This window comes from Equus asinus, chromosome 24, assembly GCF_041296235.1.
Source record: "Equus asinus isolate D_3611 breed Donkey chromosome 24, EquAss-T2T_v2, whole genome shotgun sequence".
Classification (NCBI taxonomy): domain Eukaryota; kingdom Metazoa; phylum Chordata; class Mammalia; order Perissodactyla; family Equidae; genus Equus; species Equus asinus.
In genome coordinates this window covers 53413263-53485351 of record NC_091813.1, presented here as the reverse complement: position 1 = coordinate 53485351, position 72089 = coordinate 53413263, and the positions used below count along the sequence as shown (strand labels likewise).

The 72089-nt window shown below is 38.6% G+C and overlaps 1 long non-coding RNA gene across 3 annotated transcripts; it reads right to left on the bottom strand.

Moving 5' to 3' along the window:
• Positions 1 to 36206: 36206 nt before the first annotated feature.
• Positions 36207 to 66707, bottom strand: LOC123280415 (uncharacterized). Of its 3 annotated transcripts, XR_011497773.1 has the most exons (4): positions 66654 to 66707; positions 64517 to 64685; positions 39159 to 39279; positions 36207 to 38607 (listed from the first exon to the last, which is right to left on the bottom strand). It is a non-coding gene; the product is annotated as an uncharacterized lncRNA (long non-coding RNA). The 3 variants fall into 3 exon arrangements; XR_011497774.1 differs by lacking the exons at positions 36207 to 38607; positions 39159 to 39279 and adding an exon at positions 48728 to 49372; XR_011497775.1 differs by lacking the exons at positions 36207 to 38607; positions 39159 to 39279 and adding an exon at positions 63993 to 64091.
• Between the last annotated feature and the right edge of the window lie 5382 nt (positions 66708 to 72089).

Genomic DNA, 72089 nt, shown 5'->3' with positions numbered 1-72089 from the left:
TAAGAAGTTTTCATTTGGAAGCCTAAGTCTGTATCTCTTGAGTACAATTTAAACATTGTTTGTGAGCATCCACTGAGGACCAGCCACTTACGTGTGAGGCACGTAAGAGAATACAAGATCAGACATGGTCCCTGCCTACAAGGGCCCCCCAGCTTTCCGAAGGAGAGAGACACATAAATTTAAGCAGTTCTAAGGCCGGGCAAACTGTGACAAATGCATCAGGAGAAGTACAAACAAAATATCAGTAGAGAAGGCTAGCGACACAGATTGCCTTAATATTGGACCAGTGGAAAGACCTTGTAGAGAAGGTGAAATCTGCTGAAAACTCTGCTCTGTGCCAAAGCAAGACAGGAATGAATAAGGCAATCCTTGCATTTCGGAAAGATCTCAGGCTGTCAGGGGAGCAAGACTTGAAAGTCTGTGGCAGGCCAATGTGGCTGCGATGGCGTGAACAAATTACGATACCACAGAAGAAAAGAACGCGGAGGCTTGTCTTCCAGAAGGGTTGGGGAGGTACCTGCCTTGAAATAGAAATAAGCTTCACCAGATAATGAAGGGAGATGAAGGACATTCCAGGCAACAGAGTATCATATAATATAAGAAACGCCCTAAAAGAAGGGTCTGAGTTTCACTGGGGTAGACAGCGATGGGGATTTCCAAGAGAAGGGGATATAATAAAGTGAATCATTATTGACCATAAAAGAATATTCTATAAATTGGGAGACAGCTATTGACTCCACTTTGAATTTTGTTCTTCTCAGATTTTATTTTCTAATTCTTTCACCTCTGCTGTGTCTAAGCCCTCCCGTGTCCACTGAATTCATTTCGAGTTTGAAATTCACACTTTCCATGTCTCTGTACTGAGTCTGACCGGCCATGGCCTCCCAAACTCTATAAACTATACATTTATTGCTACATTTCAAGTCTGCTCTCCCCTTGACAAAGGCAGAGGAATTTCTTTGTTGAGAAAGGTCACATGGCTTTACCTTGCACAGTTAGGGAATTAGTCTATCTTTTCTATTATTAACACATTCGTACCATTGTTCTAAATAGCCCAGACTGGAGCATGTCCCCATAGGCCACCACCACGGTTTGTGTTAGCCGGCCAAGTTATAGGATACCTAGTTACCATGAAACTCTGGCTTGACACTTGTCTCCTTCTTCCCCACGGTTCCTCAAGAGTGGGTACTCATCATTTCTGCCAGGGTTTTCTTCTGTTATTTTAAGTGTTTGCGATTTGACTTTGCTCAGGAGAACATCTGCCTGGTAAACTACTGATCAGAAATCTGTGCTTCAAGAAGTTGCAAAGACCTTCCCTGGAATTGCTATCATCTCCTTCTACGTGGGGGTAGGTTTCCCCCAGGGGGCACCAGGTTAGAGTTTCTGGCCTCTGTCCCACCAGATATAACGCCCCTCCTTAGAGGCCAGGAAGAGCAGGCAGCACCTAGGGTTAGGCGGTAAGTGGTTCCCACACTCGGCACCCTGAAAATAATGCAATTACTCACTCTTTATACTTGCCTTTATCATAAAGTTGTTTCAGTGTACTCAGTTCTGGGCTATGAGTACTTTCCAAGAAGGTCACTCTCTTGATTGCCAATTTCTTTATTCACTTAATAAATCTTGAGATCACAAAAGAGAAACAAATAACAGATACAGAGAAAATAGATGTAGCGACTTTTAGTGGGGAAAACATGCAATAAATCAATACATATATAAATATATAATGTAATAGTATGTAACATTATATCATGTGAAGTAGTAGCAAGTGCTAAAATAAAAATTAAGCAGGATAAACAGACAAAGTAATGGGAAGTGCTATTTTAGATAGACTGGCCAGGGAAGGCCTCTCTAATGTGGTGATAGGTGGAAAGAAAACCACCTGAGGTGAACCAGATGGATATCCAGGGAAAGAACACTACATGCAGAGAGAACTGCAAGTGCAAAGGCCCTGAGGTAGAGCATGTGTATGTGTATTACAAGAACAGCAGAGAGTCAATGGAATTGGAATGTGGTGAACAAGGGGAGAAATGGAAGGAGGCAAGTCAGAAATTAGCCAGGAGCCCGATCCTGAAGACTGTGGGACGGAATTTGCATTTTATGCTAAGTGTCATGAGAAGGTAATGCCCTCCTCCAACCCCCACAGTCTGAGGGAAATATAGGAATCAAGATGACTAGAAAGTTTTTGGCTTGAGTACTGAAATAAATAGAGATGCCAGTTACCATTATGAGGAAATACAGGGGAAAAGCAGGTGGGGGCTGAGATGGGGAAGAGAATCAAGAATCAGTGAGTGCTTATACCACATTATGGGTGATTATTGGCTTTTTGTGCAGTTGAGTCTTTAGAGTTTTCCTCCCAAATTTGCATGTACAATCAACTTCCAATTATTTTCATCAAGGGAGGCAAGTAAGGGGAAGGGCAACTCAAAACCTGTTGACACTTTATGCAGAGCTGATTTCAGACACCATTTTAAAATGGGCAAAATTTCTGAAGTTTCCCAGCCTCTGAGTTTACCTGTTCCCTACCCCATCTCAGATTTCTTCTCCTTATTGCCCCAGATTTCCTCTAAAGACATGCAGTATCCTTGTTCTCTCTCTCTCTCTCTCCTTCCCTGCCCCACTCATCACCACCCACGTGACTAGAGAAAAGATTAGGTATCAGTCATTCACACCTTAGGATGAATTGAACCTCACATATATTATCTCCCTGCAATACTTGCCCTTTATAGCTTATCACTAATTACGTGATGAATATTCCTGTTCTCTGCTTAATTCTCCTCTTAAGGGAATGTCAAGCATCAAAAGAAGCAGTGATATGTTTAGACACCTCCAGATTTCATCTACATGTGAGCCATCATATAAAGATAAGTATGACCCAACATAATGCATACTAGAGATGCTTCTTAAATGTCCTCTACTTGCCCAAGAAAGAAAGCAGGTAGGACAGCCCCATCTGAAAAATGGTTTTAAAATAAAGCAGTCTACTGAGGAAGGAATAGTTACCTCTTAGCTACCGCTGGGATGAATGTAACGTATTAACAGCAAAACATCATCTGAGGTGGTGAGATGAAGGTCCTTTGCTCAAACTGCCCATCAGAACAAGTGCCCCTCAGGCGAGTACCTGGAGCAGACCAGTAAAGCCAGGGGCTCCCAGGGAGTCAGGCACATGACTCCAGAGAGCATCAGATCTGGGAAGAGTGCAGAAATAGCAGAAAGAATTTCTAAGAGGAGCAGCCATCCACACCACAGCTGTGAGTAGTTTCCAGAGCTGTGTGTTCATGTGTGGGCACAGTGGCTTAAATGCTCCAGGGCTGAGGGAAGATCAATACGCATTGCTAAATCATCTTTACCTCAGGCTAAATAGTTTTCAAAGTGCCAGTTCTTTGAGTCCTTACTTCACAGCTGATTACCTTTATCAACTTCTTCATAAATATAATGCAAGACGCAAGCCGAAAGAACTATAGGTAGGATACTACTGATTTTGATCTATTCATATGAGTTAATACTCCTTTCACTATTAATATCCTATTTTGGAAGAAAGTGAATGAGCCTTTTCCCCATTTTCTTCATTTTTATGTACCCCTGGACTCTAGTGAACGGATATTTTTTCTCTTTTTCTAAGAAGAATATATGCGTGCACAGATTAAAATGTGTTCTAACAGAAAATCAATCCCAGTAATGGCATCTCAGCATTGGAAGAATGAAAGAACTATAAACAAAGAAATCCCCAAACAACGTGGTGTTTACATCTTCTAAGAAAGCAAGCAGAAAATAATTTTAAGGTTGCTGAGATCATCTTGTCACTCTTAACCCAAAGAAAGCCTATTTGGTTAGGTCACAAAACCTGAGTAGAAAATATATCCACACAACTTGATTATAGCAGCCAATATGGCTGCCAGGGCCAGGCAGAAGTACAAAGTCAACACTGAATAAATAATATCAAGACCATGCCAAACGACTAATGACAATGAACTGTTCCTACCTAACCCTCAGAGCCAACGAGACTTCACCAGACGATACTCTCATAACCTGAGGGGTCACTGCATTTTTTGTATAGTTTTGGGACTTAGGCATGTCCTAAAACCCCTAGAAACTCTGCATAGAGAATGGCATCATGGGAATGTGCTTCATATATGTGTATATATAATATATATACAGATACACTAAATATATATATTCTATGAATATATTCCATAAACTGTAGAAATATTTACATATATACATACACACATTAACCCTTACATAAGAGGATTCATGAGATAAATCCTTCTCAGAGTATAGATAGAGATTATATTTTTCTATCATTTATCTCTCCTTCTAAAAGTGTATGTTTCTTTTGATCTAGGACGAAATAAGTTCTATAAACCTGATCGTGTTGTCATTTTGGCCTTACATATCAGAAAACTTAGAAAATTAATTTTCAATTATATCTAATGTTCTTAACCCAAGTTTTTAGTCAAATTTTCTCCCCTGTCTCAAATTTCCTCATCTTCATTATTTAGGTATTATTTAAGCAGCCTATTTCTAATGGTTGTTTGGTTATGTACCTACTATTTCTAAAAACTTCGTATCTTTTTTGATGGTAAGGGTGAGTCATATAGATAGTATGAGATAATATAGATATACATATGTGTATATATAATAAAAACAGACTAAAAGCTAGCCATTATTTACTTACACTTTATACTGAAACTACGCTGCTCTTTCTCAAATGGAATCTGAGAGCGGATCTTTATGTGGAAAAGGGGACCTGGGGTACAGAAAACAGCCAGCACCCAGATGGAGGTGGCAGGACAGCACTCTTCTTTGTCACATTAATCACCAGGCAGCTTTGTCCATGGAAGAACTCTGGTTCTGAGCAGACTTTGGCGGGGCGGGGGACGGAGCTCAGGGAGGGAGGGTAGATCCTTAGCAGTTGAGTAATTGCCAAACAGGAGCTGAAAGTTCATCTGCCCCCAATTGTTTTGGAGCAAGCTCTAGGGTCAATTCCAAATCAGAAAGCCAGCCAAGAAAGAACAGAAGCCCTATGTCAGCTCTAGAACTTCTTAGTTACTTGGAGCCACTAGACTGGAAAAGACCATGGCTAAAAGAAAACCAGCCACACTTTGAATTCTACTCCATGGGAGGGTAGAAGGAGATCAACAAGTGCTCATATAGTGGTACTTTCCATTCTTTATTAGCTCAAAAGAATTTTCCTGCCAGTAGAGAGTATATTTCACATTTGTTTAACAGGGGCCATCGAGTCAGTTATAACCACTCAGATCACGTCCAGATCACACTTTGATAAACCACTGCAACTCATAATTGATCTCAATCAATTTCCTTGTTTCAGTTATACTTGGCCAAGCCCTGGTGCCACTCTGGGATCTTTTAGACCAGGAGCTGAGGGGAATCTAAGAGTCAGGTGAGGCACTGTGGGGAGAGATCAGCAGTCCTGCTGGAGCAGAGCAACTTAGATGCAGCCTAGGCATGTTGCAACATTTCCAAAATCTCATTCAAAGGGCCTGGGGAAGGCGCACAGAACAACACGCAGCCAATGAAACAGTTGTCCAGCCAAGTGGAAGGCAGAGGAAGATTAGGAATGTCTATTTAAGTCTCTTTAAAGGATGCTAGAAACAGGATCCAGGCCCAGAGACAAAAGCCTGGCAGGGGCTTAGAAACAAGATTCACTCCCAGCCAACTCTATGATCCAGAACTTAGTCCAGAAGAAAAGGAGAGTGGGAACCAGAAGCCGAGAGCCCATCAGATAGAAGGTCCATACAGCAGACTGGCCACACTTACAGCTGGATGGCGAGGAAAACAGAGGCAAAGATGCAGATCGCTGCTTAGCCAGACACTGACTCATTGTCACATACCAGATAACAAGTGCAAGATGACAGACTATTTACAGATGATTCCCTCTGATGGGAAAGAAACCCTCAGTATATTGCCAGTCAGGCTTCCACTGGTTCAGGAACCAACCAGGGCTGCACGAGCCTGTGGCCGGTAGGGCTGAATACCCAAAGTCACAGTTCCTGCCAGCATCTGACATGGTACCTTCCTGTCCCTGACACAGAGGCAATCCTCCTAGGGAGAGTGTGATACAGCCCCGCAGAGAGCCCAGCCAGAGCCTCAGGGAGCACCACAGTGGGAAGAACACACAAAGAAAGATTGATCAGTTCGGGAGAACTTAAAAGAGGGAATAACCTTGCCAGCATAATCATATATTGAATTTCAGGCTATATTGATACTACAAAGGATAATTTTATCACAATTTTTTTTAATCTCTTAGGAATCTTTATTCTCTTTTTAGGAACTTTTTCATCTAAATATTTTATATAAGCCCCTTTTTCTTAAAAAATCCAGCATTTTTATAATACATCAGCCTGATGTATTTTATAGTACATGCTGTTTGAGTTAATGAAAATCCTGAGATGAAACTTATTACTTAAATTATTTTAAGGTACATTATACTGCATGTAGAAAACTGCCATTTTCCCCTCAGGATAAACCACTTCCCTTTGGTTTTGCATAATAAATACTTGCAACTGGTAAATTCTGGCATTATAAATCACTGTATCCCCTTGAAACACAACCAGTCAATTGTCTTCCTCAACTAAAATGTACTTAGTTGCTATTTTGTAGGCTATTATAATCCAGGATGCAAATTAAACCAAAATTAACTGAATGCAAAATCTATTACAAAGGAGTTCAGAAACTTATCACCTGAAAGTTTTACACAATAACAAGAAAACACAAGAAAGGGGGTTTAACATGAAAATCATTATATGGAATATCTTTTTAGTCAAATTAACTAAACACTACAGATCATCCCAATATTGTAACTAAATTATTACCTATCATAATTAGAAATGATGAGTTTTATTCTCAAGAAAAAAAATCGCACACTGTGAGGTTTCTCTTGAGGCAAAATAAGTCTGAAGAAGGACCAGAATCATCTGGTCTGCCTCATATATCTTCTCTCTGGGAAGAAACCATAGTTCTTTCTATTTCCCTCATGAAATTATGAGGAAGAAAGTTAAAAGTGAACTGCCCATGCTCATACAGCCAGAGCCAACTTCATGGATATGCAAGCTATGCAGTGACACAGGGTACATCACTTAGAGGGTCACTGCACTTGGTTTAATGCTCTGCTGTCACTCTTTAAAATTCTTAATAATGTTTGGACAAGGGGTCCTGCAGTTCCAGTTTGCACTGAGCCCCACAAGTTACACAGCCAATTCTGCATTCAGAGAGGCCAGTCAGAAATCAAGGAACGTTATCTCAATTGCCACAGGATTGAACATGTATTTAGTACATAGTATACAAACAGGAAATATTCACTGAATGAATTAAATCAAATGTATTCCCTAATTTCCAAGATGGATTTCAATGCAAAAAGTTGACTTTATCTAAATCAATTCATAAGGAAAAAAAATCAGAGAAATGAATCTTCCCCACTGATAATCCTTTCCCATATCAACTTGGCCATATTATTATTCTCTTCTCTTTTTTAACCATCTTGAAAACTTATTCATCCATCCTGTGTGTGATCAGGGTCACACTGGTGTCCAAATTGACAAAGATTCTTGGAGAACCCTGAGATAGGCAGGCCACCAGGATTCCTTTTACATGAGGGTCCATTTCTAGAAAGACTTCTTTAAGGAAACACAAAAGGTAACTTTGCAATTTGGTCATTAGTTCTCTGAGGGCCTTGAGCTCTCATTCTTGACTCCAGGAAAGCAGTGAGTCATGTTTTTTCAGAAAAAACTAGGAAAGTGATTTGATTTTGGCAAAGAGGGACACTGCATGGGTAAAGGCCATTCATATGCACTTCTGTAGGCAGGATTGGGGATTCCTGCCCATTCCATGGCATCTTGTCTGTTACAGCACAGCATCGACTTAAGGGGTGGGCCTAGGTGGCCACGTTTTTACCATATGACTCTGCTCCTATGACCACAGGTGATCGGGCAACACATGAGCACTAGTCTCAAGGGCAGCTCCTTCCCTGAGACTTTGAACTAAGACCTATAGAGCTAAAGTCAGATAGTGGGAGCTTCCACTGAAAGGTCATGCAGAGGTGGGGCTGGAGCGACAATTTCTAACTGCGTGTGCACTGATGTTTAAGTCGTAGAAAACTAAATTGCACAGATAAATAAGAGAATAGAACAAACATGCCAAGAAAGCAAAAGCCAGAAATCCATAGAGAGTAGCTGTCTCTATCCTAACAGCTTTCCAGTTTCCAGCTTCATTCTCACAAGGCCCAGCTTATTTCCATGTTTCTCATATTAAATAAAAACCTTTCCCTAAGCTAGCTCGAGTGGGTTTTGTTCCTTGCAATCAAACGTCTGGTACAGCATCCCTATAGAACGTATTCTAAGTTATTTGATAACACTGACTGTGAAATTGAAACACTAAATAGTTGGAGTCACAAAAAAAAACAAGGCCATATAAGGTTGGCCATAAGAGGTCTCATTAGATTGGAAAAAATTTCGTCTCTCAACCTCAAGAGAAACAGAGTCAAATATAACAGGACTGTATAAGCTGAAAACTTTTGCTTCTTTCCTGTGCCCATTCAAGCTCTTCCAGATGCACCCACCCACTGCTTACAGACTTCTCTGTGCCTCTCCTGTCACCCACGAGAGGGTGGAAGGCCCGGCCCTCCCCAGGACTTTCCAGAGTCCCAGTGCTTGGGTACCTGCAGCCAGAGCACCAGCATAAAAGCCGTGACAGTGATATCAATTACCCAGAAGCACCCTGGAACCAGGAGAAAGAAGAGAATATCAAGAACAGGAACAAAACCAAGCAGAGGCCTGTGTTCAAAAGCCATTCCAGGGGCCAGCTCCGTGGCTGAATGGTTAAGTTCACACACTCGACTTCAGCGGCCCATGGTTTCACTGACTGGGATCCTGGACACAGACATGGCACTGCTCATCAGGCCATGCTGAGGCAGCATCCCATATAGCACAACCAGAAGGACTTACGACTAGAATATACAACTATGTACTGGGGGGCTTTGGGGAGAAGGAAAAAAAAAAGATTGGCAACAGATTTTAGCTCAGGTGCCAATCTTTAAGGAAAAAAAAAAAGCCATTCTAATGGTCATCTAAGTCCTTGTTTATCCTCATGACTGGTATAATCTGAGAAAGCAAGGGGTAGTTATACATGATGGTGCTCTTTTTTTTAGATTTCCAAAGTACCTTTATAGAACCAAAAAGTAATCATTAAAGATGAGATAAGCATATTATGGTACATACAATCAAAGGAACAACATGCAACTCTTAAAGAATAATATAATATGGAAAGATATCTAATACCTATTATCCTCTTTTCATATTATCCCTTTTTAAACTTTTTTTTTCTCCCCAAAGCCCCAGTGAGTGGTTGTATGTATCTAGTTATAGGTCCTTCTAGTTCTTCTATGTGAGCCACTGCCACAGCATGGCAACTGACAGAAGAGCAGTATGGTTCTGTGACCGGGAAATGAACCCGGGCTGCCAAAGCAGTGAGAGCACCAAACTTTAACCACTAGGCCACGAGGGCTGTATCTTTAAGTATTTTTTATTGAGATACAATTGACATATAACATTACATTAGTTTCAAGTGTACAATATAATCATTCAATATTTGTATATATTGCAAAATGATCACAATAAGTCTATTGTGATCTGTGAAACATCTAATGGATGTCTATTAACACCCATCACCACACAAATATGGTGGTGCTCTTAATGGCTTTTTGTTAAATTTATTTAAGATCTTTGTTGTAAGCCTTCTCATTATTTTTTCATACTGCTTCATTTGTCATTTCCCCTGATAAACTTTCAAAGGCAAGATATACGCCAAGAGTTATCTTTTGTCTTTCACAGTATTTGGTGCAATACTAGACACACAGAAAGTATTTAAATGTATTTATTCAACTGAATTAATTGAATGACTAGTTTCTCAAATGGAGTTAATAAACTTCTATTTATCCTACGGTAGACTCTAGCCCAGTATCTTGATGGATAAAAGAAAAAAGCATAAAGCGTAAGGGAAAAATGCTTCACCTACCTTAACCTCTAAACTTCAATTGATTTTTTAAGTCTTTGTTGAATCTTCCTCCAATATTATTTAAGACTTTTTTTGTAACATGGATTTCTTGCAAGCCAAGCTTGAGACACATTATTTCAGCCCAGTTGAAGTCACACACACAGGTCTAATTGGTTTTGCGTAAAGCAGATTCTTTTTTTGTGGAGCTTTCCCTTAGCACAGCACATAGCACTTTGCACAGTTGTCAGTGCATACACTGAGCGTGTAATCAATGTTTTGCTATTTTAGATAGTTGACTATCTCTAGAGAGTCTTCCAAGTAGTCCAAGACTTAGGGTAAAAATAAAATCTTAAAGACTATTTTTAAAGAAAGGGCCAAAAAAGGGATGCCAATAGCCATTGCTCCTTCTCCTCAACTACTGTGTCAGAATATGCCCTTGAAATTGGAGTTCCGTCATGTTTATGGTTTCCTGTGGTATGGACCCAACTCATCCTGGAGCTCTGACCACCTGGTCCTCAATCTAGCCCACCATGTCATGCTATGGTGGATTCTCTCCTTGCCTGCCTTGCCTCTCTTGTTGACTTGCTGAATCACTTACCTCCTAACCCAGAGTAAACACAAATGCACTAGTTTCCTCTTAGCCATATGGTGGGAACCTGGGGCTCTGGATGCCAACATATGCTTTGTTATCACTCACTTGAATGTGTGACACTTGGCTGTCTCATGCCTAGCCCCATCTAGACCATAATAACCCTGGTGCTATCCATCCTTTCTTTCTTTTCTTCTTTCCTTCCTTACTTTTCATGTTCCCTTTTGACGGACACTAAATGAGGATTTACTATGACTCTGCAGAAGCAAAGATTGAGTAAAACAGAGTTTCTGATTTGAAGGAGCCCATAATCCAGTGAAGGACACTGTCAATTAAACAAGCAGTTAGAATACCATACACAAAATGTTTTTCTCTATATATACACAGTGACATGCTTGATTCTTTTGGGAGGAGTCAGAGAAAACTATAGAGAGGATGATGCCTGAGTTAAATTTTAAAGACTATTGATTACATTGCCCATAGGCTAAACTACTGACCAATGTTTCTATAGATTGCTTCTAGGCAGTGTGAAGAAGAAAACCAATTAAGTTAGATTCACATTCTAGAGATTTGACTCAGGTAGGTGTGGGTGACCTCTGCAGTAAGGTTAGAAAAATATATCTGCGTAGATTTTAAAAAAGTTTTACTTAGATTTAAGCCTTTATCTATTTTTCACTAGTTCATTATATTTACCATTTTCCTTTCATTTAGTAAAAGTTTTTAACGATATCTTAAAGGTCACAATGAAAGCAATAACAAAAAGATAATCCGGGCTGTTCCTCAGAGGTTTTTCTATTTTTTTATTGCTAAATACAAAAATGAGTAAAAATTCTAAACTATTACTAAAATATAAATTTATTTTTATTAAAAGATTTTTTAAAGTATCACAGGGTCCTTCCTATGAAATATGAATAATAAAAATTACACAAATAACTAACCATGATTGCCCTTATATTTGAGTAAATTTTCCTGCTGATTTGAGGATTCCTGTTTATCATCCTTATGAAAGTACCTCTATAAGTACCTGATATTGAAGCTTAAAATTCTACTATTAGAGATGAGGCTTTAGATTTAATACAAAGTCTCCTTCCAAAAAGATACGTAGAAGCGATGGTGGAATACTGAATGGAGAGATAACCATTATCAGACAATAGCACCTTAAAGGGAATTAGTTTATCAAAAGTGCTTCACCTGATAACTAAGTGCAAGTAGGTTACCGAGAAAAGGAGATTCTTAAAAGGGTTGGAAAAACATCATGAAAGAGATGAGAACTGGCCTGGGTAAGGTTTTTAATAGCAGGCACTAGAAAGCCAGGAGTAAACAAGAAAGTATTATGTGTCTTAGGGAAAGAGGGGCCAGTATATGGGAGAAAAAGAAATCAGAGAAGAGAAAAAAATCAAAGAACATATAATTACAATTTCTTCTACGACTGACCCCAAATTTTTGTTCTCAGGACGACTCTTAAATTAATACCCTCATTAAAATAGTTAAAGGGTGGGGTTTTTTCTGGAATCAGCACTGGATATAAACACTCCACAGCCCATTCCTCTAGCTAACCACAGTGAAAAACTTTGTTGTCAACTACCCGAGGGCTCTAAAAACAACTACTGAGGGTTCTGAAAAGTTAACAAAAACAGGCAGATTGCAGGCAGGAGCTGAAACATAGAAAAGAAACTGAGAGATGGTTCTTTCTTACTCACAGCTTTGCCCCTCAGGGTGAGGTCTGGTTTTGGAGTGGTTTGGCAGTGGCAGCAGCCACAACACCTTCAGGTGAACCCCAAGTTTCTGGTCAGAGAAATAAGGAGAAGTAGATCCCACAGGCTGGAGAGTGTAAGAGAATCCCAGAGCATTCAGAACTGGAAAAGGGGATTCCCTAAATCTGTGAACTTGTAGATGTCTCAGACCCAAATCAGTGGAGTAAAGGCTATGAGAAGTAAATAGAGATTTGAACCACTGCCTGTGTCTCAGACCAACACCTGAGGTACTCATGGGTGGAGCACACTCAAAGATAGAAAATACTTTGAGAACATAACTGAGATGTTAACCAGAGCCCAAGAAGACAAGACAGAATGCTTGCTCTTAATCTAGTCAAGTTCTCCAACATTCTCCACAGTATTATAACCAGACCCAGTGTCTATACAAAATAACATTCACATTATCCAGGATAAAATCTAGAATTACTCAGCATGCCAAGAATGAGGAAAATTTGACCAATTCACAAAGGAAGATACAATAAACAGATGCCAGTCTCAAAATAACCCAAGTGTTCAAATTATCAAGCAGACTTTAAGTCAGCTATTATAGCTATGCTCTGTGAGTTAAAGAATAACACAGGTGAAATAAATAAAAGGATAAGCTATCTCAGAGGAAAACATAGTATAAATAACCAAATGGAAATTTTTGAATTGGAAAACTCAATGTCTGAAATAAAAAATTCAATAGAAGATTGGAGATGACAGAGGAAAAATTCAGTGAATGTGAAGATAAATCAATAGAAATTTTAAAAAATAGCAGATTTACAAATCAGTCAAAAATAATTTTTAAAAATGGCCACAGTAAGTCCTTACCTATCAATAATTTCTTTAAATGTAAATGGATTAAATTCTACAATCAAAAGCCATAGAAAGCCTAAAAAGATTTAAATAAACAAGATCCAACAATATGCTGCCCACAAAATACTCACTTTAGCTTTAAGGACACACATAGGCTGAAAATGAAAGGATGGAAAAAGATATTTCAAGTAAATGGTATTCCAAGGAAAGCAAGGATGGCTATACTTATGTCAAACAAAATAGACGTCAAGTTAAAATTGGTCACAAGAGACAAAGGTCATTATTTAATGATAAAGGAGTCAATTCATGAAGAAGCTATAACAACTGTATAAATTCATGCAACCAACATCAGGGCACCTAAAGGTATAGAGCAAAAACTAACAGAACTAAAATGACAAATAAACTGCAATACAATAACAGTTGGAGACTTTAATATCCCACTGTCTACAATGAATAAATCATCCAGACAGAGCATCAATAAGGAAACAGCAGATTTGAATACTATAGATCAAATGGATCTAACAGACATATACAGAAAATTCCAACCAACACCAGCAGAATACACATTCTTCTCAAGGGTGCACAGATCCTTTTCTAGCATAGATTGTATGTTATGCCAGAAACAAGTCTCGAAAAACTCAAGAAGATAGGAATTATATCAAGTATCTTTTCCAACCACAGTGGTATGAAACTAGAAATCAATAAGAGGAGGAAAATGAGAAAATTCACAGTACATGGAAATTAAACAACATCCTCCTGAAGAAACAATGGGTCAAAGAAGAAATCAAAAAGGAAATCAAAAAATATGTTGAGACAAATGAAAATGGAAACACAATGTACCAAAACTTATGGAATTCAGCAAAAGCAATTCTAACTGGAAAGTTTATAGCAATAAACACATACATTGAGAAAAATAAACACCCCTAAATAAATAAGCTAACAATACATCTCAAGGAACTAGACAAAGAAGGAAAAAACTAACCCCAAAGTTAGCAGAAGAAAGGAAATAATAAAGATTAGAGCAGAAATAAGTGAAATAGAGACTAGAAAAAGATTGACAAAACTAAGAGCTGGTTCTTTGAAAAGATAAACAAAACTGAAAAACCTTTAACTAGACTAACCGAGAGGACTCAAACAAGTAAAATTATAAATGGAAGATGAAACATCACAAATGATAACACAATAACACAAAGGATCATAAGAGACCACTATAAACAATTATATACCAATGAATTGGACAATCTAGCAGAAATGGATACATTTCTAGAAACATACAATCTACCAAGACTGAATCATGAAGAAATAGAAAATATGAACAAACAAATAATAAGTAAGAGGATTGAATCAGCAGTTAAGAACCTCCCAAGAAAGAAAAAGCCCAGGACCAGATGGTGTCCTTGGTGAATTCTAGCAAACATTTAAAGAGGAATTAATACCAGTCCTTCTCAAAATCTTCCCAAAAAAATTGAAGAAGAGAGAACACTCCCAAACTCATTTCATGAGGCCAGCATCACCCTGATAACAAAGCCATACAAGGACACAGGAAAAGAAAAACCACAGGCCAATATCCCTGATGAATATAGATGCAAAAATTCTCAAGAAAATAATAGCAAATCAATTCAACAACACATTAGAAGTGTCATACAACATGATCAAGTGGGATTTATCCCTGAAATGCAAGGATGGTTGAACATGCATAAGTCAATAAATGTGATATATCACACTAATAGAATGAAAGATAAGAATCATATGATCATCTCAATAGATGCAGAAAAAATATTTGAAAAACTTCAACATTCTTTCACGGTAAAAACTCTCAACAAACTGGGTATAGAAGGAACATACCTCAAAATAATAAAGACCATGTATGTCAAGCTCACAGTTAATATCATACTCAACAGTGAAAGTTTGAAAGCTTTTCCTCTAAGATCAGGAAGAAAACAAGGTTACCTATTTTCACCACTCCTATTCAACATAGTACTGGAAGTCCTATCCAGAGAAATAGTTGCTTAAGTAAGACACCAAAAGCACAAACAACAAGAGAAAGAATACATAAATTAGACTTCAACAAAATTGAAAATTTTTGCTCGTCAAAGGACACCATCAAGAAAGTGTAAAGAAACTCCACAAAATGGTCTAAAATATTTGCAAATCACATATCTTATAAGAGTATCCAGAATATATAAAGAACACTTACAACTTAATAATAAAAGGACAAACAACTCAATTGAAAAATGCAAAAAGGGTTTGAATAGACATTCTTCCAAAGAAGATATAAAAATGGCCTATAAGCATATGGAAAGATGTTCACCATCAGGGAAACGCAAGTCAAAAATCACAATGAGGGGGCCGGCCCCATGGTGGTTAAGTTTGGCATGCTCCACTTCAGGGGCCCGGGTTCACAGGTTCAGATCCCAAGAGCAGACCTACACCACTTGACAGCCATCCTGTGGTGGCCACCCACATATAAAGTGGAGGAAGATTGGCACAGATGTTAGCTCGGGGCTAATCTTCTACAAGCAAACAAAGAGGAAGACCGGCAACAGATGTTAGCCTAGGGTTAATCTTCCTCAGCAAAAAAAACAAAAAAATGAAAAACCACAATGAGATACCACTTCACACCCAGGAGGATAGGTATAATAAAAAAAAAAACAATAAAAAGTGTTGATGAGGATGTGGAGATATTTGAGTCCTCAATATGCTGGGATTATAAAATTGTACAGCCACTTTGAAGAACAATTTGGCAGTTGTTCAAAATGTTAAACATAGAGTTAGCATCTGACCCAGACCCAGCAATTCAACCTCTACATGTATACCTAACAGAATTGAACATTTACATCCACAAAAGACCTGAACACAAACGTTCATAGTGATATTACTCATAATAACAAAAAATGGAAATTATCCAAACATCACTCAAATGATGAATGAATAAATAAAGTGTGGTTATCCATACAATGGAATATTATTTGGCCATAAAATGGAAGGAAGTACTGATATGTATGACAACATGGATGAATCTTAAAAATGTTACTTACCTAAAAGAAGCCAGTTGCCAAAGGCCACATATTGGATGGTTCCATTCATATGAAATGTACAGCATAGGCAAATCTATAGAAACAGAAAGTGTATTAGTGGTTCTGAGGGGTTAAAAGAGAGAGAATGCAGAGTCACTACTATTGGGTGCAGCGTTTCTTTTGGGGGTGATGAAATGTTCTGATATAAGATAGTACTGATGAATGCACCACTTTGTAAGCATTCTAAAAGCCACTGAACTACACTCTTTTAAATGGTGAATGTTCAGTTATGTGAATCAATAAAGCTATTATTTTTTAAAAGTTAACGATCTAACCATTCATCTTTGTCAATCTCTCTAAAGACAGAGATTGAGAGTGAATATAAAAGCATGACCCTACTGTATGCTGCCTAAGAGACACACTTTAAATAGAAAGGCACAGGTGAGACACAAGCAAATGAATGGAAAAAGATATATCAGAGAGAGAGAGAGAGAGAGCAGAGAGCATAATAAAACTGGAGTGGATATTTTAATATCAGATCAAAGAGACCGCAAGACCAAGTGTATTACCAGACATTAAAAGGATATTTCATGATGATGAAAAGAAACATTAATAAGGAAACCTAACTAATATTTCCATTTCAGAATTTGAATTTAGAGGTGAGGTGATTGCCCCTTGGTCATGTAATTACAATTTTTCTGTAAGTCAAAGTAAGTCTAATGTTGCTGATTGTTTTCACAACGAGAGCTGGCTTTTCCAACTAGTTATATGGTAGGCATTTCTCCATAAAATGGATGAGCTAAATTTGTATCTGTTAGGTTTTGATAAAAATATATTTAAAGTTCATAATAGAAGTACTTTAATAAAAACATATTTTTAAAGTTGCATCAAAATTAACATTATTTTAATTTCCCCTGCTCATTTTCAATATATGTGGTTTTACAAGTTGCTATAACTGAAAGGGCATGAATGATGGTCATCTACCATATCCACTTTCCAGTAAAGTTTCCAGAAATTGAGAAAGGGATTGACTCTAGGAACTGGGTACCAAGTACATTTTTAAGTCAGATGATTTCCAATTCTTTACTTCCATGAAAGTAAAACTTTGGCTGAAGTGTGATATTCAAAATAGTTAACAATCAGTAAGCAAGGCACGGACCCTGGCCAATCTTTTTACTGTGAGATTTCTAGCATGTAGGGCCTAAGGAGTTCAAGTGCTTGAGTGACTGTATAAAAACATTTCGTCCATTTCTATCTGCTTATGGTTGTGAACAAGTTTTTTCACCATCTCTATAAGAATGAAAACCTGGAATAGCACGGATGCTTGAATTTTATATTTATCCTAACATATGTGGACAAAATTCCATTCATGGATTTGCAAAAACTATCTTTCTCTTGTGTATCTTAATTAGTTTGTAATACTTAATGTTGTTTTGATCAATTGTGTACTAATAACCTCATAATGACAACTTAAACCAGAAGAAATGCTTCAACATTTAGAGACTTAGAGTTGTAGGAAATTAAATATTTGATTAAATGGAGATTTTATGCATAAAAATATATTTTTAGATAATATATATTAATAATATGATAATAAGAGTTTCTATACTAAACATTAGGCATTTTTACTCTAAAGAGTAGCGTAAAATCTTATGGGAGAAATAGAATGGAAATATAAACTTTAAGAGAAAAAAGAATAATGTAACTATTATTAAAGCAGAGCTTTTTAATTAGATAATAGCAAGATCAAATCACAATCATATTTAGAGTCTACTGGACACCTTTTTAAAAATGTTTTTAACGATTTCTTTAAATATAGCAATACTTAGCATATGCCAGAAATTGCAGTCTTTGCAACTATTAAAGTTAGAATGATAAATTTTAGACAATAACTTAAAAATGTACTATGTGGTTTATAGATTTTGAAAATCATTATGAGGTTATTCCAATACACGAATTTGAAGACTACTGGATTAAAGAAGTTTATGACAGCTAAACTAAGAAACTTGTGTCTCTGTGGAAGAAGGATATGATGGGGGGACAAAAAGAAGCCCTTCCTCTTCTGAATGTGCAAAGAGCATAAAACAGTCACCCACGTCCTGATGTCCCCTCTCTGGTGATGTGGGTCTTACTCACAGCAAGGTAGCTTAACCGTCTGCTTCCTACCCAGGTGGGGCTCTCTTTACCCACTTACCAACTGCTCCTCTGGAAAGCGACTTCTCTCCTCTGCTAGGAGGTTGAGTGAATCCTCCCCAACTTACACACACACACACACACACACACACACACACCCTGACCAGCAACATGGCAGAGACGGACAGGGGATGAGGGGCACAGAAGCTTGAGAAATCTGAGAGACTGAGTATTTCCTGGAAGCATTTCAGTAATGCCATAGGGTTGTTCTAAATTTAGACATTTTTTTTACTTTAGACTCTACTAGATAAATTTAAAAGAGTGGTATGACAGTTTTCTTTCAAAGCATCAATAATTACAACCTGCTAGAAAGTAAATTCTTTGTAAGATTATAAAATTCTGATTAAAAAATTTTAGATATCAACTTAAAAATGTATAAGGGGGTAAACAGATTCCTCCCCATGGGTAGAGGTTTGGAAGACAAAATAAAGAACCTACTTTTTTCCCCCCACATCTAAGGATAATATGCGTAAAGGTTGCAACCCTACTACCTAAGAACTTTGAAGGAAAAAAAAGACGTAGGAATTACACAAAATACAAAACTGACTTTTTTGATTTGCATCAAAAGTATCCCTCCGTTCGCTAAACCATCACGGCTCCTGAGTGGCTCTGGTTTCCATGACCTGGGTCAGAACACAGTCTCTCTGGGAAATCAGCTCCGCTACCACCATGAGGAATGTAGCATTTGGGGCAGAGGGCTAATCCTTCTAAAGAGAAAACATAAGTTTTGCCCTCCACTTACTACACCTTCCCCAAAATAACCAGTATCACTATGTTTCCTTCTGAGGGGAGGGACGTGGGCAGTAGGGATGATCATTTGGCTACACAAATGGTAAAACATAAAATTTAGTTCTTTTTGTTGTGTGACCATGTGTACCTGGAAAGCTTTCCATTAAGGAAAAAGATAACAGAAAGAATGATAGACAAGGAACATCATCTCTGGCAGCTACCTGGCCCTCAAAAGATGCTGCCTCTGCAAATATTTGATGCTTCTTGGGCAGGGTGTGGTGAGCAAGAGTATGATCCATCCAGCTTCCCTCTGCTATACTTCCCCGAAGTCGAGCACATTTCTTGGACTCCACTGCAGCTAGAGCTCCAGACACGATTAAGTTCCACCAATACTTGTATCATGATTAAAAGGAGGAATCGAGAATGAGGCTGTACCTCTGTGACTTCTCTTGTTTCTGTTGGAAAGCACCACCATGGTTTTCCTTGTGGTATTTTCCAGATTGCACTTGCCTTCCAGATCATGACTGTTTCCTCATCATGCCAACTTTACTGATCATAGGACTGAGAGTAGTTCTTTTAATAACTTACTTCTGTGTCATGAGCTCAGAGTTGCCCCTAAAAGCTTAAGTTTCTGTTTCCTCCATTTTCCACCTATTCTATTCTCAATTTAGTAATTGTAATCACCACAATTAGTCCTTGCTCTTAAATGAGCTGGAGTAGTTTCTGACTGATAGACCTCTGTTGGCCTGGCCCATCTAGAACAAGCTGCCAGTCACAAACTTCCTTCTAGATTTCACTCTGTAAGGCATTCTCCTGGGAGTTGATTAAAATTAGGCTGCATCTGAAATCTGCATATTCAGCCTTGACCCTTCTCATCAATAGCCCTGTGAGCTCAGCATTCCCTTCTCAAGGGTAGCAAGGTAACTGACTTTCCCATTTAGAATGGGTACTTACTCAGAGCTCCTTAATGTTCTTGTCTCTGCCTAGAGAGTTTTGAGGCTCCAAACAGGAGTCGTCTTTGGTCTCCATTGTCTTACATTTCTATATCATTTGTCTGAATCACCTTACTATGAACATCCCAGTGAAATGTTTCTTTCCTTCCTGGAAACTGGACTATATGGAAATTACCAGATTACTTAGGTAATTCACCACATTCCTGTTTCTGTTCATTTGGACTAGAGCACTAACATCTCACATCTCTCAAGAAAAAGTTTTTACATAGCTTACTTCCTTTCCAAACCTCAAACAAGGATTCTGAGCAGGTGGCACAGCTTACCAATTTTCTATCTCAAATTCCCTCCTCTTCTGAAAAATTGAAGTCCTCGATTCACTTTAAATAATAATTTTATCAAGACACAATCCAATGCAATTCCTTTAATTTTGGCTATTTGATGCAGTGCATAAGACTCCTAAAAGGAAAGAAAATACAGTTTGCTTCCCAAAAACACACTTCCCAAGACAATCAAGGGTAAATTATTTTAAAGCTGCCTGCACTCGAAACGGCATCCATCAGAAGGTATTAGACCAGTAGTCAGGTCCTTAAACCAGGTCTATGATTTTCCTGGGTCTCCCTATTCACCTGGTACCATCTGGACTTCTTTCCAACCTACTAGACTCTTCTACTTTATTCTTTCCAGACAGCTTCACCCACACACGCCCATCGCGAGTTTTCATCTCTTTGTGTTATGTCTCTATAAATAGAAGCTACTACATAAGTCTACTTCATGACTTCTATTTCCTGGCTGCACAATAACTACTCTGGGAGTTCTTTGTTGCACTCCTTTCTTATTCGTTCACCTTCAAATATCACGCCCTGCTTTCCTGTGAGTGCTACGGGGGCAAGGACAAGGGCGTTGAGTTGAGCAGATCTAGTGTCAAATCCTATGTGAGCTGAGTGACACTGGGCAGCTTATTTAACTGTTTGACCTTTGTTCCATCATCTATAGAATGGGATTCATAATACTTACCTTAGAATGTTGTCAGAGAAAACAAATGAGATAATTTATGTAAAACACCTGGCTCAGCGCCTGGTGAAATTAAAGGGAAAAAGATGAGTCTTTTGAAGTGTAATTCTCCAGATGTGGTTTTATAACTCAGTCTATTGCTCATGACTAATAGAGGATTTGTTTAAAACCCCTAGAGGCACTTCCCCAGATGCTATATGATTCATTTCTGCAAACAGTATACAACTAACCAAAAGAAGCTTTTTTTTAATTTTAGGTAATGTGGTATAGATTTACTGAAATGTAATGTCATAATTATATATGTAGTAGAAGATACATTGAAACTTGCTCCGCCCTGCCCCTCTCAATCTGCCTTCTCTCAGTCATTTCATCCGCTCTCTCATCTAGCATTCCTCGAGCAACATTCCTCCCCAGGTTAATTCAGGACACCAATTACGTCTTTGCTTTTGTTTTATGAAAGTACCTATAAAAGCTTTTCTTCCCAATTCCAACCTTAAAGTGCCCAATGCTCTTAAAATACTCTTTTCTACATTATTATTCTTTAAGCAAATCTGTTTGTGCTAAACTATCAAATGCAAGTGACCTGCCCAAAATCATAAAATAAAAATAAACCTATAACCAGAAATTGTAGATCCAATTGGTTTTGGAATTGGGCATGTTTTCCTATAATCTGGGTCTGTGGTTCAGGCTGGGGGGCCAGGACAGTTTGCGGGCAATGCTTCTGACTCACACAGGAATCTGAACACTGCTTGTTTGTTTTTATCAATCACTACCGTTTGAAGCAAGACCCATCCTCTTTAACACTTAGTGAAGCGAATTTACCTGCAGAATTGATACAGAATAGAAGTCAACTCATTTTGTCTCTAAACAAAAGAGGCTACACTTTCTATTTGGTCAGCTGGAGATAAAATGTTATTAAAGCAGGGGTCACATACCAAGCTTAATTTGCTTCCACAAGAAGATCCACATATTAAGAACTGTGCTTAACCACTAAAAATACGGTGATAAGCAAATTAAATGACTTGCTATATTTCAGTACACTCAGGAGGAGGATTTTGATGGTAAATATTTTAGAAACTTGTTCTAAAGAACTAACTGCATTTTTGTGAAAAGTTTATACTGAGGTAAATATAAAAAGACAAACTAATCATTAACCTTTATTTTTTAAGTCAAATTTTCTAATGACATGTAAAATTCAGAAGAAAATTAAAATTGTCCGTAATCAAACTACACAAATTTTTTTCCTTTTTCATTAATATTTTGATGTGTTTTCTTCCATTCTTTTTTCTCTGCTCACTTTTTAAAATATTTGCAATGACATAACCATTTAATTTTATAACTTGTTTTTCTACCAATGTATCATTATAACCTGAGTACTCTCCATATCATCAAGAACTCTTTGTAAACATAATTTTAATAATTCCATAATATTATATATGTACATAACAATTGATCATTTAATCATGATCAGTTAGGATAACTTTCAATAGTTTACTTTTTATACAAATATTTTGTTCATTCAATTTATCAAAATTTCTGATTATTCCCTCAGTATAGAGTTAGAAGAGTATTACCATTCTTTGTTTTTGTTTTTGTTTTTTTGAGGAAGATTAGCCCTGAGCTAATATCTGCCACCAATCCTCCTCTTTTTGCTCAGGAAGATTGTCTCTGAGCTAACATCCGTGCCTATCTTTCTCTATTTTTTATATGTAGGACACCTGCCACAGCATGGCTTGATGAGCAGTGTGTAGGTTCCCACTCGGGATCCAAGCCGGCAAACTTCGGACTGTCAAAGCTGAACATGAGAACTTAACCTCTGCGCCACCAGGCTGGCCCCAAGATTTACCATTCTTGATATTATAGCATCAGGTTAAGAGAACGGATCTTAAAGTTAACCATACCTTGGATGGAATCCTGAATCCACCAAATTTACGTGATTTATGTTCTTGGGCACATGACTTAACCTCTCCAACACCCTTCATCTGTAAAGCAGGAATAATACCTCATGAGGAGCTGTCCTAGGTCGATTAAATGATATAATATATACATGTAAGGAAAGTGGTTAAAAGCACGAATCTACCTGTTTTGAATCCTGGTTCCATCAAGGACTGTTGTGTGCTCTTGGCTTAATCTCTTTATATTTTAGATTTCTCATCTCTAGAATAGAAAAAAAATAGTGCCTCCCTCATATGGTTACTGCAAGACAAAAATGAGTTAATACATATAAAACAATACAGGGCCTGGCAGATGGAGAGCACTCAATAAATATTACTGTTGCTGTTGCTAGTTTTCCAGTCCTGGAAAATGGCAAGCACTCCACAACTATAATAATTATTACTATGCACTTATTTCTGGAAAGATTGTACATATTTCCTTACAGCCAACATTAAAATGCACATATGCTTCATCTATTCCATATAACGACAAAACAAAAAATTAGCAATTTGGGAGATCATACAATTTAACTTGCTAGTTATGCTTAGGCTAATAGGATCCTTCGAGAGAAGGAATATTGGAGAGTTCATCCTATCCAACCCAATCATTTAACTGTATTTGCTCAACCTCATTAAAGAAAGATGAAACAGATATTTTTTTAAATTCAAACCCAATAAGTTGTACATTTAAAAAAACATTGACTTCTTTCCTCAAGTTATTCTTCTCACCTCATTGGGCACAATACCAACTACACAGCTCCTATGGATGTCCAGGTCACTGGGATCAATCACTGAACAGACATTTATTGCTTACCTACTGTGTACAGTTTCATAAGTGGAATAAAATAAAATATCGTTCATGGATATATGTCAGAATACTTTTAAAACATTAGCTGATAGCCCCTCTCCCCAATATTTTACTTCTCCCTTTGCCCTCCCTTCTCACCCACCCTTCAATCAGCTATGCAAGCAGCTGCAACACGTGTGTCATTGCCTCAGAGACACAATCTAAGAGCAGAAAGAAAAAAAATGGTTCTTTCCTGGCTTCTGTGTTTCTATAACCAAGACCCTCACAGCTTATATCACAGATTTGAGAGAAAGCACAGTGAGTAAGGGCAAGGCTTCCTCTGCTCATGCCTCTCACAGCTAGAGAAAAGGTTTCTTAGTCTTGACCAAGGGGAGAGAGTCAGAAGGAAAATGAGGAGAGTGTAGGGGTGGTGCTTCCCAGAGAGGGCCCCAGATCTGCTCTCCATGCCAGTCCTCATAAAGGCTTTTGAGGAGTAAGAGAAAAGAAGACATATTGGGGGGGGGGGTGATATAAAGGGACACAAAGGAACCTTTGGGGCTGATGGATATGCTCATTGTGTGGATTGTGGTGATGGTTTCATGTGTACACGCATACAACAGAAAATATCAAATTGTACACTTTAAATATATGTAGTTTAATTTTTTGTCAATAACATTGATGAGAGAGAGAGATCTGTGCATCAAGTTCCAAGTAGATCCCTAGGGAGGATGCAGGACCCAGAGAATAAACGGCTGCCTGGGGGTATGTCTAGACAGATAGGATCTTAAACCACCTGTGAGTTTCTAGTCTCTCTGGGTGGTAGAGGAGACATGGAATGAACACTCCGTACCCGGAAATGGCACAGAAGCAGCAAATAAAGCTGTCTGACATTCTGGAGTCATGTGGGTAAGAACGAAAGATTTTCAGGCAGCACGTGGACCACTGACCAAGCAGCTGATGGAGCAAAGACCATTTCAGCAGGTGCCTGTGTAACCAGATGACAGAAGGGACCTACAGCACACCCCCTCCCCACCCCACTCCCTAGTGTTGGCTCAAGCTACACTCTCTGGAAGTCTGACACAACCCCAGGGTTGAGGGGAGAAGGAGAAATCTCTGAGTCACTGACATTTAGTTCCTGCCACCCTGGCAGAGAAAGGTGTGAAATAGAAATTGGATAGTTATAGATGAACAGATATGCATTGCTTGTTGATCTCAGTTCCCATCATTCCATGCTGAGACACAGTCCCTATCTTCATAGAGCAATATTCTAAATTAGGAGACTGTAAATGAGAATGTAAGATCCACAGGGTGAGTGCTACGACTATGCTGCACACCTATCATCTAGTTCAATATCTGGCACATAATTGTGCTTAATATGTATTTGTGGAATATACATATGAGATGGATGGATGGATGGATGGATGGATAGATGGATGGATGGATCAATAGATGGGGCAAACTCAAGTATGGAATAAATCATTACTAACCACCCAGAGGAACACATGGTAAATACAAAATGGGAGTGCAGTAAGGAGAGCCTTCTAAGGACTGGAGTCACCACTGATTACGTCATTGGAAGAAAAAGAACTTGAGGTGGTCCTTGAAGACTGAGTAGAATTGCTCAGTAGAAAGATAGGATGAGTGGAAAGGGTAAGTGGTTAAGCCAAGGCACAGAAAGGCCAAAGGAGTCACAACTCAGACAGAAATGCTTTTGCTACCATCCAATGTACTTTCTCCTATACTGTTTTTCTATACATAGTAGGTGGCACAGGATCTGCTGACCATATTTGATGGATGGGGGATGGATGGATGGAGTGGAGGTATGATAGGAATACACATTTTTTTTAAAGCATTAAAAGAATTGGGTCTGAAATCTTGAGACAACTTTGTCTCTACCTAGAGTTTAGTTTTTATTTTAAAAAATGCTAGGGGCCAGCCCAGTGGCATAGCAGTTAAGTTCGCACATTCAGCTTCAGCGGCCCAGGATTCGCCAGTTTGGATCCCGGGTGCAGACCTACACACCACTTGTCAAGTCATGCTGTGGCAGGCGTCCCACATATAATGTAGAGGAAGATGGGCACAGATGTTAGCTCAGGGCCAGTCTTCTTCAGCAAAAAAGAGGAGGATTGACAGCAGATTTTAGCTCAGGGCTAACTTTCCTCAAAAAAAAAAGCTCTTAACTTTTATTCTAATAGAAGAACAGATACTTATGGAGGATTTCACAATATTTGGAATTGTATTTAACCAGTCTTAGCCTTTCTGGAAACCATGCCATTCAAAGATTTATTTTGTAAACTGTTTCTAACTCTGCCCACCTTAAAAGAGCTCTCGGTCCATATTATTATTTTGATTCCTGTTCTGCAATAATAGTTTACATTGTGTTATAATTGACCAGCCTCTCTGACTTATGTTATCTCATTTATTCTGCACAAAACAGACCTCTGAAGTAAATCTCCGTTATTAGGGAGAAACTGAGACCAGGGGGCTCATTTTCTTGCTTTAATTCACCTAGAGCTGCACCAGGCCTCCCCTCAGTGCCATGTTGCCTCACAATTGTCATCTGCAGTCTTTAAGGAATGAGAAAATGTACCGAACTGCACAACTGTCTATGTCTGTCTGTGAAGGAGAGAGTAGAGGGACGAGTTAACATATTAACAGATTTTAACCATGGCAAAGCATTTGTTGTCATTTGAATAAAAAGAAAATCTTTACTTTCAACTGGGAGGGAAAAGAGTGTTCTTCACTCAGCTACTCCATATTCATTACATATATTTGGATGGCCTTCTATATGATCTCCTAGCAAGGCTCCCTCCTTTTTGAAGTTCTCTCCCTGGAGCTAGAAGGCAAGAGAGAAGTTTTTCATGGAAACAATAATTAAGCTTCCTCACAGAGCAAATCCCCCTAAGCAATTTATCACAAAGAAAAACTCTAACCCAACCTTTTTCCTTCCTGAAAGCACTAATTTAATTTTACTACAGAACAGCTTTAAGAATCCCAAGAGTAGGATCCGGAAGGAGAAGAGGACCCACCTATTTCATCCTCTCATTCATTCCCTACTAACAGATCTGTTTCCGACTGAGAATTACTTTGCACTTTGATGAGCCTGGCTTTAAATGTTTCAAATAATAAGGCTTAGGCCACTTAGAATGGGAGAGTCTGTTTCGCTAATAATTGGTTTTAGTCCTCTTTCACCCTTCATGGGTAATAAAAGTTGGGGTAATTTTTCAGGGTACGATCAAATGTTAGACATCACAAGGCACTCAGGAATGGCTGGCATTAAGTACTTTGTAAACTCAAGTATTCATAAACTGCAAATGCTTTATCCTTTTCACCTCTTCCACTCCTTCCTCACTTCTCTAGTCACACTGACATGGTAACCACATTCACCCAAAACAGTTGACAGATGAAAATGTTAATTTGGGAGATTGTATTGACATCATTCTGAAAAAATTTTTGAAGTTACTGATCCATTGTACAGGGTATTTTGATGCCTTTTGCCACAAAGCAGAACTGCATATTCTAGAATACATGTCATCTATTTCAAAGGTTTATTTATTCATCTGCTACCTGGTAGTTAAAGGAGAATCACAATTGAAGAATGGACTCACACTCCAGATAGACCAGGCTGGGTAGTCCTGTGTTCCCACAGCAACCTCCTGATGTGGGAATTTTGACATTTCTGTGTTGATGCAGTCATGTTAATACAGCCTCATTGACACAATCCACCAAAATGCAAATCCACTGTTCTGTATTGCCAAGTAACTCACGTGATCCATCTCTCTGACTCTCACTCAATACTTAACCCTTCTCGCGATTACAGGGCATTTTCCCCTTCTAATTTATCCATGTGTTCATTGTTTATGTTTGTAAAAATCCTATATTTATTTTATTTGTAGAAGAAACCAAAATTTGCTTTAATTTTGATCTTTGAGAGGCAATTTAGCCCCTAAATGTTTAGCATCTATCCCCCAATCATTGAAAAGGTGGTTTATATTAACCATGAATTATATACTTTACTGAATCATGAGAGGACTATTAATTCATTGAGATTTCCTGAACATTTTGGAACTGAGAATAAGAGAACATATTTTGGAAAAGTGTCCATGTTCTCGATTTTTAAAGGGAAGACAAGAACCATTATTAAGCAGACAAACCAAATTATTAATTGAAACTGAGGATGGTCATTGAAACAATATTATGTGCAGACTAGTCAAGATTCACATGAATTCTCAGGGATTAAGTGAATAGTCAATATTCTGCTTAGCATGATAAGCTACCCTTTCTGAGATGAGTAAGTGTGGCAGACATGGAACTCCCATTGTGTGTGATTTCCCTATACAGCAGGTTTGAATTTCACTCAGTCGCAAAACTCAGGCGTGCATAAAATGCTACTTTCTTTACTCTGTGGACATTAATAACAGAAACCTCATTAAATTAGAGCTGGGAGGCCAAAAGGGGGAGTTGTCATGCCCTATGTTGATAGCAGAGCCCAAGGGGAAGAAGAAAGACTTCCTCTTCTTGATTGGCAAGAAGCTCAGCCAATGAAAGACTGTCACAGCTCAGCCAATGAAAAGTCACTACACATCAAACTGTCAATTCCTTCAATGGACTCTTTGTTTACAATTAGCCTTCCAACTTCTTCCCTTTATAAAAGAGTTTCTTCCCCCCTTGTTGGGGAGGGAGGGGGACTTGCTCGTAGCTTGTCATGGTTACAGACCCTGAATTGCAATTCTCTGCTGATCCGTAATAAACCTTCATTTTTGCTGGACAAATAACTAGCTGATTATTTGTTTAAGATCAACAATATCTTTACATGGTTAAAATTTGCGTCACCCACAAGTCCCTATCTTTGCAAAATCTTGCCAAGTCATGGTACCTCACTCACTTCCAGTCTTCAGTTATCCAGGATCACCTCTGTCCCACTCGCGTGTCCTCCTTTTGTCCACCAGCCTCTCACTCACGTCTACATTCACCTCAGTGCTCCAGAGATGCCTCGTTGCTTTCCGCACTCTGTGAGGCTGTGTGGACCCCTCCACCTATAAACTAACATTATGAAGATACAGAAATAAGAGAGAGAGAAAATAAAAGAAGGTGAGGTTAGGATGTCAAGTGGTAACAAGGAAAGCAAGCATTTGAAGAGTGGCTGAGTCGGTTAAAAGGGAGCACATACCTCCGACCCTGTAGCTGAAGCCTCCAGAGCCCCCTCCAGGGCCTGACCTTTTCGTGCTTCCTGAGTCCAAAGTGTTGGATTGTCGCTACCATCTATGCCCACACAACTTAACTCGGAATGTCATTAGTGGTAACAACTTAAATCTCTGCTCTCTGCAACCACAAAAACAAAAAGAGAAGCAAACAGTTAGAACATCTACCTTGAAAGAAAAGCAGTTCCTGAAAAACAGCAAGCCATTTTTCCACATAATCACCCAAAATTGTCCGCATAGAATAGTCTGTGGTTCCACCAAGACAAATGTGTATGTGTATGTATAGCCTGCATCGTATGGAGAAATTTCTAGTAGTTATCTTAGCCATAAAACATCTTTTATCCAGTTCAGCCAAATTCATTTCATAATGTATCGTTTGGAGTATTTTTAAAATCACTTGCCATTATTCAGCCTCACGAAAGCCATGGTGTTTGATACTGAAAAGGAAAACCATGCAGTTGGGCAACTATTTCTATCACATTTGTTATTCTCAATCCTGTTTTCAGAAACACATGCACACACAGATCTTAATTCCTAAGGTTATCCTACAAACGGGAAATAAGATAAAAATCAAAACTCTTGCAAAACTTGGGCAAAATTGCAAGACGTATTTGAAAATGCTGGAAAACTATCAGAAAAATATGCACTTAAACATTAATTCTTGTTAATAAATATAATATAGATTTCAATAAAATATGGCATATACCATTAGTAATTTGGATTTTATTTTAATAAAAATCATTAAAATGTTATCACAGTGCTTAGGAAAATTTCAAAATGTTTCTACTAGCTTAGATGTGTTTTTGAAGGTGGCAAGTTACATATTGTCATTATATATATATATATATATATATATATATGTGCGCTACTGTATTTTCTCTTTCTCCTAGTGAATTTCTAGTTAAAAGAGCATACAGATAACCTATAATTTAAATACTTTAGACTATTTAGACTTTCTATGTAACTTTACTAATACTTCAGTAACATTCTCACATCCCATTTACATTTTTTTAATATCCTAAATTTCCATACATTTAAGGTTTTACATTTATAAAAAGTTGAGAATGACCACCCACTGGGTATTAACTATGTCTCTGTACAAAGGTCATCATTATTGTTACTAAAATGTGGTTTTGGTCACACAATTTTACTTGCAATAATACAAATTAACACATTCCTGTAGATATTTGTAAATATCGTAATGACTGAAATTGAGCTATTTCTAAAAGCACTGAAAAAAAGATAAATGCACAGTAGGTGAAAAAATAATTAGAATTCTTTTATCATGCTTGTTACTCGAATGTCTGGGTTAAGCATTTCTATATCTGACACACTAGTTTAGCTACAATGCAGCAAAACCAGCATTGTGGTAATAGAATATTGATTGTACAGAGTTCAAAGACAAAGAACTTACGTTGTACTTTTTACACATGCATGGTGTTACAGCACACTATCCATGTCGATAATTTTCACAAAATGAACCTCACTACCACTGCGCTCAATGGCGATTTAATTAGGAAATGGTCAATCTTTTCATTAAACACTTTATCTTATATTAACCTAATATGCAAGTAACCATGCTGGTCTCAAAAGATTTTAGTGTAAAAGCACAGTGAAATCACACTCATCAAGTTCGTTTTAGTACACTATTTTCCCAATTTTTATTATCCAGATTTGTATTCTCCTGACAAACATTTGAGAAAACAATCTCATGGAGATTCTAATCTCTCAGGGATCAAGTATTCACCCCATATATTCCACTTCCCAGCACAAAAAAAAAAAAAAAAAATTGAGTAGTTTTATCAAGGTGCCAAAATATGATTTTAAAAAGAATCCCTCCCGTGGGACAATTCTTATGAAAACAGGGCTAAGGCTATATTTAGAAATAACCTAGTCATGAAAAAAATAATGAAGAGATGTCATCTTATTTACTTGGAAATGCAAACATAAGACCTAAGGAGAATTGTAAATAGAAACCAGAAGGTAATCTTGCATTAAGATCAAGTCTTTTTTTTAAATGTTGTTTTGTGAGAATTAGGCAGTGAGGAATGAGGAACAGGAAATAGTATCTTTACAAATTTGAGAGTTGAAAAGGTCATTAAAATTATCTAAACCAACTGCTACCCAATATGAGGCCCCTTTCCAGCATCCCTGACAGATGTTCCCTCGGCATCTGCTTGAATGTCTCCAGGACAGCTCTTTTGTGAAAATGTCATTGCCCGTATTAAGACAAAATCTACTGCTTTACCTTAAGCTGCTCTCCTATACTAGTGGTAGAGTCTAAAAGGGTACAACTTGTCAGAAGTTTATTTTGACAAAGCAAATCACAAAACTCTTAAACGCATCTACTCTTTGGCCCTATAGTTCTAGTTCCTAAGTAAATAATCAGTTATATATAAGGAATATATATATATATTCCATATATATATAAAAAATTCCTTATAAGGAATTTCTTTGATGTGTTACTTAGAAAAGTGAAAATTTGGAAACAAACTAATGTTCAAAAAGGGAAGATTATTAAAGTAAACTATGATAAATCTACACAATGGAATGCCAGGCAGTCACCACAAATCATGTTGTAGATAAATGCAGTCACAATATGTTTTAACGAAATAACATATATAAAGTGCTTAGTAGAACCTTCTGACAGAGAGGAGACAAAAAATAAATATTAAATCATATATTATTATTTTTTTAAAGTAGGCAGTAAAGAAATATATTCAGCATACCATTTGTAAAATATATATATATATATATACACAAACAATTACAAGAAAAACATGACAAAATATTAACAAAACTTGTGTTCAAATGCTGAGATTAGAAGAGATTATAGTTTTTGTTTCCCTTCCTGTTTTTCTATGTTTACCAAGTTTTTTGCATCACATATGCATTCCCCTTGTAATCTGAAAACTAAATGTTATTTTAAATACATTTATTTCATTGATATTTGGTGAATATCTTCTATATGCCAGATAGCAATGAACAAGGCTTACATTTCATTACTCAACCACACTATGTACTGATTATGGATGTATGTATATATTCTGTAAATATTAAAAAACATGAACAGGAAGGATATCAATTTCAGGATAGCAGAAGTTTCTGGGAAGGAAGAGAAGGCAAGAAAGTTGTGGAAGATTAGGAAGAATTTAAATTGTGTCCACAAAGTTTCATTTCTTTTAAAAGGAAAGAAAAATATATAAAGCAAATGGTAGGGTGCTATCATTTTTAAATTATAATTGATAAGTATGATCATCATGGGTTTCTTTTTTCTTTCGTGTGTGTGTGTGTGTGTGTGTGCGCGCGTGAGGAAGATTGGCCCTGAGCTAACATCTGTTGCCAATCTTCCTCTTTTTGCTTGAGGGAGATTGTCACTAGGCTAACATCTGTGGCAGTCTTCCTCTATTTTACGTGGGATGCTGTCACAGCATCGCTTGACAAGCAGTGCTAGGTCCTCACCTGGGATACAAAACTGTGAACCCTAGGCAACCAAAGCAGACCATGCAAACTTAAGCACTATGCCACTGGGCGGGCCTCCCTTTTTGCTTTTTTAAAGATTAACATTATGATAAAAATGTAAAACTTCTAGCAATAAATAAAATAAATACCATACTACAATATATATTATAAAAAGGAATGAACATCAAAATTATATGGTCTATGACTGAACAACCACCCCAACTTAAGTGAGTGAATATGTTCACTGAAAGACACATTTAACAATGTTTATTCCAACTTTACTCATAATAGTGTAAAACTGGAACCAATCCATGTGCCCATTAGCTATAGAATGAATAAAGTGTGGTATTTTTTAACAACTTCAGTGAGATATAATTTACATACCATAACATTCACACAACTTAAAATGTGCAATTCAATAATTTTTAGTAAATTTACAAAGTTGTGAAACTCTCCCCACAGTCTGGTTTTGCAGCGTTTTCATTACCCCAATAAGATCCCTCATGTTTCTTTACAGTCGATCCCCGTTCTCACACTCAGTCCCAAGCAACCACTAATCCACTTTCTGTCTCTACAGATTTGCCTAATTGTGCTATTTCTTTTACAACAGAAGCAAATCGTGGCATATTCTTTTAAAGAAACATATATAACTACAATCAAGAACAATGATGAATCTCACAGGCAAAATAGTGACTATAAGTAGCCAAACAAACAAACAAAAAGTATATGCTATATGATTCCACTTATGGAAGCTCAAGAACAGCAAACACTATTCTGTGATGACAAAGGAAGGAAGGATGAATTTGTCATCCAAGCTGTTCAGTTAGTTAAATTTTTACATGCCTTTTTTAAAGTGTGAAAGGTACCATGTAAAAAGATAATAAGATTGAGGGAGTTTTTCTTTTGAAAACCACATTTAACATCTTCAAGTGGTAATATACATGCTACTTAGCTATTAAAAGACTAGTGTTTGAAATTTTCAAACTATCCCATATTCAAAAATCAGCAATGTAATGAAGAGTAACACCTCTGTGGTTTCTGTGCCCTAGATAGTGTGCATCAATAGTAAGTCAAACACGATAACCCAGCACTACAAACCCACCTCTAAATACACTGCTTAAACATAGGGCAGTGACACCATCTTTTACATGTCCACGTTCTCTAGGGAATTCCAGCCTTTTGAAATCATTTAATCAACCCCTATCACAACATCTGTGCTTCACAGTGCAAATCTTAAATAGCCACTGTCCAGTTGAAAGGCCTATGGGAGAGCACTGTTTGATGACTTACCAAAATCTTCTTGGCATCCCTTCTACATCATTCTTCATTAATACAGCCATTTTCAGAAGAGAATTATGAAACCAATCAGTGACAAATCCAAAAGGAATTCTCAGGCCCTTTTATTAGGAAACTAGATGGGCTCATTGTTTCAAAGCCATGTTCTTTCTCATTCTATACCTGTTTCCAGATTGAAATCAAATTATAAAATCTGGCTATCGATGCCTACTCAACAATAATAATCTTGAGCATTTGAAAGCCTGTGACTTTATTGAGGTATTAATCACAATCTTTTAGTTGCAAGTGACAAAAAAAATCAATAACAATTCAACCTAGATTTTAAAAAACAGGAGGACTTAATTTCAATAAGTATCTAAGAGTTGAGCATTTAGTACTGATTTCAAGCTTAGCTAGATTCAGGTCCCCACTCCTCCACTTCATCTCTTTTTCTGATTCTTTGCATATTGACCTCAATTTCTTTCATAGAAGAAGCAAAGAACATGACTTCAATAAGACCCAACTTCTATTTTCAATACAGCTTATCCTCCAAAAGAAAATGTGACCCTCCCTTCCCCTCCCACCTCCAAGGGCTAACATATCAAATCTTAGGGAAAACTTAACCTAGTTTTGGATCACGTGGCTATCATTTAACAAATCACTAAGACGAAGGGGGAGGAACATGTGATCTAATTGGCCTTCCTGGTCATAAACCCACCCCTGAGGCAGGGAAGAGAGTGCCTCATAATAGAGCTCCCGTAGGACCACATGGCATGGAGGAGAGCTATTTCCCCAAAGAAAATTGGTATTCCGATATTGAGGGAGGAAGAAATGGTTGGCAAGCCAAAACAACAGATGCCTACATTGTCATCATACTTATTAGCTAATTCTTTCCATGTACTCAACAGAGGTTTTCTGACAGGCAGAATGTGTATTTCTGGTGTTCTCCAGTGTAGCAGTGCAAAATATTACTGTTGTGAGCCTATAAGAAACCTGAAAGTCATTTGAGATATAGGAGGGAAAATATTATACTTACTGCTTAATAAACCTGATCCTAAAAATTCCTTTAGGAAAAAATTAGACCTCCATCCATCCTGAAACAGTACATTTTGGCAACTGAATTGACCTACCCTTTGAAAGATGGATGCTTTGAGTTGGCTGCACCAAAATGATAACCAAGAGATGTAATTACACATTTGTTTTTGTTTTAATGATGTGTTGAGTCAAACAGATGCCTCTCAGCCTTACCCCATCTGCCAACTTTGTCATACCTGATGAAGCTGGGAGTTGGGTGAGGCTGAAGGATGGGCTGACAGTATCTGTTCTGTACAATATTTGATGGTCATAAACATGAGGGACAAAAAAAACAGAAGGAAATTTAGGTCAATATTTCTATAACTATAAACACGGCTTGTCAAAATATTTTTAAACCAAAATATCAAAGCCAAAAATTATAAAGGAAAGATGGATAGATTTGACTACCACAGAGAATATAATCATTAACAAAATTACAAGAAAATGGAAAACTAGTAAAAATATTTGGAGCATATATAATGGACAGAGAATCAATTTTTTTTTTTTAGGAAGATCATCCCTGAGCTAACTGCTGCAAATCGTCCTCTTTTTGCTGAGGAAGACTGGCCCTGAGTTAACATCCATGCCCATCTTCCTCTACTTTATATGAGGGACGCCTACCACAGCATGGCATGCCAAGCGGTGCCATGTCCGCACCTGGCATCCAAACCAGCAAACCCCAGCCCACCGAAGCAGAACGTATGCACTTAACTGCTGCGCCACCTGGCCAGCCCCAAGAATCAATATTTTTAATATAATAAGAACTTTTAAAAGTCAATAAGAAAAAGGCAAACGCAGAAATAAAAGAAAATGGTTAAGGAATATACAAGTAATTTCAAAAACAATTAAATGAAAAAATATAGTCTATTGACGTGGGAAGAGATGTTCAAATTCATCACTAACCAGAGAAACAAAAATTAAACAAACTTGATTTTACTTTTATTGGGAAGTATTAAAGCATCCACTCCTGTTAGATGTTAAGAGTGGTACAGCCTTCAAGGAATTGATTAAGTGAGCTAAAACTCGTGCTCTAAAATGGATCCCCTGGAAATTTTAAATGATGGTGTTGATCTCGACGTGGAGACTTAAAAAGATGCCCATGTGCTTTAGGTAATGTTGGCCCCTCCTTCCCAGCCTCAACTATTTTTAAATATGCCACATTTTCTTTATCTATTCCTTCATCAAGGCACACATAGGTTGTTTCTATATCTTCACTATTGTAAACAACGTTGCAATAAACATGGGGCTCCGTATATCCTTTCAAGTTAGTGTCTTCATTTTCTTGGATAAACAACCAGACATAGAATTACTGGATCATATGGTAGTTATATTTTTAATTTTTTGATGAACCTCCATAGTGTTTTCCATAATGGCTACACCAATTTACATTCCCACCAACAGTGCACAAGTGTTCCCTTCTCTCCATCCTCACCAACACTTGTTATTTCTTGTCTTTTGGCAACCACTGCTTTTGACTCCAAACATTCCCTGGGTGGTCTCATTCTCACCTAGTATTTCAACCAGCAGCTCTAATAAGTTCATGGTTTATAAATTGTGAAGAATCTTCAGCCCAGATCTCTCTTCTAGGTTGGATGTTTATATAAACTGCCCTTTTAAATACCTCTCCTTAGAAGCCCTACAGGCACATCAACCTGGATACAGCCAAAACTGAAAAGTATTCTTCTCCCCCCACGTGATGTTGTTTCCTACATCAGCAATGATGTCACTCATCCATCCAGGTTCCGGCAACTTCACTTCTTTTTCTCCCTCACACACCAAGCCCTGTTAATTATCAGTTTCTGTTGATTCGCCTCCTTAGTATCTCCTCCAAAATACTTCTCCCCATCACTATGGCCATTATCTTAGTTCACAATACCTTCATTTTTCACCTAACTTACTGCAGGTCTTCCAATTTATGCCTAGTTCAGAGTTAGCATTCAATAAAAATTCATTGACTAAATGAATAGCTTTCCTTAAGTTTTGTCCCTTCCAGTCCATTCTCCTAACTGCAAAGTGGTGATCATGCTAAAACTCAAACTGGATCATTTCCCCCTCAAGGTTACTGCTGCCCTGAAGAAAAAGAACAAATTGCATTACACACGTTAATTCCTGAGTTGACTCTTGCTCAGCTCTCTAGCTTCACCTGTCACCAATCCCCAACTGAAAATATATTCTCCAGCCAGTCATACTGAACAATGTACAGACCCTTAATACCAGAATAACTTTTCTCCTTTCTTTTTCCTTCTCTAACCTCATCTGGACCTAATTCTTACTCAGCATTCAAGGTTCAACACGGATGTCATCACCTTAGGAAACCTTCCAATTTGCCAATATTGGCTTAGGCGTCCTTTTTATAGGACTCTATAGTACCCTAGTCTTTCCCTTATTATTACATACATCACACTGATGAGTTGTTTCCTGAGGATTTGTTTGCAGTACCCTTAAAGGCAGAGTCTATGAATTATGTGCCATATCATCCTCAGGAATAGCCTATAATCTGACACATAGGAGGCCACTCAAATTTAAAGTCCTCCTCTGTATAGTGGGGACATTGTCCTACCAACTTTACAGAATTTTCATAGGATCAAATATAGAGTTACCAAATAAAATACAGGACAGCAGTTAAATTTGAATTCCAGATACATGAAAAATAATTTTTAGTATAAGTATGTCTCATACAATATTTGGTATGCCCTCATACTAAAAAAGTACTTGTTGTGTATCTGGAATTCAAATCTAAGTAGGTGTTCTTTTTTGTTGTTGTTGTCAAATCTGGCAACTCTAATCAAATAAGATTTTATGTATATGAAAGCGCTTTACAATCTATAAAACTTTCTACAAAAATGCTAACAAATATAAGCTCTGTTCTTCTAAAAATCCATTACAGCTTTGAAATGAATAATGAGAGAAGTTTCCATGTCAAGCTTCTGTGATTTTCATCCATTATTGACAAATCTTGCTATGTGAATTTATTTATTCTTTCTAAATTAAACAATATTCTTCTTGAAAACACAAATGCATTTCTTGGGGAAATATGTTTAATTCCAAGCAACCAGATACCAAGATGCGTCCTGACCACCTAAAATGATCTTACGCTGCAGGAAGAGTGGGAGCAAGAGAAGAGAGAGGGAGGAAAGGAGAGAAAGAGACTTAAAAGTGGGTTTGTAATCAAGTAATTTCAAGAGAGAAAACCCTGGGGCTAACTCTTCTGTTAACACTATTTCTACATTTACTACCATAAGTTTGGAACCCACTGATCTATACTCCTCCACTCTGATTAATCTAAATAAAGTAGTGAAATGTAAGTTTTCTAATTACCCACTTGATTTAAGATGTAAGAAGCATCAATATAAACTAGAAAAGTCCCTGGCTTGGACAGAGCTAAGATGCCTACTTCTTCAACTAACTCTTGTGTGTCATCAGCCTCAGCATCTTTCTCATCTTTAAAAAATAAAGTAGATTCAGAGGATTTCTGAAGTTCCACATAGCTCTAACACTCTAAAATTTTATAAAATATTCACTGATATCATCTTGCTATAGGTATTAGTAGAAGTAAAATGTAAAAAATGTCTTATTTGTGTATTAATTTATCAAACAAAACCTTGGCAAGTGAAATTCAGAACTCCCTTTTTTAATCTGTTATAATTATACAAGCCTAGTCCACCCACAGACAGCAAGCAAGGCTAACAAAGTTTCACTGGTGGCAGAATCACGAAGCTCAAAATTTCAATAAAATCACATGGAGATACACATTGGCAGTGTTCAGATGGAAGAAAACACACAGAAGCTTCATTTCTCCTCCCCCTTCTCCTCTTCATTCCTCTAGAAGGGGAGAGAAGAAAGAGAGGAGACTAATTTAGAACTGAGCTTGAATGTCACAATTGCTGGAACATCAGGAACAAGGACAATTACCAGAATCACTGGGCTGGAAGAGATTTAAGAAATCATCCCAGACAGACACAATTCACCCCTGATAAACTGATTCCCTTTCGAGCAGCAACGTTAAAGGACAGATGTTCTTGTTTTGCACACACCAATACCACAGAGAAGGCTCCCCAAAACATGGCTGACCTGAAGCATGTAAGTGAAGTAAATATAGTTTGCTCTGCTCGCCCTCCCTATGTCCTTTCTTTCACCTTCACTCACCAAACCCTCCCAAGCTCTCAGAATGCTTGGGCTGCGAATGGGGAGAATCTGGGGTAAGCTTCTAGGGCCCCTGAGGTGCAACCCGAGAAGGAGATGGAGCTGGCCAGTAAAAAAGGGGGAACATTTGAAGGAGACATTGATTCCTCAAGGGGTTGTTCACCTCCCTTGCTTCTGATGAGCGCTGCACCCTCCCTCCTGTAGAGCGTGGTCCTTCTCCCCACTCTCACATGGGATGCTCCACCAGGGAGCTGCCGTCTTCTCAAATGGTTCTGCTCTGGGGGCCATAGTGATTGGTCCAGGTGGCAAGTGATTTAAGATGGGCCAGTCAACATCATTCTTCATGATTTCCTAAATTAGAAGGAAACAAATAAAGTCTTTAGCTCTCTGGTGGTGAAGCAAGGAAAACGTTGGACAATAAACTATAGGCCACGTGGAAGAAGCTGGGCTGCGGAAGAAAGAACACAGCCAACAAGCAGACAAAAGCAGAGATCAGAGGCAGCTGGGGAGAGTCTTTGCTCTATTCAAGGCCTGGTTTCTTCTCTGCTTTGCTCAATTTATTTGAGCCAATAACTCCGCTCCCGTTCTTTTTCCAGGTTTTTTCACACTGAGTCTCTGCCAAGAACCCTGAATTATAACATTACAGGTTGAGGGAACGACATTTGCAAAGGCAAGGGGCAACGGCATAAGTGATAAAGGCCCCCAGTCTCTGCCTTTCTCCACAATACTGGGAAATATGCCACATTATAATAATCCAGGCAGGGCGTGCTTTTCTCTAATGATTTATGGGATCATTAAGTTGGGAGAGGCCTTTATATGAGCAGAATAGAAAACAGGGAAACTTTGATAAGTACAGTAATATATTTGGTATCGATTATACTCTCAAGGATATTTGATCTGGCATGTATCATTTGGTTATTCAACAGTTCAGGAGGGCGGGGCTTAAATTTTCCGGTGCCCGTTGACAGAATGATAAACTACCCCCAGGCCACTGGGTAGAGCAGGCTTTCACAGACTTTGCTCTCAGAAGAGATAGGCATGCTCCCACAAGCTCAGCAAGGCTGGCTGATGAAGTCTTCCTCTTGGAGATCCACAATGCATATTAACACGTAAGAATAGTATCAGTAAATAAATCTGCTTAATTTTGTACAATAGTTAAAAAAACAAACTTATTTGCATGGGGAAAGATTTGTTTATTCTCCCCACACTTAACAAACCCCAAAGCAGTTGCCGGTTTGCATGAAATACCAGTAAGAGAAGCATACAGTGCAGACAATGCACTGAAGATTCTAGGGCATTTCGCTCACTCTCTTGTCATGGAGACCCAAAGGCAAATTAAATAATGGGTTCTAGTACCATAAAATCATAGGCAGATTTCAAAGAGTTTCAGGCAAATGTCTTTTGTATTCAAGTACATTTTTGTTTTGTTGCTAATGGTATTGTAACTTACTGGGAGTGATCGATTACAAATTTTATCTGGAATTTTATCTAATCCTTTAAAGCCCAGGTGGACAGGTAGAATGCACTAGTTGCAGTGGTGTTAGCGTCACCCCTGGAAGAGAAGTAGGGAACAGTACAACTCATTCAGGGACGTTCAAGGTAATTCTATTTGACAAGAGGGCAAGTGCAAAGCCGTGTAAGGAAGGTTAGGGAGGATGAGGGTCCCAAATTTGGTAAGAAGGATGGAGACAAGGGTGGGGAAACACTGGCAAATGAAGTCTTCCTCTTGGAGATTCACAATGCGTATTAACACACAAGAATAGTATTAGTAAACAAATCCGCTTAATTTTGTGTACCAGTTAAACAACCTCATTTGCACAAGGAAAGATTTGTTTTATTCTTCCCACACTTAACAAACCCCAAAGCAGTTTGCCCTTAACACCAGTTTGGATACAAAACACTCATTGGATACGAAAGATGAGAGTGGCACTGACTGGTATAGGATCGGGTGAGGGGGAACCGTGGATGATGATGGAGTTTCTGGCTGGGCCACCAGCTGTGTGGTGCACTGACGACCGAAGGGCAACTTCCTGTGCTTGTCAGAATGAGAAATGCAGTCAGAGTAAAGAGTCAGAGAGAAAGGAGAAATTCTCTCCTTCTTGCTGGGCCAGCTCCTTTTTCTGACATCCTCCCACTGTCATATGATTCTAAAGCATCAAGGACATTTAAACCAGCACAAGGTGAAAGAAACACGTCTGCACAAGAAACCTGCTCATTCACAGATAAGCACATCTACCGAAGTGTGGAGAATCGTTCAGAGCCATTCGAAACCAAATGAACTGTCAATACACCCTGGACGACAGCTAGTAGAGATAAAAATAGTAAAGTTAGTCCTGCCACACCTGGGCAGAATGAACACAAAATTAAATCCACTAGAAGGCACTTCGGATGCCTTTAAATGACAAGTTTGCTTTGATGACGAGGAGGATGAAAAATTAATTTTCCTCTGAAAAGTGTTTGTCACATAATACCCAGTAGTACTAATCATTAGAAATAATTACAAAGGGTACATAAGTAGATTCAAACAACCATATAAATAAGGATTTAAAAAATTCATGAGCTGCCATCCCTTACTAAACTGTACATAATTTGGCAATATTTTAATAACTTGACAGTACTATAATGCAATCAGGGTTTCTGGAATAAATCATCTCTGTTATTCACTACTGAAAACATAACCCAAAGCTTTTCACTAAGCCCACTCAGCTATATTCAAAAGGAAATGTTGTATTGAACCACATCCAGAATGTAATGAATAACTAGGAAAAACTCCAGAGTAAAGACGTTTTCTTGATTCTTTTCTAAATAAATCTTCTGAATCTGTCTGGTAAATAATTCTCTTTTCTCAAAAGTAAACTATCTTGCAGCCCTTGGTTACTTCATGCTAGCCTCAAAATTACTTAGACACCATCGGGTCTCTTCTCCTTCAGCGTTAGCTTGAATTCCTAGGGACCGAATGACTAAAGTAAAAATGTATTCTATTTGGTTAATGCTTTCTTATGAATTAGTATACGTGTATCTTTTGTTGGAATTTCAGTTGCTTTTGATCTGCCATGATAAATAAGTTATCAGAATAATAAATTCCTTGTAAAATAATTTCACGTCTTTTGCCAGTTATGCAGATTTAGGAATAATCTATTCTTTACCAGCTCCCAATAAGATAAAACATATAATGGCATTAAAGAGTAATTTGGATATTTTACTGACTTTATATTTTGGCAATGTTTCATGCCTCATTTGCCTGAGAACTCATTAGATTAGTGCAACACCATGTTTTAATGCAATAGGTTCAGACTTATTTTTGCGAGTAAGTTGAATCCTGCTTATTTTCTGCACTTTCATGCTTGAGTTAATAAATTGCAAAGTGTCCCTCGTCTGTTGGCTCTGTTTTTCTTTATATACCATTTGTTGGAGGTTCTCTATTTTGAGAGAGAGGGAGGAGATGAAAAGTAAATTATCCCCTTGGGCTTGTGAAATAAAGTTTGCCCATCTACAATCTGCAATCTCAATCATTTCTTATATTTTACTGAGCCTTCAATTTGTAGCAAACATATGCACTGAAACTAACATATCAATGGGGAAGAAACCAGAAAACAGTGATTGAAGGGGTGCCTGGTGAGGACGGCAGTGGAGGTCACAGAAGTTCAGTTGGTATAGTCACTGAGCCATTTGGGCTTGGACACTGGCAGGGCAGGTGACTTAGCGCTGCCCCAGCATGACCCCAGAAGACCTCTGCAGTCCCTTCACAACCCCTACAGAGAGCGTGTTTTTAAAAACTGAGATGTATCTTGACCTTCTTCCTGGCCATTCAGTTTCATCCTCCTTATAATTAGGTTACTCTTGAACGTAACTAGAATACACACTTTCTAATGCAGAAATTATTGAACCAAGATAAATGAACATTTCATCTAAATGAGTCCTGTCATCTGGACACTGGTCTCACTCTTCTGCATTTTGGAGGCATTTGAGAGTCATCTTGGTTATGAAAGTTTAAGTGAACACACAGATCAGCTCTCTCTTTTCCCACCTCCCTACCATGCTCTAATCATGACATACAAAAGTCAACTGCATACCTTCTTAAGTATCTGAACTACTTTCTCTTTCCCTTGTTGACTCTCAAAACCCTATACCATCTCTCTGGCCCTCATCTGCCTCACTGGAGGTGTGGCCATTGCACTCCCAACTCCGTGCTCTCACCACATCCTGACCACAGTAGGAAGTATTGCCTGACCGCCAGTTAGCCAGTAATCACATCCACCTCTGTTGTTGCTCGTTACCTGATTTTTCGTGTAGTGTGCTTTAGTTCCCCAAGGAAATAGCATGTGCTGTGATGTCTCTGTCATATTTGTACACCAAATAGTGCCCTAAAAAGAGTGCGTACTCAATAAATTCTTGTGAATTTGTTAATTTCTCTCATTTTACAAACACCATTTAGACAAAAATAGAACATGAAGCTTTGGACTTTTCCTCCCCATTCTACCTTAAATCACATCTATCATCCACACCCACATTATTTTTCGAAATTAGATTTATTTTTCCCTAGACATTTCAAGGACCTACCCAATTTCACTGCAGCTCTAAAAACTGAACTTTGACTAGGTAACTTTACCAGTCCCTAAGGAAAACTTAGAAAAGTCCTCTCCATTTAAATGCCCAACGTATTTTGCTTTTTTCCCCATCATAGGGTTGTCTTCACTAACCTTGTAGAAATCTCCAATCATTTTTATGAGATTTTTATCATCCGTGGTTATCCACTGTCCTCCTCTAGGTATCCTACAAGACGGAAAACTCCTAAAGCGCAGTAAAACAAAATTTCCCTCAAAAGTTTGTCATCGGTTTAATGCCGCCATGCCCAGTCTGCTCGGCTCAGTGTTCTGTGTTCAAGATGACAGTCAGTCAAGCACAGTCACAAGAGGGACACAGGAGAGGCACAAGAAGAAAACAGAGGCAATTACACTCACAGGTCTTAGAGAGGGGAGTCACTACATGCCACACAGGGTCACAGGGGACCAAGTGGCAGCTTACTATCTGTGGGATGTTGGGCAAGTTACTTAATCTCTCTGTAAATCATCTTCTCCCATAAAACAAAGAAAAACCTGTAGAGTTGTCTGGAGGATTAAATGAGATGATGTATACAAAGTATTCAGCCCAACGTCTGCGCCCATCAGACAGCAAATTTTTAAAAAATTAAGTGTTTTAAAGAGGAATAGGAATTAATCCAGAAGTTTAAAGGGGAAATTGAGCCAGGAACTAGAGGCAAGAAACAGCCTCATGCCAAAGAATTATATGGGACAAGGCATTGAGCCCTCAGTCAAGGTCACCCAAAGAATTACTTTTTGTCTCAAACAATTTTAGCCTCCAAAAAGTACCTTTTTTTCCTTTGGTGAGGAAGATTGGCCCTGAGCTGACATCTGTTGCCAACATACCTCTTTTTCCTTCAGGAAGATTGTCGTTCAGCTAACATCTGTACCAATCCTCCTCTACTTTGAATGTGGGACACCACCACAGCACAGCTTGATGAGCAGTGTGTAGGTCCATGCCCGAGATCTAAGCCCATGAACTGCAGGCTGCCATAGGGGAGCATGCGAACTTAACCACTACGCCACCAGGCTGGCCTCCAAAAAAGTACCTTGTATTACTTAGCTCTTTGTGGCTTTTTTTTTAAGTCTTTTATAGGCCTACTTACACATGATACTACAGCAGACAGAGTTTACTATTCCTATTTTTTGGATAAGGAAATTAAATCTCACTGAGATTTGCCTGAATTGTTCATGTCACTAGTAAATGGCCCTCACAAACCAGAGTTGTCTGAACATTTGTCCCAGGACGCTTTCTACCACACCAGTCTGATTCAGATAAACCGCTTTCTTTCCACCTGGATCATAAGTATTATAAAAATAAAGAGCTAAAACCATCCATCAAAGGTAAAACAAGATATTTACAACGCCTAACTGATATTTCAGTTTTTCCTTCATGGACATCAGATTTGGGTTAGAAAGTAGGCTTTGCACAGTCAGAAACTCAATACCTTGAAGATCGAGCATCCCCGGAGCCATGCTGGCTAATACGGGAACCACTAGCCCCATGTGGCTATCGAGCACTAAAAATGTGGCTAGCACCACATGTTGAAATAACAATATTTTGGATATATTGAGTCAAAGAGAATATATTATAAAAATTAATTCGCCCCGTTTCTAATTTTTATGTGACCACTCAAGTTTTGTTAAATGCGGCAAGCTTTGTATTTCTGTTGGGGTGGGCTATCAGAGTTGGCATAATCTGAAAGCCATGTTCCCTCTCCAGACTTTTGTGTCCAGTGCTCTTCACAGTTGCAGTAACACTTAAGTTAATATGACTAAGACATAACTCTCCGAGGCCAGTTAGTCAGTAGTGCCTTTGTAAGAGCAATCGTCCCTCACCATGTATCATTTCAGTAAAAAAGGTTGGTGTCTCCCTGTACCTATCACAGCTTAGTGGTTATGATAGCCCCAGGGAGCAGCATTTGCTGAATATGTGAAAGACCAATGTGGGTCTGTTGCTAAAATAATTTCTTTCCAGTTAACACAAACAATATAAGATGATGAATGTTAATTTTTTTCCAAACAATCATCGTGAAGGAAAGTATCTGATAAAACTGAGTATTTTACAGAAAGGTCAAATACTGCTAACAAAGTTAATTTTACTTGGTATCTGCATGCCACAGTCTTCTTTCCGACTCAAGAACCAATTGCTAGGAGCCCTTTGAAGTTCTGCGGGTAGATAGAACAGAAATGGATTGTGACATTTTTACCTGCTGACTTAGCGCTGAAATGTTCACCATGTCAAATGGGAAATTAATAATTACACTACTTTTTACCAGTGAACGTCTGTTAAGAGAATGAAACCACGTCAAGCAGGAGCAAAGTACAGAGATGGAAGCATTCGTGACACTCTCTCTTGTTCTTGAGCGAAACAGAAAATCAAAGACAAGTCCAATATGTTCCCCCGAAAGTTAACAGACACATAGTACTAGTGTTATGGGACAAATTAATTTAGTGTTCAGCCTGCCTTTATGTATCAAGAAATAAATTGTCACACTAAAATGTAGAGAGATTTAAGTCAAATAACGGCAAAAATCTCAGGTCGGAAATCAAACTTCTGTAACATAGATTCATCCTGACCTGTGTAATATCCATACTCAGACTAATGAGAATGAGTCAAGTCGAATTTCCTACTAGTTACATTAATAAAGGAATTCAAAACATTGACTGCATCAGATTATCTAGACACACCTGGGTGTTGCGGCCCCTTGGGCTTTGGCTAACCAGCGGATCAAGTCAGTTGCCAACTTAAAGTGTAACTGCAAAAAAAAAAAAAAAATGTGTAATTGCAAAAGATGATATCCTCTGGGGGTTCCGTGAAAATGTAGACAAATTTATTCATAAAGTAAGTGTCACCAGCGTGATCTGATTTGTGAGCCACCAGAAAGGTCCCTTCAATGAAAAATATTTTACCAACAGATTTTGAAAGTTTCTCATTTGTAAAAGTCATCCATAAAATCTTTGTCCCTATCAGCAGTATTTTGGATCTCAGACCAAATGACCTATGTATCAGAGTGGTGGATCAGGCAGCCGCTTTCCTGGTCTGGAGGAGAGACGAGAAGGAAGATGTTAAAATCTAAAGGGAGTGGGGTACCATTTCAGAGGGACCAGATACAGGAGACAGAGAATGCTAAAAACTAACAGCATATTCAATATTTTCCCCAGGAAAAGAAGTGAGTAATAGCCTGGAAAAGATGGCTAGGGTCTCAGGTTCCCCGTGTATGAATCATGTTAAAGATAAATGTATACTTTGCATTCATCATGGGCTTAAGTTCCAATAGATCATCCTCTTAAGTCTCTGATGCAAAATAATTTTTTAAGAATACTAAAGAGCTTAGTGTTGTGAAGGAAATTCACCTGGGTAACAATTTCAAGATGCCAAGAGTCTCCGAGCTCTCTGCCTTTATCACCAGCTGAAAAGCCAATAAGTCTTAATTGTCTCTAAACAATCTCCAGCTGTGTACCCTTCTTTCCGTGCAGAATCCTTGTAAAAGAAAGGCCCATAAAATAGTTTTCTAAAGGCCGTATTTATGCTAGGATTTAAATTTCAATTACAAAGAGAAATTATATCTCCCATTTGATGCAAACGCATTTGAATACGTTATGACCATAAAAGTAAAACCTGCTTAATCCTCTCATAAACTTAGTAATTTTATAAAACTCATATTGTTTCATACACATGAAATGGGAACGACAATCAGCATTCTAAGCAGTAGTCTGCATCAGAAACACAAGACTTCATAACAGTCTCAGTGTTTCCTCCTATTAACTCTGTATAACAAGCAGAGTGAAATATGACTCCATATTTTAAAAGTGAAAAGAGGGGTTTATTGTTCCACAATTTCTGGATCTCATGGATCTAATGTTCTACACAAAAGACATTCAAAACTATATTTTATACTTTTTTAAGTTAGCACTCCAGGATTTCCCTAAGTCTATCCTAATTTGCAATATAGGATACTGTGAACATTTTAAGAACACTTTCTTCCCTATTAAAAATACTCAGGTTGTTATGGAAATCAACCCCTCAGTGCTCCCTCTAATCACAAATCAAAGTGGGGATCTGGAGCATTTTGGTTGGAAATAATTTCTCACTACCCCTAAGCCCTACAAGTCAATAAACATTCACTAAGTAATGATGTGGAAAGACCACAACTTCAAGGAAGATGGGAAGATTTGCATCACAAGGTGGGAGCAGAAGCTAAGATTGCCAGAAGGAAGGATTTGATGAGTTCCTTTGTCCCACACCCATAATTCAAATCAATTCCTGTGTTAGAAACACATTTCCCGTCCTCAGCATTCACTTCCCTCTCCCAGCACAGGAAGCTTTGGGAATCTCCAAAAGTGTGAGACTCCTCAGTTGCATCCATTTCTTCCATCTTCCTGCTTCAACAGGGAACAGGGTCTACATGACGTTATAGATTTGTAGAAGTTGGGTGAGGAGCCAAGAAAATTGAGAATGAAGGCAAAAGAGCTTCTGCCAAAGCTCTTTTTTTTTTTAACCACATATTTTTCCAGAAATATTAAGGTTGGAAGTAAAGAATTACACTATTTATTCATGTTCATGTTTTAGGAAAGTTTTCGGAATAATATATGTGTGGCATATAATAAAACAGGAAATTAGCAAGCAATCTAAAAATAGTATCTGTTTTACTGCCTTGCTCACTATTTCTAAGGAGAACACAAGCTCACATTCTTGCAACTCAAGGAGTTATCTTTACCTAAAAATTGGAACGCATGAGGGAAAAGTTGCCATTCGCTAACTGTGTAACAAAGAAAATTCTGCCCGTCGTGCCAAGACATTATGCAGTAGGTGGTGTTAACATGGGAAGCTTTTATCCCGGGAAAGTAGAAGCCCCATTACCTCCTAAGTTAATAACTGCAACCTGTAATAGGAAGTTCTATTTTAGTAGAGCTTTGTATATTTTTAAAAAATAAGAAAAGATCATTTGTCTCCTTTTCTATGAACCGGGCCACGCAATCAGCTGCCAATGCCTTTTCTTTTTTTATTCTATTCCCTCAAAAAAGAAAAGGCAATAATAGTCCTACAAGGTTGACTCCACATGAATGGACTAAATTCACAAGAATGGGATTTTTTCACAGGGGAAGGAGCCTCCCAGCACTGGAGGCAGAGATTAATGTCTGGGAGTAAGCAGACCACAGATCATTTGATAAATTTTGTTTCGAACGTTGTCTCTGAAGAATGATTTCAACAAGCCAGAACAAAATCCATCTTTTTAATTTGTAGTCACACCATGTAAATCAGGCTTTTTACAGAAATGCAGAGTCTCTCAGGAATGATTAGGGAATTGATGATACACAAACGTTTCTAACAATGGCGCTGAGTGCCAGGGAGGAATGAGACCTGTGCTCTCACATGAGCCCACCCATCCAGGCCAGGTGAGAGAGACGAAGCCACTGCTGAAGCAGACTTCCCACAGGAGCAGGGCCTCAAGCCACACGTGCATCTCTGTTTTCCATTGTTATTGCTCAGAGAAAACATTAAAGCCCTTAACAAACATTTATTGACCAGCCCAACCTAGGCAGCTCTGCTAACCTTCTAATACCCTTAGTGGAACACTGTGTGTCCTGTGGGACGTGGTGTGACAGGGCATTAACCTGAGGTAACTATGCTTCATTCATTGTGTTCTGAAGGGCCTAGAGCAGTCTTTCACTCTTCGTGGGCACCTCCAGAGTCTCATCTCTAAAGGAAGGGAATGAACTGATCTGGACATCAGCAGAGCCACCAAAACAATCAGTTGAGCGCATGCTGTCCAAGTGCTTCCTTGTTAACAGTACTGAGGAGACTTTACTTTGAAGCTCTGGAGGAACAAGAACAGGGTGGGCTGAAAGGACTTTCACTCCTGCAACAGAATAAACCACATACCTTTACAACGGTTAACTCAACTATAGCTTCACAAGGCAAAATACAAATAACACCCACAGTAATTACACTTGAGGCTTCTTGTTTAGCTGCCAATAATTTTTCAATAAACTATTGGTAAAATCCAGCCATACAAGGCTGGGACAATGCTTCTGCCCTAGTTGTGAACAAGATAGTTTTTTGCCTCTTTTATTATGTTTATTTTTAATTTAAATTAATGTTACCATTAAGTATCCCTCAAAACTGTTCTAAGCACAATACAGTGACATAAAGGTGACTAAAGTGGACAGACGTGTCTACCCACTCTGGCTGGCTCATGTTAAAACATGCTGAGAATATTAAAAGAAAGGAAGGGAAAGAGGGGGGAAGGGAGGAAGGAAGGAAGCAGGAGGAGGAAGAGAAAGGGAGGGAGAGAGGAAGGAAGGAGGAATGAGAGAGGAATTGGGCTGCAGGTCTGTGTTCCATCGAGGCGGCCTCCCCTTCCCCTGCTGCCCTAACCTCCTGGTTCTTGAACCCCTCCTTTCATCCTGTGCCCCTCCCACCATTGCTCTGCTGGCCCCTCTTGAAAAGCACCTAGGTTTGGATTCACTTTCTGTGTTTTGACTTCAGCAAAGTCCATCCAGGACCTGACTTGTCACCTTCTTGCTGACCTTCTACAGACCATGGGATAGAGACATCAGGACCTCACACCCCAGTGAGTCCCTGTGGGACCAACTGAAAGAGGAGACTTCTCCAGTTCCCACATGGGGAAAGGACAGGGCAGGAGACTGCAAAACGAGAAGTTCAGTGAGACTGAGAAAGCCAGATTTTGGTCGTGCCTTTCCTAGCCCCATTCAGTTGCAGGAATTGGAAGTTTAGACTGTACCATACTTAGCCTGATGCAGTCCCTGAGTCCAGCTTAGGAGCCCAGAAAATTATTAGAGGCATCATCTCTCCAGCACATGGGATCTAAAATAATCTTTCTCCCTAAAGCCCAGCCTCCACATTCACCGCAGCCACAGCCCTCCCCCAACTTCCTCCACAGCTGCCCGGTTCTATGCTCCAATTCCTGGTTCGTAGCAGGTTTCCAACTGGGATTAGAGCTCTGCACTGATGCCAAATGCCTGCAGTGCTAACAACGTATCTAATCCCTGAAGGCCCTCACTCAACCCGGTTGCTGTCGCCTGCTGGCTTGGGATCCAGCCTCATGCCAGACTGACCCTTGGTGCCAAAACACAACCACCTCACTGATTTCAGTATCATGGAAACCTAAAACTCCAGTCCCAACCACACAGTAAGAATTCTTAGGCATCACCACCAGACCTTACCTCCTTGAACATTGTGAATGACCTACTCCTTTCTGTTGACCTAAACCCTCCAACCCTCCTAAAAGTCAGCCCCCCACATCTCTGGCCCTGCCCATTGTTAGCTTCCACCTTTTTCCTTCACACTAGGTCTCCTGGTAAAGTTGACATAGGTTGTAACAAAAACATTAGGAGAATGTTGTTGTCCAAGTGTGGAAAACAGGTTTCAGATTTCACACATATAGTATTTCTGAATGATGATAATAAGGTCTAGAGCTCAATACCAATTTAGGAGTTTCAAGAAACTTGAACGTAAATGTGTAACAAGGGTCTCTGCACAAATGCTAAGTTCCCATATGACATTAGGGGCTTAACAGAGAGAAAGATAATGAGTCTGAGTCTCAAGGGGTCAGTGGGTAGGAAAATACAGCCTGGAGGTTGGTGGGTGGGGTGGGTAGAATTCTAAGATGGCCTCATGATCTCCATCCATTGGTGTTACTCCCATGATTGTGTTATATTACATAGCATATAGGATTGCAGATGTATTTAAGAATACTAATCAGTTAATATTAAAATAGGGAGATTATCCAGATGGGCAAGCCTAATCATATGAGCACTTTCAAAGCAGAGTTTTCTCCAGCCAGTTTCAGGAGAGGAAGGCAGAGAGTAGAAGCACTAGGGGGACTCAGTACATGAGAATTTCTCTGTTGCAGGCTTGAAGAAGGAGAGAGCCATATGGAAAGGACCTGAGAGCAGCCTCTAAGAGGTAAGATCAACCCCATTCCAATAGCCAGCAAGGAAAGTGAGCCTCAGTCCTACAACCACAAAGAACTGAATTCTGCTAATAGTAATGAGCTTAGAAGCATATCTTCTCTCCAGAGCCTCTGGAATAGAGCCCAGCCCAGCCAACACTTTGATTTTGGGCTTGTGAGACTCTGAGCAGAAAACTCAATCAAGTTTACCTGGACTGTGATCCAGAGAACTGTGAGTTAATAAATGGGTGTTATTTAAAGCAATAAGCTGGTGGTAATTTGTTATGCAGCAATAGCACATTAACACAGTAGGTGACAGCGACAAGGATGGGAGGAGGTTGAAATGGGCAAGTGGCATGAGTTATACAGGGAAGGACATCAAGATATTTAGAAGTACCACAGATCATTCTAAAGTGACATCAATAATGAAAACCTTTGTCCTAGAGGTTATATGTATTATATGCAGGTGTTACAGAGCCTCACACAGTTAGGATCATCAATACACATTGAAAACTGAACATTAACCCTAGATATTAAGATGTAGAATGCATTTTCCCCTTGACACAAATTTTTCATTGTCACCCATTAATTTTTAAGGAATAAAATTAATTGTATCAAAGGTTGAGTCTTGGTCTATGTAGACTAGTATTAATTAATTTGATTTTAAATATGAACTTTGATAGATACATGGATAGACAGACATACAGATTCATAAAATTAATGAGCTTTCAGCATTTTATCAGTATTTCCTTCATATTATTTTGGTAAAATAATTTCAATTTATCATTTGATGATCTTGTTTCTATAACAAATCTAAATTAATTTAGAGAAAACATCACCCCATACATGAATTGATTACTTAAATCAATTAGAAATTTTTAATGTGAAATTATGATTACAAGGTGTACGTAAAGATCATAGATAACATTCTATAATTTTTTAGTGGGAATGGAGAGGTCTTCCTTATAATTGTTGTGATATGAGGGAGCATCTGCTGCAATGAACAAAATTTTTATATAGACTTACCATTTTAAATGAACCAAATAAAACCATTATCTTAATGACTTGTAATTTATAGGACTTTTAAATCTCCACAATTCGGCGATGTCAAGGTGCCCTTAGAAATAGCCTGGCACTTCTGAGTAAGAAATTGTCATTTCTGAATTTACTTGCAATTCACTTAGGTAATTTTTCACCAAGTTTCCTGTTTTAGAATTCGCTACCCAATTAAAATTTTGTTATTTCCTGACTATGAGGTATAGCCCTTCCAAAAAATGTGTACTTTAATTTTCTCCTATTAGTCATAGATGAAAGGGCACCTCACTGAGCTTCGTCAACATGAATACTTGCAAATGCTAATTGATTATAAATGAGAATATGACTAAATCACAAGGAGAAACGGGGATGTGGACATCTTAGAAATGAAGACAGTTTTAGAGAGAGAACAAGAACGTGGATAAGGTAACACAGACATGGGAACAAGAAAGGTGAAAGCAGGGGTTGAGTAAATAGAAAAAGAAACCTGAAGAAAAAATAACACAATATTACGCTTTGTGCAATAAAGTAAACAAAAGAAACAAAAGGCATAAAGATTGAAAGGAGTCTTGCTATTTTCTGATGAAATGATTGTCTTACAGAAAATCCTAAGGAATGTACAAAGCAACCGGAATTAGTGATTTTAGCAAAGTCATAAGATATAAGGTCAATACAAAAACTTCAGTGCTATTTCTATACAACGGCAGCAAACAACTGGACAGTGAAATTTAAATACAATTCCATTTACAATAGTACCAGCAACAATCTCTATACTGACAACAACAAAAAAATTGTTGAGAAAAATTTTAAAAGATCTAAATAAATGAAGAGATATGCCATGGTAGTAGAAGAATCAATATTATTAAAATGGCAATGCTCCCTAAATTAATTTACAGATTCAAGGCAATCATAATCATAAGCCCAACAGACGCTCTTATAGAACTTTACAAGCCAATTCTAATATTTACTTGGAAATACAATGTTCCTCCATAGCCAAAATGATCTTGAGAAAGAAAAACAAAGCTGGAGGACTTAGACTAGGTAACCTCAAGACTTAGTCAAAAGCTACAGTAATCAAGATGGAGTGGTATTGGCAGAAGGACAGACAAGTAGATCAATATAACAGATAGAGAGTTCGGAAATAGACCACACTTACACAGTTGATTGATTTTCAACAAAGACAACCTAATGGGAAAAGAAAATCTTCTCCATAAATGGTTCTGCGGTAACTAGATATTCATTTGAGAGAGAGAGAAAAAAAGGAAGTCTGACTTCCTCTCTGAAACCATACATAAAAATTAATTCAAGATGAATTATAGGCCTAAAAGTAAAAACTAACACTTTCAAGTTTCTAAAAGAAAACACCAGAGAATATCTTTACAAATTGGGATAGGCAAAAACTGAAGAGAGAAGTCACAGACAGGGAAAAAAAATTTGCAATACCTATCTGACAAAGGACTTGTATCCAGAATATACAGAACTTTTACAACTCAGAAATAAAAAGACAACCAAACAAACAGAAGGGAAAAAACAGAAAGGAACAAAAGACTTGAACAGACACTTCAAAAGAGAAGATCTAAATGTGTCCAATAAGCACATGAAGAAGTATTCAACATCTTTAGTCATCGGGAAAAGGCAAAATAAAACCACTAGAAAGGCTAAAAACTGAAAAGATTGACAAAACCTAATGTTGAGGAGCATATGAATCAACTAGAACTCCTGCACATTTCTGGTGGGAGTGTAAAATGCTACAGCAACTTTGGAAAGCAATTTGGCATTTTCCTGTTACGTGAAACACACCTACCCTCTGACTCAGCAACCCCACTCCTAAACAATTACCCCCTCCAAAAAATAAAAAGATGAAAACATGTGTCCACATGAAGATTTGTACAAGAATTTTCACAGTAGCCTTAATTGGAAACAACCCAAATGTCACACATCAGCAGAGAGAATGAACAAACGCAATGAAATACTATTCATCAATGAAAAGAAATAAATTATTGTAACAGGTACTGAAAACACAGATGAATTTAGAAAAAATTATGCTGAGTGAAAGAAGCCAGACACACAGGAATGTATACCGGGTGATTTAATTTATTTCAAGTCCCAAAACAGGCAAAACTAATCTGTGGTGATAGAAAATCAGAAAGGTTACCCCCTGAGTGGCAAGGGATGGATCGGAAAGTGGCTTGAGGGAACTTTTCGAACTCACGAGACTGTTGTAGATCTTGTTTGGAGTTGTTGTTAGATAATCATATACAATTGTCAAAATCTCATACACGGCACACTGAACATCTATGCACCTTATTGCATATAAATTTTACCTCAACACTGCCATGCCAACAAAAAGACTGTAAAAAAAATGACAGAATATCAACCCTTGTTAATGCTGATTGGTGAATACATGGTAAAAAATTATTCTCTGCATTTCCATGTATTTACAAAAACCTCTAAAATAATGTAAAGTTAAAATTTTTAAAAATATATCTAAGTCAAGTAAATCCTTTCTGCTCTCAGGGAGCTTGCAAAATAATGCAGAGGCAGACAAGTAAATACATTTTTGCAATTCATAAGGATCACTGTGACAGCAAAGACTTTGTTTCTCATGGTCCTGAGCTACCAGTGTGTCTTCGATACAAGAGACTGGCTCTGAAATGGGAGACATTCCCAAAGCCCTAAAGAGCCGTCTTTGGAATGTGACTTCAGTGTGCGAGAAGACCTGGGCCTTTGTCTTGGGCTACCAAAATTTATAGGAAACAAGCAATAATAATAAATATTTTTTTAATTTATTCGTTTTAAAATGTGACATTTACATGTTTACAGTATACGCCCCGTTTCAGTAACTCAGAAACAAGCGAGCTCAGCACCTGCAAAAATAACTAGTAAAAATAGGCAGCAACCAGATGGCATCCGCTGATAATAGCACTGTCTGAAAGCCACGTCACAAATCACACAGGTGACGAACGTGCTTTTCATTCTGCTTGTCCTGGGCTCCAAATCTGCTCCGCTCTGAACTCTAAGGTCACGTAGTGAATGTTGTTCCCTCTAAAACTAAGTGTGTCAACAACAGAGCTCCAATGAATGAGGAAGAAGAACCACTAAACACCAAAACTCTGCCTGGGTGTGCTTCCGGTGGCTGGACACCCCAACCTTCATTCGATCACACTTGGAAATGTGCAGCTGAGCTAAAGGTTAACCTCATTTCTGTTCCTCTGGATGTTTCAAATATGGTTCTTGGTTGAAGCCACACCAGCAGAGAACTCAGGACTTGACAACATTGCTTTGGCGCCTTACGAAATCACTTTTCATAAGTGCACTTGATAGTATTAGATTGGCTTTAGGGATGGCCTTGAGGACATTGCCCACAACATCACACGGTCCCACGTATGAAGAGCTACTGGAGACCACTCTCTAAGGCCCCAGCGTCAGAATAGGTGTGCTACCTCTGAACAGTGTTGTGTGCACACGAATCCTTCAGTAGACTGTGATCTCCTCTTTGCTTTGGCCATGAAAAAAGCTCGGAATTAAATTTGTGATCCAGTTCCAGCAATTTTCTATAAACTTATTGTATGATTTATTTTTATCAATTTATTTTATCATAATATATTACTGCATTCATTTCTGTTAGCTTCCTGAAATCCTTTCTGGAGAAAATAAGATTATAAATAATTAAATTTACAAATTCATCAATCATCAGTCATATGACTATTTTTATTTATTTATATCCATACTTACTTCCAAAAAGGATTTTAAATGTCTCTATCAGGTAAATCTAAAAATAAGTTGAAGTTCAGAAACTATTTACCTCAGTTTCGTTCTATTTCATTCTGTTTCATGGAGATATTACATTTGTACAGACCATTTGGATGAATACTTAATGAGATACCTGAAAGAATGAACTGCCATAAAACAAGTTATTTAATGCTTTGGGATAATATAAGATGTAAATTAGGTTTTTTCCTTAGGAAAACTCAGCACTGGAAAAAGGGACATCTTATCTGATCTCTTTATGAATGGACAGATAGCACCAAGTGCTAGACAAGCTACGTTCCAATATCTTGACATAGTGGAGGACCCCCCAGACCTTAGCCATGACTCTGGAAGATATGGGAAGAACCACCAGATAGATAAGATTAAATTTCCACCATGCCGGAAAAGCAGGAGATTGGAGCAAAAATTACAGTGTTAGAAAAATAAAGTTCTATGTCCTGCACACCCTAATTTGTATAGATATTGAGGCTCATAATATGAAGCAGGATCATATGCTTTTCTCTGTACATAAGCATATAGCCATCTGCGTGACTTCACATGTGTACAGCATTTCTCTGAGCAAATATTGGTGGGGAATATAGAAACCAGCTGGCGTTTAAACTTATACTTTACCAAAACAAATCTTTCTGTACATTTTCTTGTGGGATGAAAATTGTCATTTTTTATTTGTTTTTCTCAAAAAGGTAAAGTGGTTCATTTTATATAATAGGGTTATTTTTAAATAAATGTTAGGAATATCGGTTGGAACATTTAAAGTAATTGATGTGGTGTATTTCTCCAAGGAGAAAACTCTTTTACTGTAAGTTCAAAACATTTTTAAGAGTTTTTTTCTACTCAAACTTGATCACATATAATAAGTAGAGGACAGATATTTTTGTTTTCAGGTGAAAAAGTTGCACTTAGGATGCTTAAATGACTATTGAAGTTGATACAGTAGGTCCATTATAAGGGAATGAGCAAAATGTTCTACATACTGTTTGATCTTGAACATTAAAATTTATTGATTAATAAATGCCATGGTTTTACCATAATGAGCCATTCTTCTTTGCCCTTTTTCATTGTCACTTCTTCCTCCATAAATATGACCCACTTTTGAATCCCATCTATGGAATAGCTAAATTCCTCATTGTGGCAACGATAACTAAATGCTCCTTTCTCTCCTGAAATCATGAGTCTGATAAATTATGAAAAACAATTAGCAGAAACTGATTATTGTGTGTGTGGTTCTCAGGATCCAGAAGCACACATATCACAACCATAACTACAATCTAAATCCATCAGCGAATCCTTCACTGGGTGAAGCTCCTGGCTTTGTCTGTGTGCTTCCTGCAGCTTCCTTTGGATCTCTGCCAAAGGACTTTCCCATCTTAATTTATATTACAATTTGCTGTTTACATGGGCACCTCCCTGCTTGGACTGTAAGCTCCTTGAGGGCAGTAACAGCGTCACGCCATCATTGTATCCCCCTCATTGCCCAGCACAGTTTTATGCAGGACTGACCTATAACAAGCGTGCACCAAATTAAAACAATAGGGAGATTCTATTTACCCAAGGTCTCATTCACAGTGGTTCATTCAGGAGGACAACAAGCAGTCCAGCCAAGAATTGGCCCTGTACAGGAGCCGTGAGAAGCATCATGCCACCTATTCATGTTTTCCTCTCTGCTGCCTGTCATGCGTCTGAAGTGACTGCAGTGCCAAGGCTCTGATGGAGTGCCCTTGCCATTTGTCTGTGGCCATCTGTCATGCCAGGCTGTGAATGGCAGCAGGTCGAGAGATCCAGGCAAGGAGCCAGCACCGGGACACCGGGACACAGACAGAACATGAGGGTCATGACAGTAACAGGGTTGGTCAAAAGTCATTAAACAAATAAAAGACAAAAGGACACTGACAGCAGAGGGCAGAGAATGATATAAGGCCCAACAATGAGCAAATGGGAAGTCAGCAAAAGTTGAAGTTCAGCCCAAAATAGGGGGTCATTATACCCAAACGAGGGGACACAGGCAGATGCAGAGATAAGCTGACAGAATTGAGAGAGCGTACTTGTCATATAACTTTAAATAACAGTCCCACGGCCCAACCTACTACTGCACTTTGAGCTAGGCTATTTTTTAATAAATCTTGTGATATCCTATAAGAAGCATTGTGTTATTGGCTGATAAAACATTAATGTATTCAATTAAACACTTTAAATAGACCACAATTTTTGTTAGCATATTTTGGATTTTCTTCTGATTTGTAACACATCAGGAACTTCAAAAAATTTAAGAGATGCTTGGCTTGGGGTACTTGAGAGGGGCTGTTCTGCGCATTGCTTTTACAATGTTGACAAACAGGCATCCAGGAAAACAAGAGCTGCACCATCTCCCAGCTCACCGAGACCACGACTGTTCTCCTTACTCTGCCTTCTAAGGCTCTCCACAAGCTGTCTTCAACCTATTTTTCCAACTTTAACTCCTAGTATTCATAAAGAATAAGGCTGTCCCTCCCAACTTCCCCTCCCCATGGCAGAAGTAAGGAAGAGGCCCGGGAGTTCCATGAGCTCTGGATGAGTCTGAGGCTTCCCCAGCCTCCCCCTCGCCACTGGCAGGAATAAAGAGAGGACCTCGATCTCTGCGCGTTCCTGCCAAGACCTCCACTCTTCCCTCCGTGCCACACTCACAGCCTTACCACCACCATCTCCCTTGAAACCTTTGAAGCCAAACTCATCTTCCCCGGTATCCCTGTGCACATAAGTCAGAGAAGCCAGGAAAGATCTCCAGGTCCAGCCTCATCCCCGGAATCACAATACCCTCTCCCATCACGCTGCCTCTCCCCTTTCCTGACTTTTCCCTATAATATGTGATATAAGATATATCTTTCTAATTATACGGCTGTCTTCCTCTACTAGAACACAGCCTCTATGAGGACAGGGATCTTTGTCTGTTTGGTTTTCTGCAGTATCCTCTCTGCTGAGAACAAGGCCTGGGACATAATAGGTACAAAAAAAATATTTATCTAATGAATGAGTGAAAAAAATCGATTTGGACAGTCTGCTCTGCATCCTGGATACAAGCAAATATTATTCTGTTCCACCATTCTGCTCAAATAGTGCCGGATGCTGCAGCTGGGGCTCTCTGCCCGCTCCAGTCTGCCTCGGCAAATCCTATCTGTCAAGGCCCATCTATAATCTCTCCTCTTCTGGAAAGCTTTCTCGGCTCGTTCCAGCCTGCAGGTATCTTGTCCTCCTCTGAACTGCCATGGTACTTGCTGTCATTTACCCATTAATCATCGTCCAGCCCGTGCCAGCTCTGCACAGTTATGGAGAACCACTGTTTACGTCTTCTGCGGTTAGCGAACTTATCACTTTTAATTTGTTTGCTAAACTAAATTGTAAAGTGATAAAAGCAGAAATCTTAATTTTATCCTTCCTTATTTGCCCTGCAAAGCCTTCCATGGAATAGGAGTTCAGGAGATTAGTGTTGAATAAATGATGGAAATCATTTAGAACTGAATCTTGAAGGAGGAACAAGTACAGTTTTCAGTTATCTATTGGATGAGATTGGAGCTTTGTATTATTGTTGTTACCCTTTCAATGGAAACAGAATAGTAGATGTGAAAGTACTTCAGAAAGTGTGGCATAAGTTAGGAACATTAGAATCAGTGTGAAAGTTGCACGGGACAGAATTAATGACTGCAGTGGACCCTGTCTACCCAACATCCATTTACTCTCCCTCCTCGCAAACCCTGACCTTGTTCAGGTGTCCACTCTCTTCTGCACAGTCATGTGCTTTAGGGGAAATTATACAAGCTGCATCCCAAGGGAGTGGGTTCTGAATGTTCTAAGCTACAAAGAGGGTCCTACTGTCCTTGCCGTCAGTCACTTTAGGCATTCGATGCAATTCTAACAAATGAGAAGTGAGTCGGAGTCTATTTGGGGGACTTCTGGGCAAGATTTCTTGACCTTCAGAAGAAATATGAGGAAAAGACAACGCTATCTTCTACCTCTGGACATTGTTCCACGTGGGTATAATGTTTGGTGCTGTCACAGCTACCCTGTGATCAGGAGTGAGGACAGCCCAAGGACAAAACCAACACACAGAAGAATGGAGCCTGAAAAGAGAGGAAGAGCCTGGGTCTTTGATGATGTTGTTTACCAGCTGAATTAACCATCCTAAGAGCCATTCTTCTTTGGGGCTCTTGATAATGAGATAATAAATGTCTATATTTTAAGTTGATTTGAGGCAACTTTCTGTTACTTGTAGCCACAAGCATTCTCTATGAGGCAGTGATTTAAATGTTTGCTCAAAATGAACTGGAAACAAAGACTTGCAAGTGAATGTTCATAGAAGCCTTAATAATAACAACTAAAACATGGAAACAACCTCAAATGTCCATTAACTGATGTATAGAAAAGGAAATTGTAGCACATCTGTCCAACAGAATATTACTCAGTAATAAAAAGGAACAAACTCCTGAAAGATGCTGCAATATGGATAAATCTCAAAAGCTCTCTGCTAAGTGAAGGAAGCCAGCCAAAAAAGGCTATGTACTGTAAGATTCCACTTATCCGATCTTCTAGGAAAGGGAAAACTACAGCGTCATGGTTAATTTTGCATGTCAGCTAGGCTAGGCCACACTCCTAGTTTTTAGTCAAACACCAGTCTAGAAGTTGCTGTGAAAAAGTTAAATTAAAAAGAAAAATTAAAAAGTTGAGCTTTTTTAATTGTAGTAAAAAATAGATACAAAATTTAGCATTTTAAACATTTTTAAGAGTACAGTTTAGTAGTCTTAAGTACATTCACACTGTTGTGCAACCAATCTCAGAACTCTTCTCATCTTGAAAAATTGAAACTCTTTACCTATTAAACAATAACTCCCCATTCCACCCTCTCCCCAACCCCTGGTAACCATACTTATACTTTCTGTCTCTATAAATTTGACCTTTGTAGCTAGATCTATTTACACATTCTTAATTTCCTTAAGATAAATTCTTATAAGTAGAATTTCTGGGTTAAAGAATCTGTAACGTTACATGTAAATTAATATCTAAGCATGTTTTAGATAGAACATCTAAGATCTGTGAATAACTACCTCTTTTTGCATGTTCTTACACTAGTATTTGGCAAAATTCCCTTGCTAAGTATCATCAACAAGTAACTAAGCTTCTATTAGTATTAGTATGAAAATTTTTGTTTATTCATTCTTAAAGCTGCTGGCCTTTCTCATATTCATTTGGCAAACGTTTATTTAGGCCCTACTGTGTGCTGGGCTCTGTGCCAGATTTTAGGAATAGGAAATGAGTAAGACACAGGGAATAATGGTCACAGTGTGATTCAGTATACTTTTCTTGCCTCCCTGGGACTACAGAGGAAGGTAAGTCTAAACTGGCCTATGTTGGTCAGTAAAAGAGTCACACTGGCAGGAGATGATGTCTGAGTGGAGTCTTTGGGGAAATCATCTGGTGGCCCAGGTAACCCAGGTGGTCCAGAAAAGGAAGAACACCCCAAGCAAGGAAAAAAATACGTGTAAATGAACAGATTATTTTGTGCGACTGGACCATACACAACTGGAGCCTTGCCTGAAACCTAATAAACGCTAACAATACTTGGTAGTGAGAAAGTTCTGTGTGGAGATGGTGTTAGGGGATCACTAACATCATTAGCTGATTATTGTTCATTGTTTATTTCTCATTAACCTTCTGAAGTCCTATTAATTCTGAATCAACTCACTTGGTTCGATTTTTCTGTTTGTGCCAACAAATTAATATTTGTCCTAGACAGAAGGAAGTCCCTCCCCACTCTCTCCATGTTTTGGATAAACTCCATACCAGGGCACAGTTGGCTGAAGTCTAGACCCCACAAGCCCCAAGGGGATGTGCTTTTCAGCCCAGGAGACATCCTTTTGGACCAACATCTGGACCTATTCTTCAGGTGCTAGACTCTTCTGCAATAAGGAGGAAAAAATTCTCTTTCAGTTCTGCATATAATCAAAACAAAGAATCCATACGGGATAATTTTTTCTTACTAAACACTGTTTAAAATGCACTAGTATAGCGAAGAACACAATTTCTTCCTATACTCCAATTACAGCTGCAAAAGTAAAAGGTTTCCTTCCGTGTACAGCTTTAGAGCACTCCAAGCTCTTTTACTTATTGCTTATTTGAGCCTCAAAACAACCTTGGAATATTACCCCTCTTTTTTGCAGAAAAGGAAACCAGAGCTGAAAGTAAGCAGCTTACCCAAACTCACACAATTATTATGACTGAAACCTGCTGCTCAGAATCGAGTTTAGCCATCATCTAGTCTAGCAAGCTCCCTAAAAAAAAGTCTCAATCAAGACTGGATTAATCGTGCTTCATTTGGGTTCTGTGCCTGTCCCAACCAAAGCATTCATTTGACCAGCGCCTCTCAAACTTTAAGATGCAGGCAGATCACCTGAGAATCTTGTTAAATTCTGTTGATTTGGGGGTGGGTCCTGAGATTTGGCATTCGTAACAAGCTCCTGAGTGATGCTAACACTACTGGCCTCAGGCATTCCGACAGATCTCTACAGCCTTGCTTTTTTTTTTTAATTCTCTGCACTCCACTGTAAGCTCCATAAGGCCATGAACTATGCATTATTAATTATAATATTCCCAGCATTGAGCTCAAGATTTGACAGGCAATAAAAGTCTCAGTAAATATGAAATGAACAAATGAATAAATGAAATCCATGTTTTCTAGCCTAGAGTTGTTTCTACTATATCATGCTGTCTCTCAAAAACATGGGCCAGGACTCCCTTTCCCTTTTAACTACCACATTAGTTAAGGTAAACTCCAGCTTCCTTAAGAAAATCCAATATCTCAGTGGCTGAACACATTGAAGAGTTTTTTTCTTGCTCAGCCAAGCACAGATGAATGTTCCCACCTAGGGTAGGAGACGGAAGGTAGGGAGCGCTCTGCTCCACTCAGTCATTCAGAATCCCAGGTGGCAGAGGCTGTACCAACTGCAGTATGAGGCTTTCAAGGGCACCTCCAGAATCAAAATCTAACTGTATGTAAGACGTGGAAATAACCCATCACTTCTGCCTCTATTCCAAGAGAATTAGGGAAATGTAGCCCTTGGTGGGGTAGTTACTCTCTCGCAACAATATACTAGAGATGAGAGCTGGCATCTTGGGTGGATGCAGCCCCCTCCACTCCTGTAAGAGCCCCCATGACCACCCACTGTTCTTTAATGGCACTCCACACTTTCCCAGATTGTACGGCCATCCAGGATATTCCTTTCTCCTGGATTTCCTTTACCCTAAACAAGCTCCAACTGTTCAATTCCTGCCCGTCCTTCGGTGCACATTTCAAAAGATATTTCTTATGCAGTTTTTCCAGGTCCCCCAAACAAATATGTCATCTCCCTTTTTTGAGTCTTTCTTATGCCTTATACTTTTCTGATAATCTCTAACACGTTCTACCATGCATTTCAGCTATGGGTGTACTTACAAGTTCTCAAAGAGCAGGGACTACACCTAAATCATCTTGGTAGCCCTCTCGGCATCTAGTGGAAAACCTTACATAAGCAGTAATTCAGTACATAGCGTCATTTGTAAGTTGAGCTGAAAATACATATAATAAATATAAACAGCTCATCTGGTAACAACCTTGCTCTGCTTCTCAACAGAGGAGACAGCTGTAACTCCAAAAGTGAAAGAAAGTAGAACTGCCAGTGCTCAAAAGCCTCAGATATCGCTAGAGCCATGGCATAAAATGAAATACTTCTGGTTCATATACTTCCACTAAGCAACACCGCATTTTATACACTTCTTTAATGGTTCAGACGTATAGTTCTTAACATCACACGGAGACTCATAACCTTCAGAATACAGCATGAATCAGCTGGCTGCACTGCAAAGAGAATATAAAACGCCATCAAGAATGTCCTAACCCGAACAGTAAACTTTTAACGTACAAACAACTCATCTGTTAGCAGCCTGGCATTTGGCTGTCTGGAAAGTAAATACATTAGGAAGATATCTTTAAAGAGATTCTATCACCTGTGTAAGTCAGCAATTTTCAATCATGAGTCTATAGCAGACTCCGCGAAGAGGTGCTATGACCCGGCCTTTTCACAGTAGATACAACAGAAATAGTTGCTTGGGCCTAACTGGAGAGTTTCTAATCACCCGCCCCGGAATCTGTAATAACTCCCTTAGACTGAGCCAGACTTGTCCTCATTTACCCAGCTTATGGGGCATGGATTCTTGGATATACAATCTATAGAAGAATATCATTAAAAACATAAATCTGAAAATCGTCCTCCATTATCTTACCTTCATGGTTTTTCAAAACCTTGCCTAAGTGGTCTGGTTTGCTGAAGGGTGCTCCAGCCCATGCAGAGAAATAGTTCCTGCTTTGGCCTGAGGAAGGCCAGTGCTTTTCGCCTGAAGCCTGGAATCATCAGCTCTCTGCAGCTGAAACTTTTCAGGTTGCAGGTGGCTACTTGAGAAGAGAGCAGATAAGAGAATGTAGTTTAGAGAGCCTTCCCACCAGAAGGTACCTCTTCATTTCTTACACCTCCCTGTTGGTTCTTCAACTGGCCCCCATATACGGAGGGCAAAGAGAGACAGAAGAAAGAGGCAGATTACTCCAGATTGGTAGGTGGCAGGTTTAATAAGCAAGGAAACTTACATATGAGGCTTGTCTTGGGCGGCTGCGGGATGAGTAGCTCTCCACACCCGCCTGCGAGAATCTTGAGTTTCTATGGCATCTTAACTTGGTTTAGTCACACACACCATCCAGATGGTCTCAACACCTAACTCTCTCAAGACTCCACCCATGAAAATGGCTCCCACTGCAGGAACGGTGAGCAGAACGTACATTCCAAGGACAGCGGAGGGAGTGAGGAGCCTCTGGTTGCTCCCGTTCAGCTCATGGTCAACCGGCAGTCACCTCCTCTCGATGACCTTCTCCAACACTTCTTGTAGTCGCCCAAGACAAGCCTTATAAGTTCCCTTGCTCATTAAAACTGCCACCTATGGGGCCCGCCTGGTGGCTTGGCAGTTAAGTTCAGACGCTCTGCTTCTGGGGCCAGGTTCACGTGTTCGGATCCTGGGCTCAGGCATACCCACAGCCATGCTGTGGCAGGTGTCCCACGTATAAAATAGAGGACAATGGGAAGAGATGTTAGCTCAGGGCTAATCTTCCTCAAAAAAAAACCTGCCACCTATCACTCTGGAGTGGCCCGCCTCTTTCTTCAGTCTCTTCTTGCCCTCCGTGTGTGAAGGCCAGTTTCAGGTTATACCCAGGGAACTCCCGAGATTTTAAACCATTTCCCCCACTGCCCCACACTCAAGAAAAAAACAGGGGTATGCAGAAGAATAAAGAAAAAAAGTAAGCTTGAGCAAAGCTGCTTGTTGGGAAAGAGGAAAAAATAGTATCAGGCTGAGAACTTCACAGCTTAATTACTGAAAAAATTATAATGCAATTCTTCCAGTACCTCAACAAAGTTCTGATTTCTCATGTTGATTACTTTGATCCTTATCTCTTAAAGGGGAAATATAAAACATGAAACTTTTCCAAAGAAATTTTTTTTGAAGAAGAAGATTAGACCTGAGCTAACATCTGTCACCAATCCTCCTCTTTTTGCTGAGGAAGACTGGCCCTGAGCTAACATCCCTACCCATCTTCCTCTACTTTCTATGTGGAACGCCTGCCACAGCATGGCGTGCCAAGCAGTGCCATGTCCACACCCGGGATCCAAACCGACGAACCCCCAGCTGCCTAAGCAGAATGTGCACACTTAACCACTGCACCACCGGGTTGGCCCCCAAAGAATTTTGGATACCACAATTTTATGGTTGCCCTAAGGGGTATTAAGTAGTCCCCTATGGGAGCTAGGGGCTTTAGGAAGTAGTTAACACCTAACTCTATGGCTGTCATCTCAAAAATGTAGGATTTCTGGGGCTTATGACAGGTCCAGCAAACTGGACTTATCTATTAAGCTTAATAATTAATTTACTAATTAAGCTTAAGTTATCAATTAAAAGGACATTTGAGGATGTTCTATGTGATCCTGTCGGATATTGCAAGTGATACAAAGATAAGTAAAGCCACTGTTCTTATCTTCAAGGAGTTAATTGTCTGGGAATTCTTGTAGTTTTTGAGTGAGGGTGGCAGCAGGAAAAGGTTTTAACAAGTAAAAAAATAACTGTAGGACACTCAGGAATACAAGTTCCAAAAGAAAGGGGAGCACGTGAGGGTTCAGAGGGACAGAAGCTATCTGGTTGGATGGAGGAAGAAAGACTTTATAAACGGGCAGGGTTTCAGAAAAGACTTAAAGGATGGCTAGTGTTTTGTCAAAAGGGAAGAGACGTGAGGAAAGTTACATAAAAGAACAGCACAGACAATAGCATTTGTTATCATCATCATCATCATTACCATCATGACTGGCATTTACTGAGTACTCACGCTGTGGCAGACACTGTGCTAAGCCCTTTACGTACAGTAACTCCTGTAGTCTTCACAACCACATTGAAATGTACGGTCTATTATTATCTCAGTTTTACGAATGAGAAAATGGAAATTCTGGTTAATTACCTAGGACCACATAGCTAAAAGAAGCACAATCTGAAACTGAAAGTTGTTCAGCTGTGAGAAATCTAGTTTGAATTGAGCCTTTAATGCATATCAATAAATAAAAAGAACTAAGCAGAAATGCAGGTCAGAATTTCCCAAGGCCTCAAGCGCTGGATTAAAGACTTTATGATTAGTTGACAGGAAATGAGCAGCCACTGAAAGGTTTTGAACAGGTTTTGACATTACCCAAGCCCAGGTCATTGTGGAGACGTGTGGAGTGGAGGGCACTAGAGGGACAGGAAGACCAAGAAGTCATTGCCCATATTTTAGGTAAAAAGCAAACTTAGAATGAAGTCCTTGATAATGAAATGAAGTGGGAAATACGATAAACATGAGAAGGTCAAATCAACGGAACCAGTCAACAAATTGATTGATTTCTGGAAATCTTAGAGAAAATAAAAAGTCAACAGTGACTCCAAGATTTGGGGTCTGAGGCTGATGTGATTGTTTCAGAAATAGAAAATAGGTGAGAAAAGATTATTGAAGGGAAGATGATGCCTGTGAAGTCCTCCTCCTCTTGCTGCTCTTGCTCCTCACTCCTCCCCTTCCTCCTCTGTCTCCTCCTCATCACCATCACCATCATCGGTCTCCAAGTGATGGCGCTTAGTCTGTGCCAAGCAGCATCCCAAGCATTTTACAAATATTAACCAATTTACCAGTAAAAGCAGCTCGTGAGGTACATGCTAATAATGTCCTCATTTTATAAATGAGAAAATGGAGATGCAGAGGCATATGTGACTTGGCCAAGGTCACATCATTCATAAATAAGCAGTGGAGACTGAATTACAAACCTAGGCATTCGTCTCCAGAGTCCAGAAATTTTCAAAACTGAGTGAGGGGTGGACATCAAAATGTTGTTTTTGTTGGACAAAATTTTTTTTTTTGATGTTTCTCAATAGCGTACCTCGGGAAGATTAGGATTAATAAACAACCTCATCTTTGCGGGACGACATCTAACCCTTATATGAGAGGCCTTCAGTACTCAAGTCTTTTCTCTTTTCTCCATCCCACTTTCACAGGTGGCCAGGGTTTTTCTCCTTGTAGGTGGCAGTGCTCCATTCATCTTCCCAAGGCAGCCTGCCTCGTGTCTGTCTCCCCTGGTCTCGTATTTCCCATTCTACCCTCTACAAGTAATAGGGATAGTCTCTCCTTTACCGAAAGAGTCTCTGACCTTTCACACTTTCATTCTTCTGATCTAATACATCTGGAGGATGTATGACTCTATTTGAGTTTCCTCTTTTCTTTACTTAAAATATTGAAAATATTTACACAGAGAGTGTTTCACACGTGTTGGAGAACCTAGTTCTTGCTGTGGTGCTGGCTACAGAGGAATTGTTTTAATTTTGCTCAATCTGAGTCTCCTCCCACATATTGAGGTGATCCATTTATTTGAGGTCTTTGTTTCTCTTTTCCTGGTTCCAAAACAATGGAGTTGAACCACGTGGTGCCATAAGAAGGGGCTGAAGGAAAGGAAAGCAGTGTCCAAAGAGAGAAGGAGAGGAAAAGGGAGAGGTGGCCCAGTGAGAAGCTTTGGAAGGACCACCTGACATCTGGTGACGTGAGTGGCTGAGCGAGGCAGCTGCTGGCCCGGGCCTTGCCTCCTGACCCCAGGGGGTGTAAAATGAGCTAGCAAGATTGGGAGGGCATGAAAAACAACATTCTACGTCATTCTGGCTCAGTATAGCCATTGTATAGGACTCCAGGCCCACAAGGCACATGTAATTCAACAATAATAACTAATGCTTTAGGACTTTTTCCCCAAATTTATGATGATAAATATTTTTAAACATACAGAAAAGTTGAAAGATTTGTGTATTGACCATAAATATTCCTACTGCCTAAATTTGACAATTGTTAACATTTTTCATTAACGCTTTACCATGTTTGCTTTATGTGTGTGTACACATACATAAGAAAATTTATACATGTGTATATATTTGTTTTACTGAGCCATTTGGGAGTATGTTGCCAACATCAGGCATAATTCATAGCAATTCATAATCATTTCAGCTTACCTCTTACAGAAGTTAAAATGTTCTTTTTAAACATGACAATACCATTATATCTCCAAAAAGTAATATTTTGTCATCCAATATCTAGACGAGATTCAAATTTCCCATATTGTCCCAAAAACATATTATCAGGATCTAACCTAAGTTCAACTTTGCATTTGGGTGTTATATCACTTCATTTTATTTTTTTAAGTTTTCTTTTTATTGTAGTGCAACACGTGAACAAAAAAAGGAACAAATCATAAGTGTCCACCTCAGTGTTCACAAAGTGAACACATAAGTGTGACTATGACCCAGATCATGAAATAAAATATTACCGGCACCTCAGAATCCTGCCTTGTGCTCCCTCCCTATTGGTACGCTTCCCTGAAGGTAACCACGACTTTGACATCAATTACTATCGATAATTTTTGCCTGTTTTGGAAACTTACATAAATGGACTCATAGAGTTCACACTTTGTTTTGTCTGATTTCTTCCAAGGAACATTACGCTTGTGAAATTCATCGATGCTGTTGTATCCAGCAGTAAATCCTGGATTCTCATTGCAATATACTATTACATTTTACTAATAGTCTACAATTTATTTGTCATTTGGATATCCTCTCTTTTTCAAATGCATTTTAAGTCTATGCACATTTTTAATTGGGTTGTCCAATATTTTCTTATTAATTTATGAGTTTTTTATACTGAGGTTATGAAGTTCTTTGTTAAATATACGTATTCCAAATTACTCTCCCACAGTGGCTTGCCTTTGCAGTCTCTGAACTGTGTGGTTTTCTGAGGAGCATTATTTTAATGAATTCTAATCTTTTCCTTTATGGCTGGTGCTTTTTGTGTCCTAAGAACTCTGCCTCCTCCAAAGTCGTAAATACATTCCCTTTTGTTATCTTCTGCAAGCTTTATTGTTTGACCTTTTATATTTAGATACACAATCCATCTGGATTTGATTTTTGTGAGTGACGAGGTAAAGATCAGATTCACTTTCTTCCATAAGGATATCCAATTGAGCCATTCCACTTGTTAAAACAACTATTCTTTCCTCTCTCCACTGCCATGTCAACATTGTCGTATATCAGGTGACCACATATTCATAGGTCTAATTTCTGGACTTTCTCCTATTTGATCTATTTGTTTATCCTCCAGACAATACAGCATTGTCTTAATTACTGTAACTTCGTAGTAAATATTAAAATCTGGTAGTGTAAGTCTCCCAGCTTTGTTCTTCTTCAATATTACCTTGTCCATTCTTGGACCCCTGCCTTTCCATACATAATTAACATTCAACTTGTCACTTTCTAGGGAAAGTATTTCCCTGGGATTTTGACTGGGTTTTTATTGAATCTATAGATCAATTGTGGAGAAGTGACATTTTTACAATATTGAATCTTCTAATCCACAAACATCCACAAACTTTTCACTTATTTGTCGGCTTTCGTTTCTGTCAGTTTCTGTATATTTCTGTAGAAAGCCCTTGTACATCTCTTGTTAGATTTAATTCTAGGCTTTTGATGTCTTCTGGTGCTGATGTAAATAAATAATATGTTTCATTATTTTTTCAAATTGTTTCTCGTATGAAGAAATGCAATTGAATTTGTGTATTCACTTTGTATCTAGAGACCTAGTTAAATTTACCTTTACATTTAAATAGTTTGACTATAGATTCTTTCATTATTTTTCTATAATTTTTGGATTTCTGTGTCATCTGAGGCAACCCTGGTGGTCTACTGGTTAACATTCAACGCTCTCACCCCTGCAGTTCGGGTCTGTTTCCTGGTCAGGGAACCTCACCACCCATCTGTCAGTTGTCATACTGTGGCAGCTGCCTGTTGCTGTGATGCTGAAAGCTCTGCCACCACGGGGATTTCAAATACTAGCAGGGTCACCATGGTAGACAGGTTTCAGCAGAGCTTCCAAATTAAGACAGACTAGGAAGAAGGACCTGGCCATCCACTTCTGAAAAAATTGGCCATCGTGAATAGTAGCAGAGCATTGTCTGATATTGTGCCAGACGTGAGAGAATGGTGCAAAAACACTGGGCAGGGCTCCGCTCTACTGTACACACGGTCGCTAGGGAGTTGGAATCAATTCAACCGCATTAACAACAAATGTCATCTGAAAATAAAGATGGTTCTATCTCATCCTTTGTAATCTTAGTCCCTTTTTCTTGCTTTGTGTGCTCTGGCTAAAAACTAGTGCAATGTTGAGTAGAAGAGGAGATAAGGCAATCTTTGCATTATTTCCATTTCAAGGGAATTTTCAATACTTCACCATAAAGTAGGTGTGTATTCTATGTGTTTTGCAAATATCATTTATCAGATTAAAGAAGTTCCTCTCTAGTCCCAGTTTCCTAAGACTTGGTTTTATTCTTAAGCATGAATGTTGTTGAATTTAATCAAATACTTTTTCTGTGCCTATTGAGATGATTTGTGATTTTTTTCATTATTAGTGTGATTTATTACATTAATTGTTTTCATGCAAAACCACCTTGCACTCCTGGAATAAACCCAATTTACAGTAATGTATTACCATTTGTATTTACATTACTGGTTCAAATTGCTAATATTTTGTGTAGGATATTTTTTGGATCTATATTCCTGGACAGATTGACCTATATTTTGGTAACATCTTTGTTACATTTTGGATCAAGGTTATGCTGGCTTCATCAGATAAGTTGGAAAGCATCCCCTCTCATTCCACTCTCCGGAAGAACTTCTTACAATTGATGTTATTTCCTTAATTGTTTCAACAACTTCATTGATGAAGCCTCTGGACCTGGAGATTTTTCTTTGGGAAGGTGCTCATTTACAAGGAGATGTAGAACTACTCATATTTTTGTGTCTTTTTGTGTAATTTCTACTAAATTGTGGATTTCAATGGATTTTTCATTTCATCTATAAAATCAAATATGTTACTAATATATTATTGTTTTCATATTTTCTGCTAGACTTTAAAAGTCTGTAGGAAATGTAGTTATGTCTTCTTCATGCCTACTTCTGGCAATTTGTGCTCTTTTTTCTTTGATCAGTCTTACTTGGGGTTTATCAATTTTATTAATCTTTCAAGGAATCAAATTTTAACTTTGGTGATTTCCTCTATTTTATTAATTTCTAGTCTTATCTTTTTATTTTTTTTTTAATTTTAGCTCACTGATAATTGGGGTTGATTTTTGTTTTTAAAGATTGGCACCTGAGCTAACATCTGTTGCCAATCTTCTCTCTTTTTTTTTTTTTATCTTCTCCTTCTTCCCAAATCCCC